Source organism: Odontesthes bonariensis, chromosome 19 (genome assembly GCF_027942865.1).
Source record: "Odontesthes bonariensis isolate fOdoBon6 chromosome 19, fOdoBon6.hap1, whole genome shotgun sequence".
Taxonomy (NCBI): Eukaryota; Metazoa; Chordata; class Actinopteri; order Atheriniformes; family Atherinopsidae; genus Odontesthes; species Odontesthes bonariensis.
Window position 1 is genome coordinate 24,114,295 of NC_134524.1, and position 72,089 is coordinate 24,186,383.

At 42.6% G+C, this 72,089-nt stretch overlaps 2 protein-coding genes and 1 long non-coding RNA gene across 3 annotated transcripts; 2 read left to right on the forward strand and 1 right to left on the reverse strand.

The window, feature by feature from the left end:
• The first annotated feature begins 11,907 nt into the window (after nucleotides 1-11,907).
• Nucleotides 11,908-26,458, forward strand: LOC142368727 (uncharacterized). Its single transcript, XM_075450914.1, has 3 exons — nucleotides 11,908-12,079; nucleotides 22,061-22,248; nucleotides 25,432-26,458. The coding sequence occupies exons 1-3, from the start codon at nucleotides 11,908-11,910 to the stop codon at nucleotides 26,380-26,382; spliced, it is 1,311 nt and encodes a 436-aa protein (XP_075307029.1). The 3' UTR covers nucleotides 26,383-26,458.
• Nucleotides 26,459-29,769: 3,311 nt separating this feature from the next.
• Nucleotides 29,770-31,042, forward strand: LOC142369317 (uncharacterized). Its single transcript, XR_012767578.1, has 3 exons — nucleotides 29,770-29,952; nucleotides 30,174-30,260; nucleotides 30,866-31,042. It is a non-coding gene; the product is annotated as an uncharacterized LOC142369317 (long non-coding RNA).
• An 11,160-nt stretch (nucleotides 31,043-42,202) lies between these two features.
• LOC142368728 (uncharacterized) lies at nucleotides 42,203-48,040 on the reverse strand. The gene is made up of 2 exons (XM_075450915.1): nucleotides 47,968-48,040; nucleotides 42,203-45,804 (listed from the first exon to the last, which is right to left on the reverse strand). Exons 1-2 carry the CDS (start codon nucleotides 48,038-48,040, stop codon nucleotides 44,741-44,743), a joined length of 1,137 nt encoding a protein of 378 aa, XP_075307030.1. The 3' UTR covers nucleotides 42,203-44,740.
• Between the last annotated feature and the right edge of the window lie 24,049 nt (nucleotides 48,041-72,089).

Genomic DNA, 72,089 nt, shown 5'->3' on the forward strand with positions numbered 1-72,089 from the left:
CTTCGCCCAGCTGTGCTGTGCCCTGATATGTGCACAGGTCTGTGGTGACTGGCTACAAATGGTGCAGGTTCAACTCCAAGGCTAAGGTCTCCCTGAATGCCTTCTGGTGCATTGGAACCTCACCTCTCCTTCTGGCGTGTTCTTTATGTAAGATGAAGGCATTCACAATGGCAATGTCCATGAAGTGATAGAAGAAAGTCTTGTACCACTTCTGTGTCTTATGCAGGACTTTGTAGTATCCTATCAGGGCATCCGATAGGTCCACCCCCTCCATGTACCTAAAAGGACAGGTTGAAGGGAAATCGTATAAAAATATATCCAGCACACAAATTATTACATTTCAAGAGGCAGAACATACTTGTGTATATAGTACATACTGGTTGTAGTCCTTCACCGCTGGTGGAACAGGGATGTCCTTCAGGGTCCACTGCCCATATGGACCTTTTATCCGTCGCTGGACAGAGTCCTCTCCGTGGGCTGAGTGGAACACATAAAGACATCTCTGGTGTCCTTCCACTGGACGAACAGGATGGAGTCGCTCCTCAGCCATCTGATGCTCCCTCCCATGACAGAATCATAACTTAGCCCTTTCCCAGGTTTTTCTGATTTTCCTTCATAAACAAAAAAGTCCCAAGTATAGCCGTTGGCTGAATCTGCTAAAAGAAAAAGCTTGTAGCCCCAGCGTACAGGTTTGCTCTTCATATGCTGCTTCAGGCCTTTGATGCAACCATACGCTCATCTACAGAAATATGCTGATTGGGATGATAATTACTTTTGCATGCATCCCTCAGCTCACTATAAAGAGGCTTGATTTTGCACAGACGATCATAAGCTGCTGTGCCCCAGTTCTGATAGTTAGCAGCATCATCGGACCTACTGCTAAGGTGCAGGGTCCGGCATATTAGGAGGAACTTACCACAAGACATTACAGATTTAGGGAATGGAAGGCTGTACAGTGTTCCTTTTCTCCAGTAATCTGTAAATGAAGGACATTTTATAAATCCCATATATACAATCAAAGCCATGAAACTGAACATGTCCTGTAAGGAAATATCAGTCCATGGGGCAGTTTGTGTTGATCTGTGCACACCAAAATCATTTGTGTTTGAAATTATTGTGTGTAGAATGGGGTCAGTGAAAAAAAGTTGTAATGCTGTGTATGACAATGTGGAAATAAGCAGGGGTCCGGGGGGACGTTGGGGTTTAAAGATGGGTTGTGGAGGTGTAATGTGTTGAACCTCAGTATCATTCCAGCATGACTCTTCAGTCATTCCTGTAAATGCAGCTTGACCACTGGTCCTGGCTCCCTCTTCCCCCTCTTCTCCCTCGGCCTCTTGCTTTTTCTTTTATTTGATTTAACTTTTCCAGGAGAGGGGGGATGGGGCTCCTCTGAGCGTATGTTTGGTTCCACTCTGCTTGTAGAGGGACGTGGGACCCAGTTGTCATCTGAATTATCTTCAGACGTTCTATTATGTAAAACAACAAACAAACAAATTATATTAGAATGCAAGAAAGACTGAGCTGTGTATATAATAATTAACACTACGTTTCGGTCTTTTTGGATGTTTGCTTTACTGATGAGAATGCTGCTGAGTGATAACGCTGAGTCACAATTTCCTTCGGTAACAATAAAGTATCTAACTGTCTATCTATGAGTACAATAATATTAAATAAAATAACAATAAAATGTAAATAATACTTACTTGTCAAGAGTAACGTTTCCGTCGTCAGAAAATGCTTCTTCAGAGTCAATGAACAACACATCAGTGTCTTCCTCTGACACACACTCGTTGGAAGCATCACTGTCCCGCCGTAGACAAACCTCCAAGGCTTCCTCCATAGTGTATTTAGTTTTCCAAGTCCGTTTAGCCATTTTGTAGACACAAGAAGACGAATAACTGCAGAATTTCGAATTACGCACAGCGATGCGTAATTTGCAACTCCTGAAATCAGCGACTACTTGCACAGGAAATGTTTGCGCACACCTGTGGCTGTTTATGGGAGAAATCCCACCCATCGCGCGTCATGCCGTTTTTTTCAGAATGTCATTTGCTATTCAATGCGCCACTCCAAAGTAAACTGGTTCGAGCCGCACACGAAACAATAGGTGCAGATACTTTTGACGCATCAGTGAGTAACTGACTATTGTGCCCCAGCAGACAGGGTAAACAGTCATCTATTGGAACAAGTAAGATGTCATTCAAAAGCTAAAAGACCAGAGCTATTTCGGTATGACGTTGGGGCTAATACATGCATGCTAACTGAAGTTATGATCAAGAATGTGCGGAAAAATATGCTTCCGACAGAAATTCTGAAAGTTAGCCGCCGCAGACTTTGTGTCTTTTGTGGGTGAAATACTAGTTGTAGACTAACTATTTTACTGGAGTACATTAATTGGACCCTTGCCAACGTGACAGGACTGTTTTTATTGAAATTGTATCTTTTCTTAGAATACTGTGAGGCTTTATAGGTGACTTTGATACTTTTTTTTTAAAAAACAGCAAAGTATCTATCTATCTATCTATCTAGTTCCTTTTCAGAGTTTCATCCAGATGGCACTGCTGTAAGGACTGTGGGAAAGTTATCAAACGATCAAATCTGAGGTATCATCAGAGGATTCATACTGGAGAGAAGCCATACAGCTGTGGTCAGTGTGGGGCAGCTTTCACTGCATTAGGTAGTCTAAAGAAACACCAACGTATTCACACAGGAGAGAAACCTTTCATCTGTGGTCAGTGTGGGGCAGCTTTCACTCAATTAGGTCATCTAAAGAGACACCAACGTATTCACACAGGAGAGAAACCTTTCAGCTGTGACCAGTGTGGGGCAGCTTTCACTCAATTATCTAATCTAAAGGAACACCAACGTATTCACTCAGGAGAGAAGCCATCCAGCTGTGGTCAGTGTGGGGCAGCTTTCACTCAATTATCTAGTCTAAAGACGCACCAACGTATTCACACAGGAGAGAAACCTTTCATCTGTGGTCAGTGTGGGGCAGCTTTCACTCAATTATCTAGTCTAAAGATGCACCAATGTATTCACACAGGAGAGAAACCTTTCATCTGTGGTCAGTGTGGGGCAGCTTTCACTGTATTATCTCATCTAAAGAGACACCAACGTAGTCACACTGCAGAGAAATGATTGGCTTAAATCAACAACAATTTTTACGGCAGATAAGCAAACATTCACCTGGCAGCAGCAACAGGAACTTCCAATCAGAAGCCTTGCCTTTGTTCAGATTAAAAATCTTCTTTGTGGATTACCACCTTCTCTTGTCAGGACTTTAGTTCTGAATGTTCTGTGGGGAGCACATGTTTGAAGAACCATTGAAAGTGCTTTATAATTTGTTTGGATTGCTTTAACTGGGGACGGATCTCCCGACGTTCAAGACAAACATGGCATCAATTGTGAGTTGATGGACAGAACAAAATGCAGTCTGTTTGAAAGTAGAAACATGTTTATTCTGTTATACGGAACATATTTGTTTTGTTTAAAGTTAAGATCCACAAAGTAGCTTTGCACCAGCTGTGGGTATTTATGTAAACATCTGAAGAAGCAATATATCATTTCAGTTTGATGTGAAGTCGAGCTTTACACTCGTCTGTATTTCATTGTTCTGCATTTCATTAAAGGTCAGATGTTAACTTTTCTCATGCTTTTCATGTTCTTGCTACACAGATATTTTTGAAGAAAATGTGTGTTTGGTTACGAGGGAAAGTTGACCCTTATCATCTTCCCCAAAGACCCAGAAATCTTTAACGCAGTCTGAAAAAGGTTTGGAGTTGTTCCCTGTACTTCCCAGACAGCTGTATGATGCTGATGACTGAAGCTGAAAGTTAAGGCTGTTCCGACACTAAAAGGGCACGAGGCTCAACTTCAAGCTGTGAAACTCTTTCAAATGTCTGTTGTGTTGGAATCAGACGTGTGAACGGATTTTAGTCCAAACTTTGTGTTGAAACTTACTTTTTCCACCTCCGTAATGATCTGTAAAACTGAAGGTTGTTGAAGAACACAGTGCTGGATCCAAACAATAGTGTAATGTTCCAATCTGACCTCCTGGTGGCAGTGTCGTCTCACTGGGGATTTTTCATTGATTCTTTTAAAAGCAGGAATCACCGTCAGATATTCATGATCTGAAGGGGATGAACTCATGTGCTTCTGCAGAATACCTGAGTTTCCTCCAGTGCCACCATGAAGTTAGTGTTTTTCGCCATATATATTTATATTTACACTAACTTATAGATTTAATCTGCTGTAACTCCTGGTTAAATGGAGGTTTTACTCTTTCTTTAACTGCAGAATTCCACTGTAATATAATTCTAGTTAAAAAAATAAAATGATAAACTCACATGTCAGCTTTAGTTATTTATAAATGTAGATTGATGATACATATTGGATGGAAGCTTTTGGCTCCGGATGAAATGTTTTGGGTTCAGGTGGAACCGAACCAGGTCAGCACCATTATTCCAGAATTCTTTGCATCTTCTTCAGATTTTCTCTGTGAAAACAGAGACTTCTGAAACATGTTTCTGAGCTGGTGTAGATGCTGCTGGAAGGACCTCTGCTGGTCACTCTGGTAGTTTTTCACATCTGTTATGATGCGTAACCGTAGCAACGGGAAAGTTGTTCACCTGTTGGTGCAGCTAACTGAGCTTCACAAAAGCCCAAGAAATGGCTGGAAAAATACCCCAAATCTGGATGAGCTGAAGAGGAGACGTCTAGGATGCAGAGCAGGAACAAACTGGAGGAAAAGGAGGAGGAAGTTTAAAGCATTTCTTCCCTCGATCATCAGGGGAAATGTGAGGTCACTGGTGGATAAGACAACTACATGGATCAACTACACACTGAAAGGTTGAATCCTAAACTTTCTCTTTTCATTTTCTTTTCATAGGGACTGAGTTCAAGCCTTTTCCAGGTTCCACTCAATCTTTCTCAGTCTTCAAAGTTTGAAACCAACAAGTCGGAGACTTTATTGGGATAGAGAGCATGAGACAGAACACCAAGCAGCTGAACAAACCAGAGACAGTTGATGAGCAAAGCTGCTTCACAGGAAACATGTTGGAAGACTAAAAGATAGTGTCTGTGGTCATCAGTCTCAGGTAAAAAGTGCCAAGAAAGCAGCACAAAGCAGCAGAGGCATCGCTCAGAGGGGCAATAAACTGCTTTGGGACTCGGCAGGGGCGAATCTAGAAAAATATTTATGGGGCGGCGAGGGGGGCATGAATTTTTGAGGGGTGGCAACAAATGGCAGATGTGTATATAAACTGAATTTAATCAGTTTGATCTCCAACCATGTTATCCAGAACCGGATGGTACACAGAGACACAAAACGTGTGTTTGCTATCTGGAACTACATGCTGTCCCAAGGTGTGGTGGACGACAGTATCCTGAAGCGCCTTCGTTGTCTGTCTCGGCCTCGTTGGTTTTTGCTGAGTCGTGTCAATGTTACTTTGTTGACATAAATCAAGTGTTTCACTCCATATTTCCCCAAAAGAGGCTTGACTACAGTACTGGACTGGTATCTGCTGGTTATCTGCTGGTTATCTGCTGGTTATCTGCTGGTTATCTGCTACTGGTTATCTGCTCCGGCCCGCCTAAACAATTGGAGTGGCCCGCTTAACAATCCCTCTCAACATATTTATTTTTTATTTTTTTTGGCCTTTTTTTTTAAATTGTATTTTCCTATTATAAAATATCAGCACTCAATTATTAAGGTTGGCATTTCAATTAAGATTTACCTTATTTACGAATTATTTACAGTTGTAGCTCATTTTAACCCCCCCCACACACACACACACAATGGTATATTCCAACTTGACTTTGCTTGTGATCAACGGTCAAGTGCGCGCGGGCGAGCTAACGAAAGAAAAGCAGAAAACAAAATGTCGAAACGTAAACTAGATTCGTTTTCAAACGGCAGTGGACGGATGAATTTTTTTTTGTCCAGTGCAAGGAGACCGTGGCGGTGTTGAAAGAATTCAACATTCGCCGGCACTATGAAACTCGCCACAGAGGGCAGTATGCTAGCTTGCAGGGTCAAGTGAGGAGAGACAAGCTAAAAAGTTGAAAAAAAGAGTATAAGCTAAAAGCTCAACATGTCAAAAGTAAAAGCTGCCCAGCAGAGTACAATGCTATGCCAAACACAGACGAACCTTTCATCCGTTTGGGCCAGCTTCAAGGTAGCTAAACTGATAGCAAGCTGTGGAAAGTCGTTCAGTGATGGGGAGTTCATTAAGAAGTGTTTGAATGCTGTCCGGACAAGAAAGATGCCCTGAACGCGGTTAGTCTGTCGGCATCTACAGTAACCAGGCGAATAGAGGAAATGGGACATAATGTACATGTCCAGCTAAAAGAAAAAGCTAAAGATTTTGAGTGTTTTGCATTGGCAATGGATGAGAGCAATGACGTGCAGGACACAGCACAACTGCTGATCTTTATTCGGGGAGTTAATTCAAATTTTGAAGTGGAAGTGAAGAGGAGCTGGCAGCTCTACAGTCTCACGGATACTACCACAGGAGAGGATATCTTTCGTAAAGTACGCCAAACGATGGAAGAGTTGGGTTTAGACTGGTCTACGCTGGCTAGCATCACAACGGACGGTGCTCCGAGTATGATTGGTACGTCGAGGGGGCTAGTGGGGCGCATAAAAAGCTAAATGCACCCTCATTACAAATCCACTGTCTGATTCACCAGCAAGCACTGTGCTGTAAAGTCCTGAAGTGGGAATCTGTCATGAAGGTAGTTGTGTCTCTGCATAAACTTCACCAGAGCAAAAAAGGAGATGCTCTTTAAATCTCATTGTACTACTGTGTATAATGACAATAAAGGCTTTCAATTTCAATTCAATTTTCAACCGACTTAAACACAGGCAGTTCCAAGCTTTTCTCTCCGAGCTGGAGTCTGCCCATGGAGACGTGCTTTGCCACACTGAAGTCTGATGGTTAAGCCGGGGCAGAGTTTTGAAGCGTTTTTACGACTTACTGCCCAAAATCAACGCCTTTCTCCTGACAAAGGGAAAAACTGTCCCAGAGCTGATCGACGCAGGATGAAAATGGGACCTCGCCTTTTTAACAGATGTGACAGAAAATGACGAGTCCTACCCCAACATAAGAAAGCATGCAATGAAGATGTCCACAGTTTTTGGGAGCACATATATCTGTGAGCAAACTTTTTCTATCATGAAGCTGATAAATAATTAGATGAGATCAAGATCCAATCAAATCAAATCAAATTTATTTGTATAGCACATTTCATGTACAAACAATTCAAAGTGCTTCACATAAAATAAAATCATTGCAGCAGGGAGTGGAAGAAGCATTAAAATACATAAAAGAATATAAAGAGAAACACATAAAATGATTAAAATGAATTTAAAAACAAGCAACAGTCTAGATAAGTTAAAAGATATCGTGCAGATTTCATGCATAGACACATGAGAACAGAAATGTCTTTAACCTGGATTTAAAAATGTCTCCATTTGGTGAAAGTTTAATCTCCACTGGCAGTTTGTGCCACTTGTTTGCAGCATAACAGCTAAATGCTGCTTCTCCATGTTTAGTCTGGACTCTGGACTGGACCAGCTGACCTGAGTCCTTGGATCTAAGAGCTCTGCTGGGTTTATATTCTCTGAACATATCACAGATGTATTTTGGGCCTAAACCGTTCTGGAATTTGTAAACCATCAGCAGACTTTTAAAATCTATTCTGTGACCCTCAGACCAACACCTGCATCAGTTTCTGAGGCTGGCTGTAACTGGAATAGAACCTGCCAAGGATACAAATATGCCTGTGTAGACAAAATACTTAACTATTGTTAACTCACTTTTACTTTACTCTGTACATACAAAGTCAGCTGACCTAGATAAGACTACTTCACCTGATTTTTACAATTATTCTGTATTAATATTATTTCACTACCTGTAAAGACAAAATAACTACCAATTGTTAACTCACATGTACCTGTTAAGAAATCACATCACCTCATTGTTACCTGACATTAGCTTGTGTTTTTATTTTCTATAAATAAAAAGAGTATCTGTGGTACTTCAAATAAACACGTGAAGACTTTTTATTACTTTTTTTCACAAACCAACAGGTGGCGCCAAGCGAAGTCCAGCTGCAACAAACGATCATTATAATCTCCATAATAATACTGGTTGTCACTTTGGTCCATATCATTTCCTGTTATAGACTGACCTCGGCCCCCCATCACAGAAAGGAAAGTTGATTGTGGCCCCCACCCAAAAAAGTTTGGGGACCCCTGTTTTAAGGCTTCTGTCACAGCCGTTTCAGTGCAGTGTCCACTTTTAAACCCAGATTGGTTTGGATCAAGGAGGTTGTGTTGTGAGAGGTAATCAGTGACCTGCTTAAAGAACGCCCTTTCAATGGTTTTAGACAGAAACGGGAGGAGAGAGACCGGCCGATAGTTCTCCACATGAGTTGGAGGGAGGGAAGATTTCTTGAGCAGCGGTGTAACCCAAGCAATGTGAAAGTTTTTTTGTTTCATTATTTTTCTTCATGCAAAGAAAAGAAGAAGGAGAATGAGCTTATTTTACGAGTAGCGGTGAGTTTCTGATTTTTATTATCCATAGAAAGTACATGCATGCTTTCTTGTGTTCTTTGTCAATATGGATGCCGTTTTAGTAGTCGTTAATAGTGATCATTAACGAATGGCGTAGAAGTCATTAATGACGCAAATTACCGAATGTTACATGTCGGTTTGGGTTGTCGTTTTGAAGCTAAGTCAGATGACTTCAACGTTTATTTTCACCAATGGTGTGTAGCATCAACACCTAAGGATTGTTAACTTTTTAGTGCATAACGTAAAGTAACTTCGCATATTTGTTTGTATGTAACGTTATGAAACGTTTTTGTAAACTCTCCGTGCATTAGTTGGGCATGGTCACAAAGTTACAAACAAAAAATGAGCTCGATCAAGAGACCAGCCCAGCAGGAGTTACAGGTTGGGCCCAGACGTACACTACTTGGCTTCAAGTTTTCTATATGTCATGTCAGAATGTATTTTCTTCATCATAACATAACGTATTAAATTACTTAAGTGTCTTGTTTTATCCACTTTCACTTAAGTTAGCACAACATGCTGCAGTCAGGTCCACTGCCCCCTGCGTCCCAAACACCTCTTTAAACCAACCAAACCAGGCCGAGTTCGGCAGCATTTGGAGGTCCACATCAAAAACGCCATTACATTTGAAGGTAATGCCATTGCATTTTAGATTAAAGATATACGTGCACACACACACACAAATGTGTATCCTTATGTATGTTCATGTGACTTGTTTGTCATTGTCTAACATAAACATTTTCTTGACTTGCTCTTCGATAAGATCTGCTGCTGCATTTTGACTTGCAGGAATGGGGGACATTATCATCGTCCCATCTGTGACACAACTGTCATTAGGACAAACATGGAAGCGCATGTAAAGTCTTGTTCCATACAACAAACATCCACCTCAGCTGCTGCCCAGTCCAATCCGAGTCAGGATTCATCCTTCCTCTCCCTGCAACCAAGTCCATCTGCATCCCCATCTCCAGAGCTTCTTGTGCAACAATCAATTCAAACATCTTCTATCATCCACTCCTCAGCAGACACACAATTGTCATCTCCTTTGATTTCCTCTTCTGTTGAAACTGAAAAAGCTTGAATGTCCCCTCTGTTCACTAACTTGCCATCTGAAAAACTTGGCCAAACATATGCAGAGGAAGCACCCCCAAAAAATGAAATGATGTAACTCAAACCAACCATTTAAAGAGTGTCTGTGTGGATGCCAAAAATGTCATTTTCGCAGTCCAAAAAGGAGGGCATGGCTTTTCAGTTCCTATACACGTACAGGACAAAACCTGGGGCTGAGTACACAAGGTGCAGTGTGAGTTGGAGGATTGCAAATAGTACTTTTAACTTTCACACACTGCGAACACATCCGTTCTTTACAATACTGCACAGATATAGCCACAGAAGAATGCCTCAGAGAAGATATGTTAACAGAAATGGTGCACTTAAAGTTTTTTGGTGATTCAAAAAAGTCAACCTGCCTTTAAAGGCAAAAATATGCACAAGCAGCACATGTCCCTCTCTGTGTTGAGGTACTATTTGTGGAAAGCTCAAAGCACTTCTGTTTTTCCATCCATGAGCCAACTTTGCACTATTACAGTCGCCTTTGGGAGGATATTTCACTGCACATTGTACTGTGTATGATTGTGTATGTGACAAATAAAACTATCTTGAATCTTGAATCTTTGTAACGCACAATTCCTCAGCAAACACATGGCATTGCCCTTGTGCCAAACCAAGGATGTCATGTGTCCACAACAATATCAGTAAATGGCATTTATTTCAAACGAACCGGGATGTGATCAGAACAGAAGAAACCATCTGGAGCGATCCTGGAGACATTCAAATTCATATTTCACAACATTGACGACATGTTGAGATTTTGTGAAGAAGTAGTAGACAAAAACACAAAGTTTTGGCCTATTGTGAATGTCTCACTGAGTAAAGGTCTACAGAACATTTGATCATGTTTTTTTTCTTTATTTTTATGCCTTTAATGATAGGACAGTTGGAAGACATGCAGCAAAGGGCCGCTCGGTGCGGGACTTGAACCAGAGCCAGCTGCGGCGAGGACTGTAGCCCCTGTACATGGGGCGCCTGCTTAACCCACTACGCCACAGACCACCCCAGAACATTTGATCATGTTGTGACTTGGTATGTTTTTGATGTTTTCTCATTGATCACTTGATAATTTGACTTGGATTATACTGTAGATATCAAGAGTTAGGGTAGTATTTAGTGGTACTAAGGTGTTACTGTTTACTAATTAATTCATTTGTGAGGAAAACGATTCAACCGGAAGTGCATTCGCGATTTTATTTTGAAATATACGCCGTGCATTTCCGGTCCTGACAGTGGAGGCACAGCCCTTTTACAGACAGCCGTTCCACTTCCTATTCGCCCCATTATAAAAAATTTGGCTGCAGTTCAGTTGATTTTCTCTGGGAGCGCTGGCGAGCGAGTGCAGAATGACCATTTTCCATAGGGCTGGCGCTAATAACTCAAAAAATGTCCCCGCTAGCGGCTGAAACCTGAAAATAATACTGTGATTTCTGACAGAGGGATGTGGATTTATATCGAAAGTACAATAACCTGGGAGTTATAGCTTTCTGTTTTCTTACAGGTCTGGCATTTGCGAGTCAGTATCCGCTAGCATTTAGCTAACGGAATCTGAAGAACGCACGGCTGATTACGACCGGCTGCTTTACGGCACTCGTCCACTGTGCCAGAGTGCTAACCTGGTGCCGCTAACAACAACCAAAGCTAAACCAGAGGCTAGTCAGAGAGTATGTAAAAGGGCTGTGCTGAAATCTGTAACTATTTGAGCTAACCCCTCTCTGCTAGCTCAGCGCTAGGACTGACCATGCCGTAAAGTGATGCCACATGCGTGACGTCACTCGGGATGCAATACTGACAATAAATGTGTATTTTAAACAAATCTAGTGAGTCTAAAAAATCAAACCAAGTGCCGTTTGAAAGGATAATTTATCCTGCCTTTAGGAAAATTAAAATGAAAAAATATAAAAAAATTCTATCAAAAGCAATGGCTGCATCTAAGGTGGATTTCATAGTACCACCATAGAGTTCGGCGTGCTCTGCACTGCTTCGTTGGCGCCCCTAGAGTGCAGTACCACCCGGAAATAGCCGCCAGTTTTCCCTCTCCTCATGATAGAGACTCTCTGGTGGAGGTCTGCAGCCAGGACCTCTGGGCCGGAACTCCACCCTGTGACCCCGGAAGCAAATACCGCAGCCGGCCGCCAGTTTTCTCTGTGTGGGACTCAGCTGCTGGACGGTGTGTTAGCGTGTCTGAGCTGAATATCTGAGTGTGAGCAGCAACAATGTCTTCAGTTCAGCATCTGAGAGAGTTTATCAGCCAGCGACTAACTGCTGCCGCCGAAGAAATATTCTCAGAGTTTGAGAAAACCATCGTCCAGTACGAGGAAGAGATCGGCCGTCAGCGCAGACTGCTGGATATCAGCTGGAAACCGCAAAGAAAGCTCCACAGAGTGGGTAAGTAAAGCCCGATTTATGCCCTACGGAACCGGACGAAATTCGTCTGTCCGGTCCATACGTTGCTCCCGGAGCTTCTGTTTATGCCTCCGTCCGTATTGCGCACGTCCGTAAGAAATCCTCTAGAGGGCGGTAGGCTATATATTGAGTCATTGTCGGCCGCGGGTTTGAGAAACATGGCGTCAATTGAGGAAGTTGCAGTCATACAAATGTATATACCCCCTGACCATCTCACAAATCCTCTCCTCCATTACCTGGCATTTTTAAATCTTAAATTTTTTTAATCTCCTACTCTTCGTTCTTCTTCTTCCTCCATAACTTCCGGAGCCAACACGCTCCTGACTCTCTACTGCCCCCACGAATTCCTCTGGTATTGCTCCGTTTCGCCCGGAGCTCACCGGATTGCTAAGCTCTTGACCTACGGACAAACTGACGGATGAAACGACCCCCGGAACCGGGTGAAAGCGTCCGTTTCCGTAGTTAACGTAGGGCATAAATGGGCCTTTACTCAGCTCATTTTACGGACCTCTGGCAGACATCCCAAGTTCCAAAAACTCATTTCAGGGAGATGCCCTATTTGATTTTTGGGGTTCTCTAATTTTGCCTATTTATCAACATATTAAATTGGGGATTTTTTAAAAGGCTTAGACAGGCTGGATATAGATAGTTAGATACTGTAGCTGGCTAGTTAGATTTAGAAACTAAATGTGTATTGATACTTTAAATAAGTATTTGATACGTTTTGCTTTATTTTATAACAGCATCTAACCTACAGAAATAAAATGCAGATGATGGCGCCTTCAGCCTACCTCCACGTGTTTTACAGTCATTAAGTTCGCCGTGGGCAATACGGTCACTATTGTGTTAGACCCGATTCTTTATATTGGAAGCCCAAGAACCAGTTGGAGCAGTCTTAAGTTAAACAAAGTATTTATTGGAGGTCACAGGTCAAGTATCAGCGCTGGACTTGGAGAGACAGAGTTCTCGCATGAAATCCGTCCGACCAAGTCCCGAGATCTGGAAACATTCCATATTTATGTTCACCCTTATCTCAGAGGTTGTACCTACATTTGACGACGCATCATTGAATATTTACTCATGCTGTGAGCAGGCCATCCACCGTCTTCGTCATGTTCTTTGGATGTGATAAGCAATGTGTGTGTGTGTGTGTGAGTGTTGTTTCAGGCGTGCATCTACTGCACCAGACCTATCTGTCCTAAGAGACGCTTTATCTGACCCAGTTATTTTATCCCGCTACGTCATCTTAAAGTGTTGGACATACATTTGCGTTGTATGAGCAGAGTCTACCGTAACATAGATTATCTAGAGAACTACAGAATATGAATACATAAAGTCTAAGAATAAAGCCAATTTATAACATTTGCATACAGTGCACCTCGCCACGGTGTCATCATTCTTCACCTTCACTAGACATGGATATACTTTAGTATATTCTGCTGTAAAATGAGTCTTATATTTTCGTTTTTTACCCTCTGCCATTTGGCAGGATGCACAGTTTTGAGTGGTAACTTAGGTGACTGTCAGAGAGTAAATCGAAGCCCTCCCACAACGAACGTTATTGGCTTAGTAAACCAATCAGCTGACTAAACCAATCTCTGACAAGCAGTCGCCTTGAACGCTCGTTGAACAGAACATCGCTTTGGACAGATACGCAGAGGTTTCACAAGCAACCTCTCCCCACACCCCACTCTCTCTCTCGTGCCTGCGCAGTCGAAACGCGCATGGTGCACGAGTTATTGTGTTGCCTGCACGCTCTCACTCGCATTGAAAAAAAACAAAAAAACACTCCCTCGCATAGTCTAAAATCCGGGATATTTTATCCGACTCGCGGGCATCCGTGATTAACTATCAATATCAGGGAGTCTCCCGGAACTGCCGGGAGACTTGGGATGTCTGCTCTGGTCCAGCAGAAGCAAGCAGCCGGACATCTGACGGTGTGACACATCCGGCTGCAGCTGCATCTTAAAGCTCCAGTTTTCTTTCAGTTTTTTCTTTACACAATCTGATGGAGCTTCTGCTACCTTGTATGGTCCCGTCCACAGAGAAGAGGACTAGTTACGTTAGTTGGCTTTATTCAGTTGTTTCTCATATTCACACCAGTGTTCATGCTGTGGTAAAACAGGGTATGGACAGGGCATCTTCTCCCTGTCCAGGCTTCATGTGGGACAACCTGACAGCATTCATGGTGGCATCTGGAGTAAATCTCCGGTTAAATAACATCATAGGGAGAGCTTCAGCCCAAGTTAACTGTGTGTCTGCATAGATTTTGTTGGGCTCTCACCAAGCTGCTCTCTGCTCACTGTTTTTAAATGCACCAGAAAAACAAACCTTGACTTGTCTTGTGATGACTCAGCCTCACTGCAGCTGTGGTTTTGTTCATCTCCTAATACCCAAACTTATTTAAACCTCTATAAAGCACTTTGCTGCTTTATTAAGAGGGCATATTAATTGTTTCATAGATCTGCTGCAGTTAAATAGTTAAATGATTGAGTTAAATAGTCAAATGGTTTAATGAGTTTACATCTAAATATTGATGATAACTATTAACTCAGAATTGGTGAAAAAAGGCAGAGGAGAATTATTTAGAGCAGCTCATTTTTTTAAAGTCAAGTTAATATCTCCTAATAAGAATAAAGGCTAACCTTTAATACTTTAAGATGGTAACAAATTGTTTGACGTCTGACTGTCTTGCCGTGCTATTCAATCCTGATAGTTTAACCTCTGTCATATGGTCTGTCTGATCTCAGTCCTGCTTCAGGTGGAAATCATAAAGTTTGAATTTGTAGAACATTTTTTCAGATGGTTTTCCAATTAAAGGAGCAAATATCCTAAACGCTCTGCTTGTGTGTTTGATTTGAGCTCTTTAAGAGAGCTGTTCAATCTTATTTCAGCAACAATTTGTATGAATGTCTTGTTTCAAACACTGTGTTCTTCCTGGATTTATTTTGGACATTTTATTGTTTCTTATCTCCTCACTGCGATTTTTGCATTGTAAAGCTGTTTTCAGTTTATCTAAATCAAATCAAATCAAATTTATTTGTAGCACATTCCATGTACAAAACAATTCAAAGTGCTTCACATAAAATAAAAGCATAGCTGCCAACATACACGATTTTGGTGTAGCAGATACGATTTCCAGGCCCTAATTACGCCGCTACGCGTGACTTGAATATCCTACGCATTACCCAACAAAGATGCACAGGCACCCTGAGGCTTTTTACCTTTACCCATTGAAATACAATGTTTAATGTATGTATGTATACATGTATATATATATACACATATATATATATACATGTATACATGTGTGCAGAAAGGTTATCAAGAGAAGAAGAAAAGTGGGTGTGGTTTAACACGCTGCACGCCACAGCTGGATCTTATCGTATGTGCTGACAGTTGCAGAGTCCATCAGTCGGACCAGAATGGAGCTGAACCAGGAGCAGAACCAGGAGCAGAACCAGGAGCTGAACCAGGAGCTGAACCAGGAGCTGAACCAGGAGCTGAACCAAGAACTGAAACAGGAGCAGAACCAGGAGCAGAACCAGGAGCAGAACCAAGAACTGAACCAAGAACTGAAACAGGAGCAGAACCAGGAGCTGAACCAGGAGCTGAACCAAGAACTGAAACAGGAGCAGAACCAGGAGCAGAACCCCTCCACCAGGAAACGAGCCCGCTCATCCTCTGGGTCCACCGGGCCACAGGTCAGTGTGGAGGAGGTTTTTATTTTATTTCTTATTTATTTGGTTAGGACTCTGCACATTAATCAACATATCAGCAAAGCATCCATGTAAATATGCCGGAGTTAGCACAGTTGCTAAATTTCATCCGTTGTCCTCAGGCAGGTATCATAAAAACATACAGACAATACACCATGACAAAAACCTAAAGAACAAACAAAGATTCACATCAAAGTTAAAGGGATAGTTCACCTCTTTTGACATGAAGCTGTATGACATCCCATATCAGCAACATCATTTATGAACATCTTCTTACCCCCTGCTGCGTCCTGTGAGCAGAGTTCCAGCCTTGTTTTGGTGTTGATGAACGTAGTCTGGCCAGTTTGCTAAGGTCCCGAAAATAAAGCGTTTTACTTCTCAAAACAATATGCATTCAAAAGAGTAATACATTTGCATCACAAACCCTCCCTCCAGAAAAAGTCAGACCTCACATAGCTTGGCCCTATTTTCTCTCCCTTCGTATCACTGCCTGCTGTGTAAACCGTGCAGACCGAAGTGCAGACCGAGCACTCCCCTGCTTCCGAGCAGCAAACACCGTAACAGCTGCAGCTATCGCTAGGTGGCTGTTAGCATTGATATGAAGGGAGGCAAAAATAGTGGACGTCATTGAGGGATACTCCATCATACTTAGCTGCCTTCCCTCTAATTTTCATGTGTCTGGGCAAACACACCAGCTCCCTGAGCACACTGAGGAGCACTGTGAGCAGCATCAGATGTGCACGCTGTGGCCACACACCTGTATCACACCTGTTCAACACCTTGGATCATAGCAAGTTACATGGCTTATTAAAAGAATCAAATCACAGCAGCAATTTTCATTAGTTTACTTTTAATAAAAGCGATTTGGCCCACTTAAAATGAAAAAGACAAAAATCTTGTTGTTCATGAGATGTGTTATCTGTCTCTGTCTCTACGAAGCTGACAACGTTGTCAAGTCTCGGAAGATGTTCTTCTTTTGTAATTTCATAGTTCTTATTTAACCATTTGGCCCTGAGGTCTGATGGTAGCTTGCCAATGATCTCAACCAATGTGCGGCGACCACTGAGCTCTTCCTCACATGGCAGCAAGCGTATCCTCACAGCCTCTCAGTTGGTCTGCGAAGTCTCTGAGTTGCACATTGTCTCTTATCTCCTTAAAGTTCAAAACCTTTCCTACCCAAGCTTGTGAGATGGAATGAGGATTTCTGAATCTTGTTCTTAGTCGCTCAAGTGCCTCCTTGCTACCCGCACTAGGATTGGGGATGTATAAGCAGTGACTTATGGCATCTCGAGCCTTTCCTTCGGTGTACTGGTGTAGACGAGTTAACCATTGTGGTGAAAAGCCTCATGAACTTCCAATACTGGAGGGGGGTCTCCATCAAACTTGACCATATCCCTTGGTGGGAGCCTAAGAGAGTCTACTTGGACTTGATACTGCTGCCTTGAAAACTCTAGCAATTGTGATAATGAATCCCTAGATATTGGTGAAAGTGACGGTTGTGTCATTGCAGGGATCCTGCCAGCTCTCGGTGGAGAATAGAAATCTGCAGTCAGGGCTTGCTTCTTTTGTTCATTGTGTAGCATCTGTGCATCTAGCTCGGCCTTGTGATGCATTCACAGGAGTTCCAGTTCAAACTCCTGTTTGTTGCGTTGAAGCAGCACTTCAAAGTTTTCCTGTTCCCTCTTTCGCAGAGCTTGTAGCATCTCTTGCTCTCCTGACACAGAATTTTCATCATTTGTGTCGGCTTGAGGTTCATTGACTAAATCATTTCAAATTCAATTCAAATTCAAAAATACTTTATTTATCCCAGAGGGAAATTAAATGTTGATGTAGCTCAATTAAATCAAGGAGTTATTATAGATGCTGATGGCTGTGGGCAGGAAAGATTTCCTGTAGCGGTCCGTTTTGCATCCAAACTGAAGAAGCCTTTGACTGAAGAGACTCTGTTTTCCGATAACAGTCTCATGGAGAGGATGTTCAGGGTTGTCCATAATTCTCTTGATTTTATGCAAAATCCTTCCTTGCATTATTGTCTCCAGAGGTTCAACAGTTGTCCCCAGAAAAGAACCAGCCTTCTTTATCAGGTTGTTGAGTCTTTTTAGGTCCCTGGTTCTGATGCTGCTGCCCCAACAGATGACGCAAGAGGAAATGACGCTCGCAACAACAGACTTGTAGAAGATCTGCAACATCTTGTTGCAAACCTTGAAGGACCTTAGCTTCCTCAAGAAGTACAGTCTGCTCTGTCCTTTCTTGTAGATGGCTTCACTGTTGTGTCTCCAGTCCAGTCTGTTGTCCACATGAACACCAAGGTATTTATATTCCTCAACCACCTCCACTTCTTCTCCCATGATGGAAACAGGGTTTGATCTGACCCTGTTTCTCCTGAAATCTACAATCATCTCCTTTTGTTTTGTTAACATTCAAGATGAGATGATTGTTCCCACACCATGCCACAAAGCGGTCCACCAGCTCTCTGTACTCAGCTTCTTGTCCATCTCTGATATACCCGACAACTGCAGAGTCATCTGAATATTTCTGTAGATGACAGGAGTCTGACTTGTACTGGAAGTCTGAAGTGTACAAAGTGAAAAGGAATGGTGAGAGTACAGTCCCCTGTGGTGCTCCTGTGCTGCTGATCACCTGGTTAGACACACAATTCTTCAGTCTGACAAACTGTGGTCTGTTTGTCAGGTAGTCATTAATCCAAGTGATTGTTGAGGCCTCCACCTGAGTCTTCTGGAGTTTCAGACTAAGCAGATCAGGCTGGATTGTGTTAAATGCACTGGAGAAATCAAAGAACATGATCCTCACAGTGCTGCCTGCTTTGTCCACATGACAGTGGGTTTGTTGAAGCAGGTGTATGATAGCGTCTTCAACTCCAACTCCATGGCGATAAGCAAACTGCAGGGGGTCCTGATATGTGCTGGTTTGCTTACACAGGTGGGTCAACAGGAGTCTCTCCAGGACCTTCATGATGTGGGATGTCAGGGCAACAGGTCTGTAGTCATTGATGACTGAAGGGTGAGTTTTCTTTGGTACCGGAACCAGACAGGATGTCTTCCACAACAGTGGTACCTTCTCTTGGGTCAAGCTAAGGTTGAAAAGGTGTTGCAGAATCCCACAGAGCTGCTCTGCACAGGCCTTCAGGACTCAGGGGCTGACACCATCTGGACCTGCAGCCTTGTTCCGGTTCAGTCTCTCCAACTGCCTCTTCACCTGACTTCTAGAAACAGAGAAGTGGGAGGGGGAGGCAACGGGGACAGCAGCATCTCCTGATTGGGTTGTAGACAAACCAGTGGAAGCAGAAGAATCCATGACTGAGGTGGAGGTGGAGATGTTACAAGAAAGCTGTGGGTCAGAGGGTGGGATGTCTCTTTGGCTGGGAACAGGAGGGGAGGATGGTGAGCTTGTTCCTGAACTGAACCTGTTGAAGAATGTGTTCAGCTCATTTGCTCCGTCCAGACTTCCATCCATCCGATCCTCCCTCTGTTTGAGGCCTGTGATCTTCTTCATTCCTGACCACACATCTCTGATATTGTTCCTCTGCAGTTTACTCTCAAGCTTCTTTCTATACACCTCCTTGCTCTCTCTGATCTTGACTTTGAGCTGCTTCTGTATACTCCTCAGTAACTCCCTGTCTCGCTCCCTAAAGGCTCTTTTTTTCTTGTTCAATAGTTCCTTTAGCTCACTGGTGATCCAGGGTTTGTTATTAGGGAAGCATCTCACTGTTCTGGTGGGGATGGTGTTGTCCACACAGAAGTTTATATAGTCAGTCACACACTCAGTCATGGCATTAATGTCCTCTCCATGTGGCTTACAAAGAGAAATCCAATCGGTTGCATCAAAACAACCCTGTAAGGCTTCTTCAGCTTCATGTGACCACTTTCTAACAGTCCTTTTTGTGACAGGTAGTATCTGGACAAGGGGTTTATATGCTGAACAGAGAAAAACAAGGTTGTGATCTGATTTACCCAGGGGAGGTCTTGATTTGGAAATGTATGAATCCTTGACATTTGTGTAAAACAAATCCAATGTCTTGTTTTCTCTGGTAGAGCAGCTGACAAACTGTTGAAAAGTTGGCAGTGTAGCAGAGAGTGAGGCATGATTAAAATCACCAGATATTGCCACAAAAGAATTGGGGTGTTGTGTCTGTATCTTAGCAACAACGGAACTGATGACATCACATGCAGTGTCGGCAACAGCTGAGGGTGGAATGTAAACAGCCACCAAAACAACACCGGTGAACTCTCTTGGCAAATAATATGGACGAAAACTTACTGCCAATAGTTCAATGTCAGGACTGCAGAGACGACTCCTCACAGCAACATGTCCTGGGTGACACCATCCGTTGCCGACAAGCACCGCCAATCCATCCCCCCTCCTTTTCCCGCCACTCTTCAAATCTCGATCCGCTCGCACAGTCAGGAAGCCCGGCAGAGAGACGCCGGAGTCTGGGATATGATCCTGCAGCCATGTCTCAGTAAAACACATAATGCTACATTCCCGATATTCTTGCTGAGTCCTTGTCAAGGCTAGAAGTTCATCCAACTTGTTAGCTAACGATCTTACATTGCCCATGATGACGGATGGCAGAGATGGTTTGAACTTCTTCTTTCTTTCTCTCCTCTTTGCTCCTGCTCTGCATCCACAACGCCTCCTTTTCAATTCCAGTGGGATTTCTGGCTTCAGTTGTCAAATTATTTCTGCTTTTTCAATGTTAATCAGCTGCTCCCTGTTGTAAACCACCCTGTCGCTATGGTTATGCATCATAACAAAAGAGCAAAATATACAAAAGTATTGGGAAAAATCAATCCAGCTTCACAGCATCCAAGGCAGGAAGGAACAGTTGTCCAAAAAATGCAATATCTTCCAAAAAAAACAGGAATGAAATTTAGAAAAAAAGAAAAAATCTCAATGTGAGGTACAGAGCTACTCCAACGAGCTGCCACCCTCAGCGGCGCATTCTAGAATCTAAAATCTAGGATCTAGACGTCACAAAATTTTGGTTTGTGACGTCTAACTCTTCATCAACATCTGGATGATTGTCAGCTCCATCTTTCACTTCATGCAGCCAGGCTAGAGCCTCATGACGCACATCATGAACGCTCATCAAGATAAGCTTTTCATAGGCATCAAACTCTTCTTTGTCAATGTCATCAGTGAGTCTATCATGATTTTGGCTTTCCAATGCTGCTTTCAACTCTTCAGGTTTGTTTTCTCGGATTTTTACATTCACAGCCATTATCATCTTGGTTACAGCTGCTTTAGCTTGTCCTCGCCTCCTTTTCAGTGTTGTAAGGTCCTTTATTCCTGCAGAATATTTGGCTTCAGACATGGTTGCCACTCGTGTTTAACCCTTTAGGCGCCAAGATTGTTTTTTGAAAATACTGGATTTTGACATTAATATTTCAAAAGCTGGTGGCTGAAAGGGGGTTAAAGATAGATGTCTACTGTACATTAGAAAAATGTTGCCCATGATCCATAGTTTATGTGGGGCATGAAATTATTGATCTAATTTGCATATTATGACGTCATCAGGTGGCAGCCATTTTGAATCTCATTATGTTCAGGAAATATTGGAATTGAGTGATTATGAACTTGTTTTTTTAAAACTTTTTTTTTTCTTTTTGTCTTTTTATCATCATCTATAATGATCAGGGAACAGGAAAGCAACAATAAAACAGAATAATGTAGTAAAATATTACTATATCATCATTACCATATAGTAGGAAAACACATTCGAAAAGTTGCCTATATTTTTTCAGGAAATGGTGGATATTGACTTGATGTTTGAACTTATTTTCATTTTTCTGTCTTTTACCATCATTCATAAGGAGGAAACCAACAATAAAACAGGCGAAAGTGGTAAAATACTGTCATCATTACCATAGGGTAGGAAAACATGCAAGAAGTGGAAGACATTGAACTGATTTTTTTTTTTTTTTTTTTAACCTGTTCAACCTTATTCATAATGATCAGGAATGAGGAATACAATAATAAAACAAGTGGTAAAATGTCATCATATAGCAGAAACACACTAAAACAGGTGACAACACATGAGAGGACAGATACTGGCGCGCATAACGATTTGTCTCCGTTGTTCCAAAAGTCGTCAGTGAGAAAGAGGGAGAGAAAACCTAAGGGGGAAGCATTTGCCAAGTCATCCTCACCCAAAAAACCAACAGGCTCACTAAATGACTTCATCCAGTCCTCATATTCTTCCTCTCTCGGCAAATGCACCCAGCCACTATCATCGGTGACATCTCTGCCAACATGTCGTCTCCCCCTCCCACGCACACGAGGAGTGCAGCGGCTACTCGCCGCGGTGCCACCCACTGGACGGCTAATGCTATGGCCTCTCACTCCCCTGCTGCCACGACCAACACCTCTCCTACGGACACTACGGCCACGCTCGCCACTGCCACCCACCCCGTAAAAGCCAGATAAAGGGACAGAAGGAGTGTGTGTTTGTGCTTGAACATTTTGTGATCCGATGTCAGGATCATTGCGCTGGCGGACAGGTGCGCCGCGGCTAGCCGCACCACCGGGGGCTGGGTGGAGAGCGCGCATGCTAGCGACAGCAGACCCACTTCTCCCACCCCTGATTCCTCGACCAACACCTCTACGGACACTGCGACCGCCTTCCCCACTACCACCCACTCCATTTAGGTTGGATAACGGCACAGAATGAGTTGGAGTGTGTTCTTGGAGAACAGCCTCGCTTCGCATGCCGGCACCATTGCCTGGGGAAGTTTCACCGTGGGAAGCATGAGTGCACGTCCGATCCTCATCCTCAAGAGGTAAAAACTCTCCTTCGGAGTCGGAATCGGCAAATAGCATGCTCAATACTTCCACACGGTTCAACTTCTTACAAGCCATGGTGTAAAAACTCAGTAATAGTTCGCTGACAATAAAAATTCGACTCGCACGTCTGCTCTGAATCACTGCGTCTGTGTCTGAGCCAGCGCGGCTTTTTTGCACTGTCTTATAAAGACAATGTGAACTACAAAATGACTACAAAATGACGTGAGCTTGGTCTTGTTTGAAAGGGTAACATGTTTGCCAACTAGTGGTAGGAAGACTGAACACCTTAAAGCCCGTTTATTTGATCTACAGACTGTTTTGTTTATGCTGACGTCATGTCGCAATTCTGCGACTTTGGCGGTTAGAGGGTTAACTTTGTTACGCATAACATATGGTAGTCTTTGTTGTTGTTGTTGTTGTTTATTGCCTTGTGAATTACACGGTCAAACCGGTTAAACTGTAAAGAAATGAATTTACAATATTTAGCATTTTTTAGCATTCAAATACACACAAATTTTAAACCATACATTTTAAAGCTTCACAGTAAAACATATGAACATATCACAGCCAAAGTTGAGCTGGCTTTAACTCACATTTTACAACATTATAAGCCACATATAATTTCCCTTTGAACACATCATCCTCAATCTGTTTGGTGAACAAAACAAGTGCTAGCATTTCGCTAACTAGCCACTAACGTACAAAACCCTTAGAAACAGCTAGTATATTTCAATAGTTTAATGCTAATCTGCCAAACAGCCCATGCAGGAAAAACACATTTCCCTATTGTTTACAACGTTCAAAATGAACTTGCCGCGTTGGGCAATGTATCAGAATGTAAGTCAAAGTATTGAGTTTCATGTCGTTGGTATGCTTCTTTTAATGACGGCAAAGAAGTTCCCGTTTTATCCCGTTTTTATTTTCTTAACTACATCACTTCCGGTTTTTGTCAAGACCCAAATCGATGCGATCTAAACAAAATATACAACCTCCCGGGAGGAGTGAACACAACATTAAGATTAAAGAAACGAAATATGTGAGCATTTAAAGGGCTTCGCAAGTTCCTCAACTGAGCCAATGAAAAATCTATTGATAACTCACAGTAATCTCCAGATTGTCAGTTAGCTCATCATTTACCTGGAGCTGTAGATCACTAAGATGGGGAGATAACTCATTTAGATTGTTCCATATTAGCTTTTAATTACCATTTGCCCCATTTATGGCCTCAATATAGAATCTGCTTTCACCTTACGGGTCATCCTTAAGACTTTATCTCTATTTTTCATTCATTTTATAATTTCATTGTTCAACCATGGCAGATTATTTCTATGTTGCTTGGATTTACATTTTTTTTTTTTTTTTTTGTGAAGTGTGTTATAATATCATTGACTTTTTAATAAAGTTATCTGAGGTCGCCTCAATGTCGTTATTTTCCAGAATATTAGACCTTCTAGATTTTGGATTTCCTCATTCAGGAATTGTTGCTGGCTTTTGGGTATGAAGTAGAACTAGTGACCTCTGGTGGATGCCATTACATGCTTCCTCTTAATTTTTTTCCTGACTTGATGTCCCAGTTGATGTTAAAATCAGCGAGTAGGATGATTTCCTTCTTCGAGTTGCAGTGATTTAAGATTGTCTGAAGATGATCATAAAACACATCCTTTGCTGAGGTGGATCCACACAAATCACAGTAAAAGATATTGCAGAGCAGAGTGATGCATTTAGACCAATACACTCAGCGTTAACGTCTTTAGGCCACCTTATTAGTTCATGTTGAAACTTCCCTCTGACATAGATTAATACTCCCCCACCTCGCCCTGCTTCTCTAGCCTTTCTAAATACATTATATCCTGGAATGCTGGTAGCTGCTGTAGATGATGATGAATGTGTCAACCAACTTTCACATATTCCAAGTATATCAATATTAGAGTCACTTAATAAATGTTCCATTTGCTCAGTTTGTGTTTTTCCTGGTTAAAAACAGCAAAGTGTTTCCTGGTTTCATCTCCTCTCTCTGAGCTGCAGATCCAGATGTGCTTAGACTCAACATGTGCTGCAGGCTGAATGATCTGCTGGAAGAAAATCAGCAGGCAGATTGTTGTGGTGGGACGTTTTCTGGCTCTCAGTCTGCAGATTTGAGAGGTTCAGGAGCTAATCTTCATTATTTGTGTTTAAAGTCTCTGGGTTACATGAATTGAACCTGGTGGTGGTAATATTCTGGGTCTTTAATGGTTAGATGACAGGTTTGTAGAGTTGTTTTAACAAAGAGAAACAAAGGTTGAGTTAAAACGGACTGTGTTTCCCTGATGGCTGTTGAGCTGAATGGCTGCAGACCTCTGAGTTGTAAGCTGGAACAGAGGGTTAGTGTAAAGAATGTCATGTATTACCACCTCTGTTACTTTTATTCCTTTAAACCAGCGGTCATCAACCTTTTTCAGCCCAACCTCTACATGGTGTTTAAGTGAACAACTTGGACAAGACTCTGGTTCCTTCCATCATTTAGAAATATTGTAGCTCAAGTTCCTTTTCAGAGTTTCATCATGACAAAAAGAATTAGTAAAAGAGCAAAAAGCAAGAGTTTACTGCTTAAAAAGCTGAACGTGTGCAGAACACATCAGAGCACAGTGCTGATAGCTGAGGGCACTTATAAACACACCCTCAGCGTTCACGTTTGATCTGTGATATTGAGACCCGTGTGGCTCGGTCTGTCCAGGTCCAGTTAGAATATGTTGGTTAGCGTAGGTTAGCTTAGAGAAATCTTTTGTGTGAACTTCAAAAGGATCAAAGTCTTCTTCCTCTCTGTCATTGCAGAAACATGGAGCCCAAGAGGGATCCAGATGGCACTGCTGTAAGGACTGTGGGAAAGTTATCAAACGATCAAATCTGAGGTATCATCAGAGGATTCATACTGGAGAGAAGCCATACAGCTGTGACCAGTGTGGGGCAGCTTTCACTGCATTATCTCATCTAAAGACACACCAACGTATTCACACAGGAGAGAAGCCTTTCAGCTGTGGTCAGTGTGGGGCAGCTTTCACTACATCATCTCATCTAAAGACACACCAACGTATTCACACAGGAGAGAAGCCTTTCAGCTGTGGTCAGTGTGGGGCAGCTTTCACTACATCATCTGATCTAAAGAAACACCAACGTATTCACACAGGAGAGAAGCCTTTCAGCTGTGACCAGTGTGGGGCAGCTTTCACTGAATTAGGTCATCTAAAGACTCACCAACGTATTCACACAGGAGAGAAGCCATACAGCTGTGGTCAGTGTGGGGCAGCTTTCACTACATTATCTGTTTTAAAGACACACCAACGTATTCACACAGGAGAGAAGCCTTTCAGCTGTGGTCAGTGTGGGGCAGCTTTCAATCAATTGGGTAGTCTAAAGACACACCAACGTATTCACACAGGAGAGAAGCCTTTCAGCTGTGGTCAGTGTGGGGCAGCTTTCACTCAATTATCTAGTCTAAAGACACACCAACGTATTCACACAGGAGAGAAGCCTTTCAGCTGTGGTCAGTGTGGGGCAGCTTTCACTGAATTAGGTAGTCTAAAGACACACCAACGTATACACACAGGAGAGAAGCCTTTCAGCTGTGGTCAGTGTGGGGCAGCTTTCACTAGATTATCTGTTCTAAAGACACACCAACGTATTCACACAGGAGAGAAGCCATACAGCTGTGGTCAGTGTGGGGCAGCTTTCACTAGATTAGATAGTCTAAAGAGACACCAACGTAGTCACACTGCAGAGAAATGATTGGCTTAAATCAACAACAATTTTTACGGCAGATAAGCAAACATTCACCTGGGAGCAGCAGCAGGAACTACCAATCAGAAGCCTTGCCTTTTATTCAGATTAAAAATCTTCTTTGTGGAAATTTTGACTATTTCCTGCTAGGACTTCAGGGAGCTGCTTACTATAGAGTCCTCTGGGATCTCCTGTTCCTCTTGTAGTTTATTGTCACTTAATAAAGCTGTTATTGGAATTCCCTTTATCATTGTTCCTTCTATTTCCTTCCATGCTGCACTGTATGTAGGTGAGCACAGGCAGACTAAAGGTCTCAATTGAGCTGCATGGTAGTAATCCTGTAAGCAGGGAAGGCCCATTCCCCCTTTTTCTTTTCTTAATTGCAACGTTTTAAATTTGATTCTGGCCTTTTCCCCCTGCCACAGATATTAATGATTATTTTTAATGGGTTTTTTATTTTTTTATTTCTTTTTAATGATTGTATTGCCTTCTTGTGATTTAATGTAGCTGTAAAGCACTTTGAATTACCTTATGTACGACTTGTGCTCTATAAATAAAATTGCCTTGTCTTGCCTTACCAATCAGAAGCCTTGCCTTTGTTCAGATTAAAAATCTTCTTTGTGGATTACCACCTTCTCTTGTCAGGACTTTAGTTCTGAATGTTCTGTGGGGAGCACATGTTTGAAGAACCATTGAAAGTGCTTTATAATTTGTTGGGATTGCTTTAACTGGGGACGGATCTCCCGACGTTCAAGACAAACATGGCATCAATTGCGAGTTGATGGACAGAACAAAATGCAGTCTGTTTGAAAGTAGAAACATGTTTATTCTGTTATACTGAACATATTTGTTTTGTTTAAAGTTAAGATCCACAAAGTAGCTTTGCACCAGCTGTGGGTATTTCTGTAAACATCTGAAGAAGCAATATATCATTTCAGTTTGATGTGAAGTCGAGCTTTACACTCGTCTGTATTTCATTGTTCTGCATTTCATTAAAGGTCAGATGTTAACTTTTCTCATGCTTTTCATGTTCTTGCTACACAGATATTTTTGAAGAAAATGTGTGTTTGGTTACGAGGGAAAGTTGACCCTTATCATCTTCCCCAAAGACCCAGAAATCTTTAACGCAGTCTGAAAAAGGTTTGGAGTTGTTCCCTGTACTTCCCAGACAGCTGTATGATGCTGATGACTGAAGCTGAAAGTTAAGGCTGTTCCAACACTAAAAGGGCACGAGGCTCAACTTCAAGCTGTGAAACTCTTTCAAATGTCTGTTGTGTTGGAATCAGATGTGTGAACGGATTTTAGTCCAAACGTCATGGCTGCACTGAGGGAAAAGGCAGCCAAGCAGGCTAACGGTACTTTGAATTGAACCGTTTAACACGAGAAAACTGAACTGATCTGTTTGTTGCTTCTACAACTGCTCAGTTACTCACACAATCAGGTACTGAGCAGATTTACCAAACAGACATTCTGCTGTAATCTCAGATGCGCTGCTCACGTTGTTTTAGTCCACAACTCTTCTTCTTCTTCTTCCCCGACGGCTACACAACTTACCCAGAACACCCGGTGGCAGAGTGTGCACACGACACCCTTATACTTTATTGGATTGTATCTACAAACTGAAACGCTGATCATTTAAACCTGCTTCAGGCTGTTTCTGTTCCCTTTAGTTTTAAGCTGACTGTGTTTGGCGTACCCTGAGCATTTCAGTGGAAAATGTTCAACACAGACTTGGAGTTGTATTGTGTTCTTGTGGTAACTACGTCCCCACAGCTATTATGTCCTGAAGAGTTTCTTAGAAAGCGCTTTCTGCCGCTCACAGTGGGAGAATCTCACTGACAAATCCCACTTTGGCCTAAAGATGTGATCAGCGGTGACTTTTGTGTGTTAGCGACTGGCGCTACGGTCCTGGCTGAACAGGAAGTAGCCACCAGAAATGCAAGACAGTCGCTGTAGCGACTGAATGTTACGCAGGACTGTCTTCCTGTATGCAGATGGTCATCAGTGAAGTCACCTCCCCCGAATGAACCCCGTCATGTTGTGTATACGTGGCAAAACATGGCGAGCCAGCCGGGGGGGCTGTTAGCGTGACAGAGACAGTCCCTCAGTCAGAGACGAACCTCAGAAGTTAAACCCAGTTTGTAACTGAGCTGACTCACAGTGGAAGTCACACGTTAGATCTGGTTCTCAGGGAGTGTTTCCTGTTGAGATCCAGCCGTATCTGATCAGTGCTGCAGTTTCTTGTTTTGCATTATTCTCTCCTCTTACTCAGACTACACCTGAAACTAATCAAAATCAGGAAGCAGCATGAATAATTCTCACATCAGCCAATTCAAAGAAGTAATAACAAGCGCTTGAAAAAGGCAAATGAATGACGGGACGTAAAAATGAGGAAAATACCCTCAGTCCCCAGAAGTCTTTCTGGGGTTCCTGCTCCCAAAGCACACTGAGCGCTGCTTCTGTGCTTCAGTGTTTTTCAGTAGTTTGTGTTTAGTTTTTCCACCTCCGTAATGATCTGTAAAACTGAAGGTTGTTGAAGAACACAGTGCTGGATCCAAACAATAGTGTAATGTTCCAATCTGACCTCCTGGTGGCAGTGTCGTCTCACTGGTGGGATTTCTCATTGATTCTTTTAAAAGCAGGAATCACCGTCAGATATTCATGATCTGAAGGGGATGAACTCCTGTGCTTCTGCAGAATACCTGAGTTTCCTCCAGTGCCACCATGAAGTTAGTGTTTTTCACCACATATATTTATATTTACACTAACTTATAGATCTAATCTGCTGTAACTCCTGGTTAAATGGAGGTTTTCCTCTTTCTTTAACTGCAGAATTCCACCGTAATATAATTCTATTAAAAAAAATAATAATAATAAACTCATGTGTCAGCTTTAGTTATTTATAAATGTAGATTGATGATACAAATTGGATGGAAGCTTTTGGCTCCGGATGAAATGTTTTGGGTTCATGAATTTTTGAGGGGTGGCAACAAATGGCAGATGTATATAAACTGAATTTAATCAGTTTGATCTCCAACCATGTTATCCAGAACCGGATAGTACACAGAGACACAAAACGTGTGTTTGCTATCTGGAACTACATGCTGTCCCAAGGTGTGGTGGACGACAGTATCCTGAAGCGCCTTCGTTGTCTGTCTCAGCCTCGTTGGTTTTCGCTGAGTCGTGTCAATGTTACTTTGTTGACATAAATCAAGTGTTTCACTCCAAATTTCCCCAAAAGAGGCTTGACTATGGTACTGGACTGGTATCTGCTGGTTATCTGCTGGTTATCTGCTGGTTATCTGCAGGTTATCTGATGGTTATCTTCTGGTTATAGGCTGGTTATCTGCTGGTTACATCACAAAAAGAAAGACTTCTAAAGGATTGTTTCCCTCAGTTATAGCATGTTCCCCCTTGTGTTCTCTCCGGGTCCTCCCAGCATCCTTAACCTGCAGATTAGGTCAGCTGGTCCCATGTCCAGGGTGCACCTCACCTCCTGCCCAGAGGCAGCTGGGATAGACTCCAGGCCACCTTCAATGGATAAAGGAGGCAAAGAAGATGAATGAATGAATCATTTAGGTGAACACATTATTCTTTTTACCCAAATAAAAATCCAACAGGAAACATCAGCTGTTGTCAGTTATTGTTCTCTGGTTCTGCTGTAATACAGAGTGGGACCAGCACGTCTTATCACGTCTTCTTCATCCTGCTGCAGGAGGTAAATCTAATGTTTTCTCCAGCAGCAGTGATGTTAAAGTTTTACCTGCAGGGATATAATCTGGATGTATTTCATGTTGCAGAAAGCCATCCAGCTGCAGTCTACTCTGCAGTCAGGACAGACCACCTCACTTCTGGACAAACAGTCATCAGATCCAACAGGACCAGAGGTACAGCTGCTCTTTATTCCCAACTCTGGACAGAAGCAGGTCAGCTGTTCCCCCTGCTTCCAGCCTCTATGCTCAGATAACCCAACCTGACTCCAGCTCAGCATTCAGAGTTTGGGTCCTGTGCAGTGTGCTGGCAGCACTTATTGATCTCATATCTAAGTATATGTGTCTCCATGATCTCCGTGTGTATCAGCTGCTAAAACTCTGAATGGGTTATCTCTATGCTTTGGAACATTTGTACTCTTTCATCCGGCTGAAGCCCTTTTCACTGGGGAACTGAGGCCGTTCTATAAGCTTCCAAAGTGCTTTTAGGCCTTTAACACGCTGCAGGTGCAGGTCCACCTCTGCCTCTGCAGCAGCACAGAGTAAAGCTGCAGCTGCTTCAGTTCACTGTTACAAACAGCTGCTTTGCTGGGGCAGTTCTTCTCTTCAGGAGGCTGAAACACACACTCCCAGCAGACTCTGGGAGCTTCTGTGCTGCTCTTCCTTCTGCTTCTTAAACTGGAGCAGCTGACTGCCTTCACTGACTCTGAAGAAGTATCTCACCAATCCTTTCTCCTGGAGTTGTGTTTCCTGCAGCTGGAACTGTGTGTGTTTGTTTTCAGAGTCTCCAGCAGAGCCAGATGTCCTCTACTCTTCACTGAGGTAGTCCACCAGTCCAACCACTGATGTCCAGCTGCTGGGACCAGTTTGAGGCCAGCAGCCTCTCACTGAACCAGTTTACATTCACTTTTTAAACATTTTGAGTTCTTTGATATTTTCATAAACAACAAATGTGCCAATCTGGCCTCATGACTGTATTTCTGTCTGACATAATTAAAGACAAATTAATGTCTTCAGTGTCTTTCCTGTTATTTATGTTCACAATTCACGAGAAATGAAATATTTTCTCATGTAAATCAGGAGCCGTATAAACCAGAAATGTTCCATGAAGTTTGTGTTTTAACTCCATCTAAGACCTAACACCTTCCTGTTCACCTACCGGCCTGCTCGGCCCGCGGCCAGCTCCCAACCACTGCAGCGCAGCCAGCATCCTCCCCTCTGCTCTGGATGTCCACCTGGAACCAGTAAGAATAGGTCATTCCCATTTGTTTCTCCCTGGGGCCCTGAGGGGCGGAGCTGTCAACTGATCACCACCTGGTGGTGAGTTGGCTCCGCCGGTGGGGGAGGAGGCCGGTCAGACCTGGCAGGCCCACACGTATTGTGAGGGTCTGCTGGGAACGTCTCTCCCTTAGAGATTCGGTGAGAAGCTCGGCCATCCGGCAGGGGCTCAGAGTAGAACCGAGCCAGATGAGGTGGCTCGGGCATCTGGTTAGGATGCCTCCTGGACGAACGCTGTGGACATGTTGGAGACGCCTCCCTGGAGAGGCGTCCCGGGCCCGTCCCACCTGGAGGAGGCCCTGGGGAAGACCCAGGACACGTTGGAGAGAATATGTTTCTCTGCTGGCCTGGGAACGCCTCGGGGTCCCCCCAGAAGAGCTGGAGGAAGTGGCCGCGGACAAGGACGCCTGGGTTTCTCTGCTCAAGCTGCTGCCCCCGCGACCCGATCCCCGGAGAAGATGATGGATGGATGGATAGATGATGGATGGATGGATGGATGGATGATGGATGGATGTAAAGATGGATGGATAGATGATGGATGGATGGATGGATGGATGGATGGATTTGATGTAAAGATGGATGGATAGATGGATGGATGTTTTCACTCACCGTCTCGTCGGGTTTAGAAATAAAAGTCCACATGGAAAGGTGGTTATTTCAGGCTCTGTCTTGTGACTCTCTGCATAGGGACAGCCACCCCTCACCTCCATAACACATCTGATGTCGATACTCTTTTAAGAAAGACATACGTGATGACCACATGCCAATTATCGCTGTGGCTGCTTAACCTTAAATGGAAGATGTTTTTGAAGCCTCGAGCCGGATCGTCTCTCCTCTCCAGAGCAGCTGAAGGTCAACAGAACCAGATGGAACCCTGAGGTTCCCAAAGCAGATGCCTCCTCCCCCCGACTACACATCCAGATGCTGTCCATGTAAACCACAAACAGGGTCGGAGACGAGGGGCAGAACTGGTGGAGTCACCGTAAACCAGAACCACTTCCCAACCGGAATGCAGACACAGCTCTGACTGCGTTATTCAGTGACTGGATATCCTGTAAAAGTGACTTCTGCGGCACCCCCCACAGACTCCCTGGGGGTCCAGAGTCCAGAAAACACATGTAACACAACCCTAACCCTGGATGGTTAAACTCCCATGATCCCTACAGTAACTATGTGAGGGTAAAGATCTGGTCCACGGTTCCATGACCCGAACACATTTCTCCTCCTGAAAGGTTCAGTAACCAATCAGAGCCCTCTCTTCAGCCTTAAACTTTACCAGAGAAGTGGGATTTTCCCGTCTAACAGATAATGTGTGAAAAGTAGATATATTTCCAGGTAATAGCTGGAAAGCACAAATATTACAGTCTTACTGTGTAAGATTATTACTGCATGGTTTTTGTGTTGTGCTCACTGAGGCATGATATACCTGCTTTATGAAGTCAGATTAATGGAAAATAAATAACTCTAACCCTGAAAGGGGCTGCTGACTTGCATGGGAATTCACAAATATCACATTTATGTGACATGAGTGACTTAAAGCTGAGGGAAAAGTCATTAACATAGCAAATAGCCCTGACATTGAGCCAATGCTACCACCATCAGGTCAAAGTGGAACATTTCCCTCAATAATTTTCATCCAGCCAGCTCCTATTCCACTAACTTCACTTATTATAATCCCTTAAAAAGGTTTTGTATTAAAACGACAAAGCTTTGTGACATTTCTGTCTTTAACACTGATGAAAACAGTGTTTTGCTGCCCTGCTTAAAGTCTCTAGTGACATAAGGATGGCAGCTGACCGTGGGCAGTACTCAGTTTTAATTCTTCTTGACTTATCATCAGCATTTGATACTGTAGATCATGAACTGTTGCTACAGAGAATGAACTGTGACTTTGGAATTACTTTATAAGACTTTTTCTGTTTGTGTAAAATATATAATGTCTGATGTTTCTACTTTAAAGTATGGAGTTCCTCAAGGATCAATTCTTGGTCCCATTTAATTTTTGCTGTACATCAGCCCTCTTGGCAAAGTCATTAGTCATTTTAAAAATGTCTCCTATCATTTTTATGCAGTTGACATTCAATTGTATTTTTTCTTTTCAGGAGTCAGAGTTGCACAAACTGTCTGAGCTATTGGACTGTCTCTCAAGCATACAGAACTGGCTCACTGAAAACTGCCTCCAGTTAAATTGTAAAAAGACTGAGACGCAAAAAATTCCCCTGGCCCTGAACCACCTCGGTTCTCTGGGCTCGTACGTTCAGTCGAGCATCAGGAATCTTGTTGTCTGGTTTGGTCAGTCTTTGTCTCTTGACTGCCATTCTAGAAACTTAGTAAAAAACTGCTTTTATCATTTAAGAAATATTGCAAAGTTAAGGCCAATCATGTCCAACTCTGACCTTTTATCTCTTCACGTTTGGATTATTGCAATTCTCTTTTTCTTTCTTTTAACAAATCTGTTTTAAATCATCTTCAAATGGTCCAAAATGCAGCGGCTCGACTTATAACAGGATCAAGCAGACAGACTCATATTACGCCAATTTTATCTTCCTTGCACTGGCTCACGATCAAATATCATATAGATTTTTAAATTTTAGTGTTGACTTTTAGAGCCCTGCACAGGCAGACTCCCAGTTATGTCTCTGACCTGCTGTGTCCCTACAGCTCCGGCCGCTCCCTTCGGTCCTCAGGCCAGAACATCCTCATGGTCCCAAGGACTTCCTTTAAAACCAGAGGAGACTTGTCTTTCCAGGCTTTTGCTCCTAAATTATGGACCAAGCTGCCTGCGTCCCTTGGTGAGGCAGAGTCTGTGGATTCTTTTAAGAAGCAGCTGAAGACATTCTTCTTTTAGATTTTAGTTGATTGGCCCGATGTCACTTTAAGTATCTATATATAAACTTGTTTTCTTTTTGTAATTTTGTTTTACTGTGTAAAGCACTTTGTGGTTTTTATCTATGAAAGGTGCTATATAAATAAAAGTTCTTCTTCTTCTTCTTGTGAGAGGAGGGTGAGTGGAGAGCGGAAGAAGAGCGAAAGAGAGCGCGAGTGATTATATAGTCTATCTTTGTTTTTTTCTTACTGTCTTTTCACTGGTGTTTATGTTAGTTGTTTAATTGTAGTTTTGTGTTAGTTTTGTCACGTTTTTAAGGGTTTTTTGCTTTCGGTTCGGGTCTGGCCGTCAGGCGTGCCTGGCTGGCCGGCGTCTGGCGGCGCCATGGTGGTTGGGATGTCTGGTGGTGGGTCTTTCTCCACGCTGACACGGAGGAACGGCGTCAAGGTGGGCGCTGGGTCTCCGTGCAGCGTGGAGGAAGTTTGTTTGGCGGTGGGAGAGGTGATTGGGCATGGGGCCATTAAGTCGGCGGCTCGGATGAGTGGAGCCGTTGTGTTATTTGTGGAGAAGGTGGAGCAGGCTCAGCAGCTGGTGGAGACTGGCGTTTCGGTGGACGGACTGTTTTTACAGGTAACGCCACTAACGTCACCGGCGATTAAAATAACGCTATCAAATGTGCCTCCGTTTATCAGCGACGAGTTTTTGATTAGAGAGCTGTCGAGGCATGGCAAGGTGGTGTCGCCCATTAAAAAGATAGCGTCTGGGTGTAAGTCGCCACTGCTAAAACATGTTGTCTCGCACAGAAGACAGCTGTTTATGATTTTGAATAGAAGGGATGAAGAGCTAAATCTAAGGTTTCATGTGAGAGTTGATGAATTTGATTATGTGCTTTTTGCTACATCGGCTGGCATGAAGTGTTTTGGCTGCGGCCAGGAGGGCCACATTATTAAAATGTGCCCAGACAGGGTCGGGCCGGCCCCGCCGAGTGCGGCGAAGCAGCAGCCCGCTGCTGCTGCTGCTGCTGAGCAGGTGAGAGACCCACCTGGCGAGGCTGCGGCCGCGGAGGGGCCCGCTGCGGCCGCGGGGGAGCCCGCTGCGGCCGCGGAGGGGCCCGCGGCGGCCGCGGGGGGGCCCGCGGCGGATGCGGAGGGGCCCGCGGCTGATGCGGAGGAGCCAGGGGAAGGTAAGGTTGAGGTGTCGATAGAAGTTGTGAAGAGTGTGAAAATGAGTGGATGTGTGGGAGAAGATGGGAGCACGGTGTTGTGTGTTGATGGGGTGAATGATAGTGAAAGTATAGTGGAGGGTGACGGTGTGCAGACAGAGCAGGGGGATGAGGAGCATGTAGTGTGTGGAGATCAGGGAGAGAAAGGAGAGGTGCAGGTGGACGGACAGAACAGTGCAGAGTCGGTTTTTGGTGCTGGAGTGGAGGGAGATAAAAGTGAGGCGGAGGAGGCGATGGCGCCGGAGGCTTCTGCCCCGATAAAGAGGCGAAGCAAACGGAGGAATGTGGTGACTGCTGTTCAGGCCAGTAAACAGGCAAGCAAGCTGGCTGCAGAGAGAAAGGAGGTGTCGGACAGCAGCGACGCCGAGAGCTGGTTCTCTGACAGCAGTGAATTATGTGTCACAATCTAGCAGCAAAGAAGCTAGATACCCTGCAGAATCTTTTAAAATATTTTTGAAAGAAACTAAAGGGCTGAAAGGGATAAAAATTGAGAGCCATTTTCCTAATTTGAAAATGTTTTACTTCTCTGCGAGGTATCATATTAGGAATAAAGAAACATCAGGATTTACAGAAACAGAAATTTACAGGTTAAAGAAAGTAATGACAAAGGTTAGAAAACAGCTCTAAGAAAAATGATGCACAGCAGCACTTTAATATTATTTAAAGTCTTTTTGTACATAGTTTTTAGCCTTTTAGCCAATATGGATTCTTTTAAAATAGCATCTTTGAATCTTAACGGGGCGAGGGAGGCTGAAAAACGGGCTTTGATTTATCAAACCTTAGAGCGAAAGAAAATTGATGTCATTTATTTGCAAGAAACGCACAGTGATCATTTAGTGGAAACAGACTGGAGCAGAGAGTGGAGGGGGGAGGTCATACTAAGTCATGGCACCTCCCAGAGTGCAGGGGTCGGCTTTCTTTTTTCTAGAGCTTTCACCCCAAACTCCACAGTAATTGAACACGTCGTTCAGGGGAGGTGTCTTTTAGTGAAGACACAGTTTGATCATTTTAGTATAGTTTTTATTAATATTTATGCTCCTATCACCAATGCAGAGAAGAAGCGTTTTTTTGAGAAAATTGGGGAACGGCTGGGTGATTGTGGGTCTGAGGATTATGTTTTTATAGGTGGGGATTTTAATTGCACTGAAAACAAGTTTTTAGACCGCAATCACGCAGAGCCGCATCCAGCGGCCCAACACGCTCTGCGGCGGCTGGTCTCGTCCCATGGCCTGGTGGATGCATGGAGAAGGATGCATGCAGGTTCCAGGCAGTACACATGGTCCCATATCAATGAAAATAGAATCTCTTTAGCTCGTCTTGATCGTTTTTATTGTTTTAAACACCATTTTAACGTGTTTAAAACTTGCCAGATTTTACCGGTGGCTTTTACAGATCACTCGTTGCTTTTAGGGAGTGTTTTAATCAGAAACATTTTACCTAGAAGCACTTACTGGCATTTTAATTCTGCTCTAACTTATGATCGGAGTTTTAAGGAGGTTTTATGTTATTTTTGGACTGATTTTAGACAAAGAAAATCTGATTTTACTTGTCTTAAACAGTGGTGGGACCATGGTAAAGTTCAAATAAAGATGCTGAGTCAGCAGCACACTCTCAATGTCACCAGTGACATTACCGGATCTATCAGAGATCTGGAGATAAATATAGTAGAATTAGAACGACTTAGTGAATCCACAGGAAATCGAGAGCATATTGAAGCTCTCAAGTCTAAAAGGCTAACTTTAGCAAACCTGCTGGAAAGCAAGGTCCAAGGCGCATTGGTCAGGTCCCGGGTCCAGAACATCAAGGAGATGGATGCTCCCTCTAGCTTTTTCTTTAACTTGGAGAGGAAGCACGGGCAGAGGAAGCAGATCCACTCTTTGCTGTCGGACGCAGGGCAGCCGTTGAGTGAGCCGGGTGAGATAAGGAGGAGGGCAGTGGAGTTTTACCGTTCGTTATTCCACAGTGAATACCAAGAGAACGAGGAACTGTTTCGGGAGTTCTGCAATGAACTACCCCAGGTCTCTGAGGAGACCAACTCCGAGCTGGAGCGCCCTCTGGGGCTTCAGGAACTCCACACAGCCCTCCTCGGCATGCAGGGCCAGAGGTCCCCGGGCGTTGATGGGCTCACTGTGGAGTTCTACAAGGCCTACTGGGACATTCTGGCAAAAGACCTGCTAGATGTCTACAATGAAAGTCTGTCCACTGGCTCACTCCCTTTGTCCTGCCGCAGGGCGGTCATCACCCTGCTGCCCAAGAAAGGCAACCTGCAGGACATCAAGAACTGGCGCCCTGTGTCCCTCCTCTGCACGGACTACAAAATCCTCTCCAAGGCCCTGGCCACGAGGCTGGGGAAAGCTATGGAGCAGGTCATCCACCGGGACCAGACCTATTGCGTCCCCAGCAGGTCCATGGTAGATAACATCTGCCTAATTCGAGATATTTTGGAAGTCTCTGGTTCATTGGGTTTACAAACTGGCTTGATTTCATTAGATCAAGAAAAGGCATTTGACCGCGTTGAACACGGCTTCCTCTGGAAAACCATGGGGAAGTTTGGGTTCAGCGAGGGTCTTATTGCCAAGATCCAGGTACTGTACAGTGACATTGAGAGTGTGCTGAAGATCAACGGTAGCCTGTGTGCTCCTTTTAGGGTGTGTAGAGGCGTTCGGCAGGGCTGCGCGCTCTCGGGGATGCTCTACGCACTCTCCCTGGAACCCCTCCTCCAGAAAATACGCTCGACTGTTTGTGGTCTGGTTTTACCCGGTTTTAATAACAAAATAGTTTTATCTGCCTACGCTGATGATGTTGTTGTTTTTATAAAAGATCAACAAGATGTTAGCATTTTAACCAAGATCACAGATAAGTTCTCTGCACTGTCTGCTGCGAGGGTGAACTGGGGGAAAAGCGAAGCCCTGGCTGTTGGTGAATGGACTGATGGGCTCCCAGTTCTCCCTCAAGGTCTTATTTGGAAAACGGATGGTTTTAAATATCTTGGTGTGTTTTTAGGCAGTAAAGAAATTGTGAATAAAAACTGGGAAAATGTCGAGCAAAAAATAAAGAACAAACTGGCAAAGTGGAAATGGCTGCACTCGCAAATGTCGTATAGAGGCAGAGTGCTGGTTTTAAACAACCTTGTTGCCTCACAGTTGTGGCACAAACTGTCTGTGTTAGACCGACCATCTGGATCATTAGTCAAAATACAGTCAGAGATGGTCGACTTTTTTTGGGATGGTCTACACTGGGTGCCACAATCTGTCTTGTTTTTACCACGAGAGGAGGGGGGCCAGGGCCTTGTCCACCTGGCCAGTAGAACAGCTACATTTCGTTTACAGTTCATACAAAAATACCTGACAGGATCTGCTGGGGCTGGATGCTGCTCTGTTTTTAACAAATTTTAGCTTTTTAAAGTTAAAAGGGTTGCCTCAATTTTATCAGGGTGTTTTTAAATCCTGTGCTCTTTTTAAACTGCAAAGAGCAAAAGTGCATAATTCTCTGTATTGGCTTTTAAAAGAACCACTGGTGTGTGGAGCAAGGCTGGACGTCAGCGACAGCAGTGTGCCGGGTCTGTCTGAGGTGTTGTCCAGGTCCGGGACGGTGACCCTGCGGCGTCTCATGCGAGTTGCTGGACCTGACCTCTCTGACGTCCAGGAGGTTGGCTCGCTGCTTGGAGTCCGGTCCGCCAGGCTGGTACAGCGATTCCTGGAGCGGGTGAAGGAGCGGCTGACGGCTGGGGAGAGGCGGCTCCTGGAGATTCATGCAACAAAAAAGTGCCTGCCTGACCCAAACGACCCGTTCCCAGATGTGGTCCTGGACCCAGGTTTTGCAGAAGACGATGGTCCCCTGCTGCAGAGTGTCGTGCCAGGGATGGATTTTTGTAAAACTGGACCAAAAGTACTGTACACATACTGTACAAAGATATTTAACAAAAGAACTCTCAACAAAAGACCAAGCTGTGTCTGGAGCGACAAATTTGGAGGACAAAAACCACAGTGGAGGACTTTGTACAAGCCTCCTATAAAGAAACGGACTGGTGACCTCCAGTGGAGAATTCTTCACGGCGCCATCGCCACAAACTCGTTTTTATCAATCATCAGTCCGGGGGTTTTAAATGAGTGTCCTTTTTGTAGGTTGTCCGAGAGTATTTTTCATGTTTTTATAGATTGTGTACGGTTGACTAGTTTTTTACAATTTTTAACAAGCGTTTTTAGCCTTTTTGGCGTGATTTTTACCAATTCTGTTTTTATCTATGGTGTGCATTACAGTCGAGCCACTAGTTTTAAATCCCGCATTTTAAATTATTTAATCTCGGAGGCAAAAATGTCCATTTATATAACTCGCCGTGATAAATTGCAGACTGGACCTCATCTTGATGCCGTGGCTCTGTGGAAGTGCAACATCAAGGCCAGGTTGAGGTTGGAGTTTTGCTTCCACAGAGCCACGGGGGACTTAAATAATTTCTTACAAGTGTGGGGTTTTAACAATGTACTGTGCACTGTTTCAAATCAAGAACTCATATACAACAAGCTACTAATGTAAATATTTATTTATTTATTTATTTAATTATTTAGCTTATGTGACCTGATTGTGTAAAGTTGTATTATTGGATCATTGTCAATAAATGTTTTGTTAAAAATCAAAAAAAATCTTCTTCTTCTTCTTCTTTTCCTTTTGCCTTCACTTTTGGAGAACATTACTGAGAAATGAGTTCAGTGTGGCTAAAAAGCAGCACTCCTGAGTGAGAGACCTGAGCTTACCCTGAGCCTAAAGTCACAAGACCAGAGCTCTAACCCTGAGGTCAGCGTATTTTGAGTACAGGTAATTCACTTTTACAGGGTTATTATTACTTTGTACACTGGTGGATTAACTGAGTTAGTTCACTGGAAACTACACTATTGGGATAATAGGGTTCCATTGTTCACGGGGTCTCATAAATGTTCACCTTTTTTCTTACGTTTTTTTTTTCTTACGTTATGGTTTAAATACTTAATCTTACATTGAGGTATTTTTCTATATACCTTTCCCTTCCACTTGGCCCTTACGCTCCTCTTCAATGCTTTGCTGTGCTACTTTTTTATGCTATGCTATGCTGTTCAATGCTAACTGTTCTACGCTAATCTTCTCTGCCATCCCTCAGAGTTCACCTGGAGGTCATCAGCTCTGTTCCATCACCTTTTGTCTTTGTACGCTCGTTGTTACTGCTCCTTCTCACCCGGAGATCCTCCTACATTTTTATTACTGACTTTACAAATGCGCGTTTGTCACAGTTGATGAGGAATGCCGCTGTTGAAAGGAGTAATTAGCATTTGGGCCCCGAGCAGACCTCCACTGATTTGTAATCATTAAAGTTATTTTAGCCTTAAGGAGTTTCTTTTGTTTTGTGACTGAATGTTACAAATGAAGACATTTCCCCATAACTTAGAGCCTCCACCTATCCTTCAGAGACTTTAGGCATGTGTCCAGGATGGCGAGGGGAAAGACTCTCACACTAAGGGGCGCCTCAGGGCTCCAGGCTGGGACCTCACACTGACAGAAGGGAAAACACTTCAGTTTCTGCCTCAGAAAGAAAGCTAAAAGATGCACCTCAACCACACCTTACAGCATCTCGTTGGGACGGGGAGGCCATGAGACGGGAAACTTTATCATTAACTAGGTGAATGTGATTTTATGCTAAAGTTTTATCAATATTTAAATGAATCAAACAAAATCAGTTTTGTAAATGAGTTCAGTTGAATTCAACTCAACAATACTCATTAATCCTCCCACTGTGAGCGACAAAAAGCGCCTTCTAAGAAACTCTTAAGGACATAATAGCTGTGGGGACGTAGTTACCACAAGAACACAATACAGCTCCAAGTCTGTGCTGAACATTTTCCACTGAAATGCTCAGGGTACGCCAAACACAGTCAGCTTAAAACTAAAGGGAACAAAAACAGCCTGAAGCAGGTTTAAATGATCAGCGTTTCAGTTTGTAGATACAATCCAATAAAGGATAAGGGTGTCGTGTGCACACTCTGCCACCGGGTGTTCTGGGTAAGTTGTGCAGCCATCGGGGCAGAAGAAGAAGAAGAAGAGTTGTGGACTAAAACAACGTGAGCAGCGCGACTGAGAGCATCTGAGATTACAGCAGAATGTCTGTTTGGTAAATCTGCTCAGTACCTGATTGTGTGAGTAACTGAGCAGTTGTAGAAGCAACAAACAGATCAGTTCAGTTTTCTCGTGTTAAACGGTTCAATTCAAAGTACCGTTAGCCTGCTTAGCTGCCTTTTCCCTCAGTGCAGCCGTGACGTTTGGACTAAAATGCGTTCACACATCTGATTCCAACATTTGAAAGAGTTTCACAGCTTGAAGTTGAGCCTCGTACCCTTTGAGTGTTGGAACAGCCTTAACTTTCAGCTTCAGCCATCAGCATCATACAGCTGTCTGGGAAGTACAGGGAACAACTCCAGACTGCGTTAAAGATTTCTGGGTCTTTGGGGAAGATGATAAGGGTCAACTTTCCCTCGTAACCAAACCAAACACATTTTCTTCAAAAAATATCTGTGTACCAAGAACATGAAGAGAATGAGAAAAGTTAACATCTGCCCTTTAATGAAATGCAGAACAATGAAATACAGACGAGTGTAAAGCTCGACTTCACATCAAACTGAAATGATATATTGCTTCTTCAGATGTTTACATAAATACCCACAGCTGGTGCAAAGCTACTTTGTGGATCTTAACTTTAAACAAAACAAATATGTTCAGTATAACAGAATAAACATGTTTCTACTTTCAAACAGACTGCGTTGTGTTCTGTCCATCAACTTACAATTGATGCCATGTTTGTCTTGAACGTCGGGAGATCCGTCCCCCGTTAAAGCAATCCCAACAAATTATAAAGCACTTTCAATGGTTCTTCAAACATGTGCTCCCCACTGAACAGTCAGAACTAAAGTCCTGACAAGAGAAGGTGGTAATCCACAAAGAAGATTTTTAATCTGAACAAAGGCAAGGCTTCTGATTGGAAGTTCCTGTTGCTGCTCCCAGGTGAATGTTTGCTTATCTGCCGTAAAAATAGTTGTTGATTTAAAGGAGCCGTGGCATGAAATTTTAACTTTTTAAGATTGTTTAACATTAATATGAGTTCCTCTAGCCTGCCTGCGGTCCCCCAGTGGCTAAAAATGACGATAAACCTAAAACATGCACTGGAAATTATTCTCAGCCTTTGGTAATGTGACCATGCAGATGGCCTGATCGAGAAAGCCGCCACTTATGACGTGGAGGTTGTTTCCCCCCAGAGCCAATGAACTGCCTTTCCCCGCCCACAGCTCTTTGGCCAGCTCATTGCGCTGTACATGGATGTAAAAAAATCTGTTTAGAGCTCCTGCATCAGAACCTCTAAAGAGCCAGTGGACAGATTTAGTTTTTTCTGGGAAAGTGACAACAGGACCGAAGAGATTTGTGTATGTGTGCGCCAAACATTTCACAGATGAATGTTTCCAGAACTTGGGCTAATACCGAGCCCAATAAGGGAGAGCCCACACACCCTGCGGAGGAAACTCATTTCAGCCGCTTGTATTCGCGATCTCATTCTCTCGGTCACTACCCACAGCTCGTGACCATAGGTGAGGGTAGGAACATAGAATGACCGGTAAATCGAGAGCTTCACCTTCTTGCTCAGCTCCTTTTTCACCACAACGGGCCGGTGCAGAGCCCACATCACTGCAGACGCCGCACCAATCCGGTGCAAAAGGTACTCGAAAACTCATGAAATTTTGCGAGCGCCACGTGCCAGTCGTCGACATTTAGGATTAGTTTGGCGTGGGACAATAAAATTCGGTACACACATTCATCATGCGCAGACGCACAAAAAAGTCTCTTGCCCCCATGGTCCCACGCCCACAGGAAGGTGGCCATTTTCGCTGGAACGTGCGTTTTCGTGCCACTTTTGACCGATTCCACGCCTTGCATAAGATCAAACTCGTCCAACAGATTTAATGCTACAGACTTCAAACTTGGCCAGGTTACTCTTAAGACATGGGGGGAAAAATTCATGGGGGAACTTTTTCAAAACTTAAAGGCCGTGGCCGTGGCGACGTCTCAAAGTTTGATGACTTACAGTCACTCGCCACAAAAAATGAAGTCGCTTTTAACTCCCACATACATAATCCCGTCTGTCACAAACTTCATACAGTGAATTCTGGGCCCAGCCTGAACGCGGGCATATAACATAGTGACATCCCCCTTTAGCACCACCTGCTGGTGGTTGAAAACTTTTTTTTTCACACCTCGCATTTGATCAAACTCCTCCTACATATTTAATGCAAAAACCTTCAAACTTGGCCAGGTTACTCTTAAGACATGGGGGGATAAAATCATGGAGAAACGTTTTCAAAACTCAAAGGGCGTGGCGACACCACAAATTTATGAATCGCCATAAAAAATTAAGTTGCTTATAACTTCTACATACATTATCCAATCTGTCCCAATCTTCAAATGGTGAATGCTGGACCCAGCCTGAACGCGCACATACAAAATAGTGATATCCACCTACAGCGCCACCTGCTGGTGGCCGGAAACATTTTTTTTTCCACACCTCGCATTTGATCAAACTCCTCCTAAATTTTCTAAAACCCCTCCACATTGGGGTTATTTTGCACTCATACGTACGCAGAGGGTATCGTGCGCATGCCCCAACGTATGCCATCTCGGTCCGCATACAGCTGCTTGCAGCTTTCTAGTTGTGTTTCTTTCCTGTATGTACAGTATAGTTACATAGCTTGTTACCACAAGAAAGGGTTTGTATCGTTAGCTATGCAGCTAATAGCATCTGCAAGCACTTCTCTCTGCCAACTGGGCTGTTGGAGGTGTTTGCATGCCAATGAGATGGTTAGCTTGCTCATTTTAGACCAAAATCCACTACTTCAAGCTTCCTGAAGAAGAATGAATCCAGCGCTACGTGCATCTTTGCAAACCAGAGCACTCCTGCTTTCCCCTTCACGCATGCCTTTTTTGTCGTCTAGCACTTGCTTGATGTGTGTTAGGAGAGTTATTCACTAGCTAGTTCATCATATTGTCAAAGTAACTCATTTCAACAGGTTTAGCTAGTTCTACGGCATACGGCTGCCGTGCCATAGCGATTCACAAAACATTTGCGCATGGTACCACGGGTACCCACTAAACAGCTCATTCTGGGGTTCCTAAGGAAAGCTCATTTTTGGGACTGGCTGTATTTCTGCACCAAAAAAGAATTTTGGGGGAAAAAACTCAGATATAGTATAAGGGGACCACTAAAGCCTATAAAAATATATAAAAGCTTCCATTTATTTTCATGCCATGGAACCTTTAAGCCAATCATTTATCTGCAGTGTGACTACGTTGGTGTCTCTTTAGATGACCTAATTGAGTGAAAGCTGCCCCACACTGACCACAGCTGTATGGCTTCTCTCCTGAGTGAATACGTTGGTGCATCTTTAAATCAAATAATCTACTGAAAGCTGCCCTACACTGACCACAGCTGAAAGGTTTCTTTCCTGTGTGAATATGTTGGTGCACCTTTAGATCAGATAATCTAGTGAAAGCTGCCCTACACTGACCACAGCTGAAAGGTTTCTCTCCTGTGTGAATACGTTGGTGTGTCTTTAGATCAGATAATCTAGTGAAAGCTGCCCGACACTGAACACAGGTGAAAGGTTTCTCTCCTGAGTGAATACGTTGGTGTTTCTTTAGACCACCTGATTCAGTGAAAGCTGCCCGACACTGACCACAGATGTAAGGTTTCTCTCCTGTGTGAATACGTTGATGTGCCTTCAGATTACCTAATGCAGTGAAAGCTGCCCCACACTGATCACAGATGTAAGGTTTCTCTCCTGTGTGAATACGTTGGTGAGTCTTTAGACTACATAATCTAGTGAAAGCTGCCCCACACTGATCACAGATGTAAGGTTTCTCTCCTGAGTGACTACGTTGGTGTCTCTTTAGATGACCTAATTGAGTGAAAGCTGCCCCACACTGACCACAGCTGAAAGGCTTCTCTCCTGAGTGAATACGTTGGTGTTTCTTTAGATTACCTAATTGAGTGAAAGCTGCCCCACACTGACCACAGATGAAAGGTTTCTCTCCTGTGTGAATACGTTGGTGCATCTTTAGATCAGATAATCTAGTGAAAGCTGCTCCACACTGACCACAGCTGTATGGCTTCTCTCCTGAGTGAATACGTTGGTGTGTTTTTAGATGACCTAATTGAGTGAAAGCTGCCCCACACTGACCACAGATGAAAGGTTTCTCTCCTGTGTGACTACATTGGTGTATCTTTAGATCAGATAATACAGTGAAAGCTGCCCCACACTGACTACAGCTGTATGGCTTCTGTCCAGTATGAAGCCTCTGATGATACTTCAGACGAGATCGTTTGATAACTTTCCCACAGTCCTTAAAGCAGTGCCATCTGGATCCCTCTTGGCCTCTATGTTTCTGCAATGACAGAGAGGAAGAAGACTTAGATCCTTTTGAAGTGCCCTCAGCTATCAGCACTGTGCTCTGATGTGTTCTGCACACGTTCAGCTTTTTAAGCAGTAAACTCTTGCTTTTTGCTCTTTTACTAATTCTTTTTGTCATGATGAAACTCTGAAAAGGAACTTGAGTTACAATATTTCTAAATGATGGAAGGAACCAGAGTCTTGTCCAAGTTGTTCACTTAAACACCATGTAGAGGTTGGGCTGAAAAAGGTTGATGACCACTGGTTTAAAGGAATAAAAGTAACAGTGGTGGTAATACATGACATTCTTTATACTAATCCTCTGTTCCAGCTTACAACTCAGAGGTCTGCAGCCATTACAGCTCAACAGCCATCAGGGAAACACAGTCCGTTTTAACTCAACCTTTGTTTCTCTTTGTTAAAACAACTCTACAAACCTGCCATCTAACCATTAAAGAGCCAGAATATTACCACCACCAGGTTCAATTCATGTAACCCAGAGACTTTAAACACAAATAATGAAGATTAGCTCCTGAACCTCTCAAATCTGCAGACTGAGAGCCAGAAAACGTCCCACCACAACAATCTGCCCACTGATTTTCTTCCAGCAGATCATTCAGCCTGCAGCACATGTTGAGTCTAAGCACATCTGGATCTGCAGCTCAGAGAGAAGAGATGAAACCAGGAAACACTTTGCTGTTTTTAACCAGGAAAAACACAAACTGAGCAAATGGAACATTCATTAAGTGACTCTAAAATTGATAAACTGGGAATATGTGAAAGTTGGTTGACACATTCATCATCATCTACAGCAGCTACCAGCATTCCAGGATATAATGTATTTAGAAAGGCTAGAGAAGCAGGGCGAGATGGGGGAGTATTAATCTATGTCAGAGAGAAGTTTCAACATGAACTAATAAGGTGGCCTAAAGACGTTAACACTGAGTGTATTGGTCTAAATGCATCACTCTGCTCTGCAATGTCTTTTACTGTGATTTGTGTGGATCCACCTCAGCAAAGGATGTGTTTTATGATCATCTTCAGACAATCTTAAATCACTGCAACTCGAAGAAGGAAATCATCCTACTTGCTGATTTTAATATCAACTGGGACATCAAGTCAGGAAAAAAAATTAAGAGGAAGCATGTAATGGCATCCACCAGAGGTCACCAGTTCTACTTCACATCCAAAAGCCAGCAACAATTCCTGAATGAGGAAATCCAAAATCTAGAAGGTCTAATATCCTGGAAAATAATGACATTGAGGCTTGCTCAGATAACTTTATTAAAGAAGTCAATGATATTATAAACACACTTCACAAAAACAAACAAAAAAAAGGTAAATCCACGCAACATAGAAATAATTTTTTTTTACATATTGCTTGAAATACGCTTCACACCCCCATTGCAACCAATTAATTAAAAGTTTTGACACAAAAGTGAAAAGTTTTAGAGGCCTCTAGAACGAACAATCTAGGAAAAACACTATCCAATCATACTGAACGGACCGTTAACGATGCATGGATTCTGATGCGTCTATCAAACTGCAATCTGCTCCTCCCTCTCCTTCCCCTGTGCGTGTACCCTTTTTCGTGAACAAATTACGCGTGTCTAGAAGCTTGGTAGGAAGCTAAACTAGAGCAAGCTTGGCTAGCACCTAGCATTATTAAACATATAGTTAGCATATCCTACATACGGCAACGATCGATGCTTGCTGTCAGAACAGCGCTCGTGCACCTTCGTGCTCATTCATGTACTCTAGAGGCGTGGCTTTGGGGGGAATCTGAAGAAAAGGGTTGGGACTTTTGACCTGTGTATTTTCAAAATGCAGCTTCGCTGGACTCAAAATCCAGGATCTCCTACCCTACCTTTAAACACGAATGGCAACCATGTCTGAAGCCAAATATTCTGCTGGAGAAAAGCACTGTACAACACTGAAAAGGAGGCGAGGACAAGCTAAAACAGCTGTAACCAAGAGGATAATGGCTGTGAATGTAAAAATCCGAGAAAATAAATCTGAAGAGTTGAAAGCAGCATTGGAAAGCCTCGACCTAGCCCTCAAACAACTTCAAGAAGCACACAGATGTTATCATGATAGACTCACTGATGACATTGACAAAGAAGAGTTTGATGCCTATGAGAAGCTTATCTTGATGAGCGTTCATGATGTGCGTCATGAGGCTCTAGCCTGGCTGCATGAAGTGAAAGATGGAGCTGACGATCATCCAGATGTTGATGAAGAGTTAGACGTTACAAACCAAAATGATTTAGTCAATGAACCTCAAGCCGACACAAATGATGAAAATTCTGTGTCAGGGGAGCTAGAGATGCTACAAGCTCTGCGAAAGAGGGAACAGGAAAACTTTGAAGTGCTGCTTCAACGCAACAAACAGAAGTTTGAACTGGAACTCCTGCGAATGCATCACAAGGCCGAGCTTGATGCACAGATGCTACACAATGAACAAAAGAAGCAAGCCCTGACTGCAGATTTCTATTCTACACCGAGAGCTGGCAGGATCCCTGCAATGACAAAAACCGTCACTTTCACCAATATCTAGGGATTCAATATCACAATTGCTAGAGTTTTCAAGGCAGCAGTATCAAGTCCAAGTAGACTCTCTTAAGCTCCCACCAAGGGATATGGTCAAGTTTGATGGAGACCCCCTCCAGTATTGGAAGTTCATGAGGCTTTTCACCACAACTCGTCTACACCAGTACACCGAAGGAAAGGCTCGAGATGCCATAAGTCACTGCTTATACATCCCCAATCCTAGTGCGGGTAGCAAGGAGGCACTTGAGCGACTAAGAACAAGATTCAGAAATCCTCATTCCATCTCACAAGCTTGGGTAGGAAAGGTTTTGAACTTTAAGGAGATAAGAGACAATGTGCAACTCAGAGACTTCGCAGACCAACTGAGAGGCTGTGAGGATACGCTTGCTGCCATGAAGTGTGAGGAAGAGCTCAGTGGTCGCCGCACATTGGTTGAGATCATTGGCAAGCTACCATCAGACCTCAGGGCCAAATGGTTAAATAAGAACTATGAAATTACAAAAGAAGAACATCTTCCGAAACTTGACGACGTTGTCAGCTTCGTAGAGACAGACTGAAAAGAGGTCTGATCCAGTCTTTGGTGGGTTAGTTAGCTATAAGAAACAGGAGAAACCAAACAATTTTACATTGACTACAAAGGGGTTCAAAACTACCCCACAAGTGTTAAGGCAGCTGCTGTTCAGGAGAACAAGTCTGCACGTACCAAGCAACCAGCTAATCTAAAGTGTCTGAAATGCTCAGAGCACCACTTCTTGAACCAGTGTCCAGCTTTCCGCTCACTAACTGTGCCAGATTGCCTCGTGTTCGTTCAGGAGAAAAACCTGTGCCAAAACTGTTTCATGATGGGGCACAACACTGAGGTCTGCACACGCTATTGGGTACGTAATGTGCCTGGCTGCGGACAGAAACATAACAAATGGTTGCATCCTAACCACACAAGCAAACAGAATACTACAGCAAGTCAGGACGCCACTGATGACAGTAAAACTACCCAACAAACACAACCTACCAGATCACCTAATGTCACTTGTGGATTTGCTGGAGCTGGAAATGGTAAGGTTTGCTTACCTATTGTTCCTGTTGTGGTTAGAAGCAAGACTAGCAGCATCAGTTCTGTCACGTATGCATTACTCGATCCAGGAGCCAACACCAGTTTAGTGTCGGAAGAACTCACCAAGAAACTCAAAGTTAAGGGCAAGCCTGCCAGGTTAGACCTTGATACAGTAGGAGGCAGTCGAGAAGGAGTATTTACTGGAGGTGTGGACCTTGAGATAGACTCACTGCACGATGGCAGCATGTACACGCTTAATGGTGCGAGAACACTAAATAAGTTAAACATAGGACTTATCCGTCTAGCTACACCTGATGAGACGGCCAGATGGGATCACTTAGCGGACATCCCTATTCCCAGTGTCAACTCCAAAGATGTGCACCTTGTTATTGGACAAGATGCACCACGTCTTCTCAGAGCTGCAGAATATCCTGTAGGAGGAGATAATGACCCATATCCTACCAGAACGGTGCTTGGCTGGGCCATAAATGGACCAACTGATTACAAGGAAAGAAGGAAGGCCAGGGCCTACTTCCTCAAGTCCGATCATAGCCTGCAAACTCAGGTGGAAAGGTTTTGGAAACATGATGACCCCACACACAAGAACAATCTATCAATCAATGACCACAAAGTCATTAAACTGTGGGAAAATTCATTCTCCAAAGAAGGCTCACACTATAGCTTAGACATACCTTTCAAAAAGGAAACCGTGACATTACCAAACAACATCAACTTAGCAACACAGACTACGATTACTGGAACGCAGACTAAGAAAGAACGCAGACCTGAAAGAGAAGTATGTGGAGGCGATGAAGTCAACCATCGACAAAGGTTATACAGAAGAGGTCTCAGCTTCGTCACTTGACCGCAGCGATAGCAAGATCTGGTACCTCCCACATCACCCAGTGACTCATCCCCGCAAGCCTGGAAAGGTGCGTGTCGTCTTTGATTGTGCAGCTAAGCTAAGTTCCCTCTGAGCTGCTCGCACATTCTCAGCGCACAAGAAAATCTATGCAGCGCATAAAATAAAATTCACCATAAACGTATTCATTCATATCTAATACTCGACCTAATCTAATCGAATTAATCAGACCAATACTGTGTTTTTCTGTACCATTTTTCAATAGAACGCAGTGAGTGACAGGTGTTCAGCCAATGATACGGCTTACTTACGCTATGCAGCCAATCAGAGCATTGATAGTGCTTGCATATGTGCCCTGCCCATATGCGCCATGCAGGTTAGCTAGCTAACAGTGCAACGCAACCCCTTATCATGGCGAAACGAACGGGCAGCGCCAGCGACACATCCACTCACCGAGCCAAAGTAAAAAAGAAATGCGGTTCTTTTAGGATGGAATGGCTGTCTGAGTCCAAACAGAAGAACAAGCGCTGAAACTGGGTCAGATTTTTTTCTTTTTCGAGTGAGAAAGGTCTACTCTGCGAAACAAGGCTGCAAGCATGACTCTCACATATAACAGATAACATACTACACATCTCATGAACAACAAGATTTTTGTCTTTTTCATTTTAAGTGGGCCAAATCGCTCATATTAAAAGTAAACTAATGAATGGAGTATCGCTCAATGACGTCCACTATTTATGCCTCCCTTCATTTCAATGCTAACAGCCACCTAGCGATAGCTGCAGCTGTTACGGTGTTTGCTGCTCGGAAGCAGGGGAGTGCTCGGGCTGCACTTCGGTCTGCACGGTTTACACAGCAGGCAGTGATACGAAGGGAGAGAATAGAGCCAAGCGATGTGAGCTCTGACTTTTTCTGGAGGGAGGATTCTGTGATGCAAATGTATTACTCTTTTGAACGCATATTGTTTTGAGAAGCAAAACGCTTTATTTTCGGTACCTTAGCAAACTAGCCGGACTACTTTCATCAACACCAAAACGAGGCTGGAACTCTGCTCACAGGACGCAGCAGGGGGTAAGAAGATGTTCATAAATGATGTTGCTGATATGGGATGTCATACAGCTTCATGTCAAAAGAGGCGAACTGTCCCTTTAACTTTGATGTGAATCTTTCTAAAGATTTTCTTTTTGTTTGTTCTTTCGTTTTTTGTCATGGTGTATTGTCTGTATGTTGTATGTGTACCTGCCTGAGGACAACGGATGAAATTTAGCAGCTGTGCTAACTCCGGCATATTTACATGGATGCTTTGCTGATATGTTGATTAATGTGCAGAGTCCTAACCAAATAAATAAGAAATAAAATAAAAACCTCCTCCACACTGACCTGTGGCCCGGTGGACCCAGAGGATGAGCCGGCTCTGTTACTGGTGGAGGGGTTCTGCTCCTGCTTCTCCTCCTGCTTCTGCTCCTGCTCCTGCTCCTGGTTCAGCTCTTGGTTCTGCTCCTGCTTCAGCTCCTGCTTCAGCTCCTGCTTCAGCTCCTGGTTCTGCTCCTGGTTCAGCTCCTGCTTCAGCTCCTGCTCCTGGTTCAGTTCCTGGTTCTGCTCCATTCTGGTCTGCACAGTTTTTAACCATCCAGTCACATTCCATTAAACTCATTACTGTGCTGTTTATTTAAATCCCTGTGAACTTTAAAATATTTCTTTAAAGACCCACTAAGGTCACAGTTCAAAATATTTGTAGCTTTTTGATCAAATTCAGAAAAAAAATGTAATAATAAGTCTGTAGACCGACACCCACTGTGTGCAATATCCCATGAATCTCATCTGAATCAGTGGAACACCATCAACTTAAATCATGAAGACAATGATCCTGTTTGAGGAAAGGGTCCCAATATCATCCCAAATAAGGCCCGACCGATTATCGGCCCCGCCGATATATCGGGCTGATATTTAGCATTTTGGGGATATCGGCCATACTTTCCATAAATTTCCACCGATAAGTTTATAAAATTTTCACAACCAATTTTGCAGCCGTTTGGTTCTTAACGCGTCTTCTGCTCTCGCTCTCGCCACTTTGAGTTCATGAGCATTGCCCCGCCCGTCACAGCATCTGATTTGTTTGGCACACGGAATACAACCAATCAACACGCAAGGCTGCGAACGGTTTCAAGGCGGCCGTGGCGCAAGTTGGGGGCGGGGTGGCTACTGAACGCTGTGAACGGTTTCAAGGCGGCTGCGGTGTGGGTGCAAGTGGGGCCGCGGTGGTGGCAGTACTACTTGAAGCAGAGAGAACAAACTCCCTTCAAGGTAAGCATATATGAAGCCTTATCCCCTGCAATATGTCACAAACACACCAACGTTGCAAAAGCATGGCACTACAACGTCTTTATTAGTGTATACAACTAGTGAAAATGGTCCATTTGATCTGTGTAACGACGCAAACCTTTAGCTCACGTAAGAATAACCAGAATGACGGCGAATACTCCTCACTGAAACGGCTGTCCATAAAGCAGTCTCAGCATAGTATACAGTCATTTTTAAACCCCCACATTGAAACGTGAACGTGTCTGTAGCTCTACACAAAAGGTGGACTGAAAGCCATGGTCAATGAAGACCAAATAAAACGTGTTTGTTTTAGTTCTCAGTCAGTTCATTTTCTATTACTTCTTAATATAAAAATAGCATATATTCAAGTATTCTCATAGCAGGGAGTGATTTATTTTTTATTGATAATTATGTATTTATATTATTATTTTATAAGTTATGTTTGCTTTATTTTACAAATGCTGCTGGCAGCTCCCTGCACTTTTCATTTTTACAATTAAAAAGACTTAATGGATATGAAAGTTTGTGTCAGGGCATGCTATTTTTAATTTATCGTGAATAATGTTTCTATTTATCGGTTGCACATATCGTTTATCGGCCTCCCATTTCCATAATTATCGGTATCGGCCCTGAAAAAAACATATCGGTCGGGCCCTAATCCCAAAGAGTGAGGTTCAGATTCTCTCCGTTTCTAAACCTGTTCTCATTTCCAGAACCTTTTTATCATGTGCTCAGTCCTTGTTGGTTCATGGATAACAGAAAATATTGGATATGTAAAGGAAAGTGAATAATGAAGCTTTCATGAGACACTTCTGAAGAGGACTGTCAGACTGTCTTTTAATGGGCTTCTGAGTGTAAATCTGAGAAATCACACACTGATACTGAGGAGAACTGGATTTCTACTGCTCCTGTGATACTTTCCTGGATCACCCACAAGTCTTTATAATAATGCTATGACTCCTCTTCACACATCTTAAACTCTTCATTAAAGGATTTATATTGAGCATAATTAAGTCCCATTTGAAGATCTAATCATGAAATATGGCATATTGTGTACATTAAACACATCAAGGCCCAATCCCAATTCACCCCTTGGACCTACCCCTTCCCCTCCGTTTTGCGCGTTCACGTGTAGAGGTAGTGTTGTCCCAATACTCTTCCAAAGCCCTTCCCCTTAGCCCTACCCCTCCGTTGTAGCCCTTGAAACGGAGGGGTTCGGCCAGGCAGACTCCATTTGAAGGGGTATGATATATTTCCCAGAGTACAACGCGACTACCGGGAGATCGCGAGTCTTTTTAAAAATGGCAGAAGCGAGAGCACCACACAAATGTAAGTTCTTCTATTTTTTTTGCCATAATTTAACTGTTTTAATCGTTTTAAGTTGTGATAACTGGTGTATTGTGTGAGTTTAACATGGTGGCAATGTGTAGTTATTTTCTGTTATGAACGCACATGGGAAAAGTCACTATTTTACATGGAGTAATCGGTCAATGCATGTGAAGGTGCTGCGAAAGAGTTGTCATTTTTTAAATTGTAACTCGGATATTTACAAGCAATGTAGTTGGTTAACCATAGAGATGTTCCTTTTGAGTGATATGAGCGTCATTTCGCTAAGTATTATCACAAGTATTCATATACGTGACTGATTCACAGGGACTCAAGCACAAACAAAGAGCCTGATCAGGTTTAGCGCCCCAAACGAAGATCTGTTTCTAAAGTCATCCCCATCCCCAAAAAGAAGTAGGAAGTCCAATCCCATAATGGATTACCTGATACAGGAGAGCCTGAAGGAGCAGAAGCGCCACGAGCAGAAAACAGCGCTTTTTAGCTCTGTTTGAGCGCATGATAGACAAAATTTACGGTGAGTTGATGCGCCATGCACCTATTGTACACACAGCCACCACTACCGCATTCTGAACAGTGCCGTAACCAGCATTGAGGACACACAGGTCATGACCTCGGTATTTTCCCCAGTGTTTTTTTTTTTAATATTTTATTTTTTTTATTCAGAGAAATGTGAAATTAATATAAGATGAAAATCGTTCTGACTTTGATTGGTGGAAAGATCAGCATGCATTCTCATTTGTTTTTCTGAAAATAAAGTCCACATAATCCCTTTATCATCACGTTATATTTCAAAACTGAGCGGAAAAACTCCACCTGACTTTTTTTTCTTTTTCTTTTTTTTTTTTACGCCACCCGCCATTGGAAACATGTTTATCATATTACGCAGCTTCGACGCGAAAGTCAGCTAGGAAATGGAAGCAAGATGAAGAAATCTACTAAACAAACTAAACTCAGCTTTGGAAAGCCAACTGGCCAGGGGAAAAGAAAGAGAGAAGGAGGTGAGTTAATTTCACCAATCGCCAGTGAGAATGAGTGACAGTTCATAATGTTCATATGCGTTCAAAGCGCGGCTAGGAATAGGAGGATGCTCGATCATTGTCCTCAGCATTTCAAGCAACAGTCACAAAGCCCCTTGGTTAGGATTTCGTTTTCCAGTCGGCACAAACACACTGCACACAAATCTCTCTCTCAATTCGATTTTCCAAAAAAAAAGTAGCGACCTGTAATGAAATTATTGGGAATCGTGACACGGCTTGGGCTGTTAAGCTAACTTTTTTTTTTTTTTTAAATCAGGGCTTGACAGTTTTGTGCCAACTGTGACTAGTGGTCATTCAGCCTCACTAGCTACAGTTTTGTTCAGTGCTATATGGCTTCCTACATGTAAATAAAGCAGACTAATAGAAACTGGGTCAGAAACTTATATTTTTCTTTTACTTAAAACAGTTGATGATGCACACGATGCAAAATAACAGAATGAAATACCCCGTGTACTCTCTCATATGACACAATCTTGAGGTTAGTTGTGCTGCTCATGGTGCATTATGAAGCCAAGTTTTACCAGCATTTAGCTAGTTGTCAGGCCCAGCATGATACCTCTGTCTTCTCTGTGTTGAGTGAATGGATTGAATTGAGACTATACATCTAAAATACAGCCAACATCTTGTGGTCTGTTTGGCACATTCTACGATGTTAATTTAGTGGGTGGATTCAACCAGTTACTTAGGTAAAATGATTGCATTTTTCCTAATGAACCATTTGGATTTTATTGCAAATGGTGTCTAAAATTTTGCACATCGGTTAGACCAATAGCCAAACTCATTCATTTGACCTTTTAGTGGGTCATGCACATGCATGGTGATGATGGTGACAATAGTAATAATAATAATAATGTAATATTAATAATAACAATAATATTAATGGTGATGCTGATGATGATATTTTAAAACAGATGACACAGGAGAGGATGAGAATGAGGGAGTTGAACAGAGAGAGTCAGTAGAGGAAGAAAGGGGAAGAACTGAGTCTCACTCACTCACTCAAATACTCTACTTTTGTGATCACATTGTTATAATAAACTTGTTCACCTACATATTCACCTCCTTGATGGGCTTGTGATTTATCTCTGTTTATTCACATTTCCAAACTGTATTTTAAAAAGTCAACATATTAGGATGTTTTTTTTTGTCAAATAAGATTTATCGCAATATTTGACCTCGATATTTGAAAAATCCTGGTTACGGCCCTGATTCTGAAACACCTTTTTTTTTTAAATTTTTTACAATGGATGAAAGTGCATGCTATAATGTCATGTCGTGTCTTGTCTTGTTCCCCCAGAACATCACTGAGCCCATGCTGCACCTCCGATGTGCCATGCACCTCCGCTGTTCCTGCTCCGGTCATCTCGTTCTCGATGATTGCACTGTTGCTCGTTTATATTCATACTGTTTATATTCATACTGTTTATTGTCCATATTTGCACCACACACTTTACAGCAGACACTTTAAGCTGTCATTTCTGAAATAAGCTGCCTTACCAGTCTGTAATGTGAGCCTAATAAAAGAAATTAAGGACAAAAGGTTTGTGAGCATGATTATCACATCAACATCATATTAACAACTGGAACGGATATTGGTATGAAGAGATTTATTATACAAGGGATAACAAAAAAATTGGGGTACATGTTGTGAGCCAATCGGCAATAATTTGTAGGATGACCCGTCTGCTGGAAAGAAAAACATGGAAAGATCAGGCTTTCATCCTCCCAAACCAACACATTGATAGCACACACAATGCAGTGCATTTATTTAAGTCATCAAATCTGAACCTGGTACAAAGAAAACCGCTTCAAAAACGCATGAGCTGCATGTTTATCCCAAACGGAACGAGGCGAGTAACAAAGGCTAAACGTTAGCTTATGCTTTCAGCTAGGTTAGCCAGGTTAGGATACTACTCCAATCAATAAATCAGCAAATCCAACGAGACAAGCAAATTGTTTCTATATTACACCATATCACAAATGTACAGTTAGAAGCACTTTCAAACACAAACACACAATCATTTTCACACGCCGGCTCTGGAAGCCACCAGCTGCTCACTCACACGCGTTATTTGTATTAATTTATAATTCTACATACCGTAACAAGATCCAGCAATGCTCCCAGATGTCGAAGACGCCTTTGCCTGATGGCACTCCGTCGATTCAACGCAGATATTTCTAAAAATATCCGAATAGCCCAGGAGGACGAACACCACAGCAGCAGGCATGTTTGTTTATTTCTGGCTAAAGCTGTCGCTTTTGGTTACGTAACAACTGACGGCGCGAACTTATTACGTTCGTGAGTGTGAAGTGCTGTCCCAATTCGAAGGGGTGACATTCTTAGCCCTTCGCCTACCCCTCCGTTTGAAGGGGCGAGGGATAGAAAATAGAATTGGGATTGGGCCCAAGTCACATGTTTTGGCTGCACACTTCTATCAAGCGTTAGCACTAGCATGCCGGGCTAACTGTGAATAGCAGCCAGGTTATCTGAACTTTTTACTCTCTGCTGCATATTCTGACTACCCGTGTCCAGCAGCAGGAATCAAACCAATGACACAGAGCACTTTGAAGACATTTCTGCTAACGTCTGACCGCTAAATTAATTATTTTCTGGACTCACCTGCATGCAGCTTTCTGTTGCTATGCTACCAGATGTTCCGAGATGAGCCGAGGTGAGCCGAGGCTTCGCAGTGTGTGTCGGGTAATGGGCCGTTTCTCAATGTGCGTATTTGTCTGTAGTGATGTTTCCAACAGGGTCTTGACTCTGAAGCGCGTGTCCAGTAACTTCGGATGTATTTTGTGAAACTCGTACTGAGGCGCGTGTCGATGACTATATGGTGACGTCAGAGGCCTTTCGAACCGGCCATACCATGTGACCGGTTTATTTTTCAGTAAAATGTATTGTTCTATGTAAATGTACAAAAAGCATGGCATACAAAACATTGTACAGATATCTGTAGTGTTGAGCTGACTGTAGAAATATCAACATAATCAACATGTTATTCTGTGTATGATTAAGTAAAAAATGAAGAAATAATACATTATACATATAAGATAAAACACAATATACAGAAACTATATATCAGAAAAAAATATAACTATATCTACATATATCTCAGAAGAAATTAATATATATATATATATATATATATATATATATATATATATATATATATATATATATATATACTAATGGATTTTATATTTAATTATTTTGAAGATATGATAAATAAATATATCCATGATACCCCATAGTGATGCTGACATGATTCTGTTGGACTTAAATGATGCACTAACTGAAGGTTAATCTGACTGATGAAAGTATTTTGGGAACAAAGAGGGAACAGGATGAGACCAAGAGGCTTCAGCTGAAGATGGTGTCATAAGTCTCCCACTAAGAATCTCTGGGGAAAACAGTGAGAACAATAAATATGTAGTTCCACCATCCTGTCCTCACGCCACACTGCTAAGATTCCAATAAATGTCAGTCTGCTGTAGTTCCCCTACGATCCAGCAGAGGGTGCTGTGACTAAGAGGAGCTGAATACCGTAAATCCTCTAATATAGGCCGGGGCCTTTATTCACTCACGTGCATCTTGGTCCCGGCCATTATTGGAAGGAGGCCAGAATTAGAGACAGGCCTCTATTTCTATTTGAGCAAAACAGACTACCAGTGGAATGAATAAAAACGAGATTTTGTGTCTATTTGAACCTATAAAATAGACAAATGCCGGCAATTCAGGCTAAATTCCAGTGTAGTACCGGTAATATGGTAACAGAAACGTAGCAAACATACCGGTACCAGTAGACTGCGGTCAAGTGAGCCGCCACTCGTTCATCCGCGGCTCACTTGACCGCAGTTACCAGTAGTGCATTGTCACTTAACCATGGTGATAATTAGGCTACCGGTATTTCATCTCCTCTTCATCTCTCCCCGTAATCTCCTCATCACTCGCGCCAGTCTCTACAACAAGTTCATTATTGTACAGTTCTTCTTCGTCGTCCTCATGTTCTGCTGCAGATCTGTTCTCTTCCTCGCGCAGACGGGCAGCAGCGCAGGGCTGTAAAAAACGATATCGGTAGTTTGGCCGTTATTGCAAGTCACAGTGGACAGGCTCACTCACGATCGTGATCGCATTCGAATGCGATAGTGATAGAAGTGAATGCTAATTTCAACATACCATTTAGCCTACTTATTTATTTTTTAGTTTACTTAATTTTGCTTTAACTTTGTTGTTACCGGTAATCTGACTGTAAAGCGCATTGAGCTGCAAGTGTTGTATGTTACGATCACAAGTACCGGTATAATGTTGAGGCTGCCCAGAGAAATCGTTGGTTCTAATTATAGACCCGGCCTGTATAAGAGTCCGGCCAGTATTTACCTCGTCCGACAGCGAGACCGGCCAATATTAGAATCCCGGCCAGTAATGGAATACAGGCCAATATTAGAGGATTTACGGTAAGTGGAATCTGTGAGATGCAGTTAAGAAGCAGATGATGTTCTGGTAGAAGAGACATTTCCATCTTACTAACATGGCTGCGGGTGATAAAGTCAGAGGGTGGGACATGTTGGAAGATGGTTGTTCTGGGAACTACCAAGAAGCTGAAGATGTAAAAATCTACTTTTATGGAGGAGACTAAGAATGACAAAGAGTTGTGTTCCTGAAAGTGAGTTTTCAGTGATTCAGACCTGATCCCACTCACTGGTGATTGATGGAAATGATCAACATGACCATCCAACCCAACTCCAGCAGAGTTGCTTCATGGTTCACATGAGATATACAGAATAATTAGGTCTTCTACAGAAAAGAAGAACTGATCCCGGCTCATCAGTCAAAGCATCCACACCCACATATTTCCCTCCAAGTCATTTAAAGCTTCTTTAAAATCATTTATTCAGCCCAGCTTTGCCATTCAGCTCATTTTCCATCTGACACCAGAGAGAGCAGACAGACTGAAGGACATCTTCTACAGATGGAGTGTTTGGGACAACAGGAGGAACAGACAGTGATATCATGCTCTGTTGGAGAATGTAGATCTGAAGGTAAGCTGGACCGCTGGCATGATTCAGTATGAAGGAGGATGAGGTAGGGGCACCCTCTACCATTTAAAACGCTGATAAATGTGTCTCTGCCGCTCCAAAGAAGAATGTATACACACACACATATATATATATATATATATATATGTATATATATATATATATATATATATATATATATATATATACATATAGTGTATGTATATACACACATTTCCAACAGAACAATTTTTACTAGTTTTCTGTACATTTATGTGCAGGAGTCCACACGCATATAGTCAAAGAGGTTATTGCTGCTCAGCACACAAAGCTGAAAATGAAGCTTCTCTTCAGAGTGAACCAAGGCCAAAATGATTCAACAAAACAAACTAGATCTTAAAGGAAAACGTCGGAAAATTTCAATTTTCCTATTTTCCCTGACACCTGTCCTCCAAAATCGATTTCTCACACTGTTTTACATTATTCAACCCATAACCTTGCGCTCCCAGATTTTTTCACTTCTGGCCATGGCCGCAGCCATGTTTAGCCACATCCGGGCATATTTTACGTCAGAAATGCAGGCCGTTTCTCAATACCAAGAATGCAAAGAACAGACTTGTGTTCTTGAGGAGAATGTTCTTGCTAGTCAACCTCGGAAGAATGAACTCGGGAGATCACAAGTACACATGCTCCGTTTTCAGTTTTGAGACGATGCGTTCTTCGTGCCCGAGGCAGCCTGCTCTGATTAAACAGCTGGGCTTTTTCATCCAAGTGCTCTCTCTCGCTCTAATGTGTGTGTGTGTGTGTGTGTGTGCGTGTGTGTGTGTGTGTGTGTGTATGTGTGCGTGTGTGTGCGTGTGTGTGCGTGTGTGTGTGTGTGTACAAACATGACTGCCGAAAGGAATATTTGCGCTGACAAGTTTGAGGCGCAGAATTCTTCCGAACAAAATTGTAAATAGCTGGTATTAAGACAAAATAACGATAAAATCGGGATCTAAAGGGCTACTTTCTCGCCTCAAAATGTTTTAAACGTGGATAAAGTGATATATTTAAAGAGTTTAGAGCTAAAATGAAATCAGCTTCAGCTTGTTGATTTCGGCTCGGGTAGGAGCGCAGTGCATTGTGGGATATTTGCGCTGACAAGTTAGCACAAGTTAGCTACCGATGCATCCTCGGTAAAATGGGCGTGTCGAGAACACATCCGGGAACTTTCACCGTTCTCGGCGAAATGCGAACTTGTGTATTGGGACAGTACTTGGGCTGCGACTGATGACGTTTCACAAGACCACAAGAACACAAGTACGGACAAGAACGTATATTGAGAAACGGCCGCAATTCTCCTTGTGCAGCGGAAATAACATTCTACTTGTGTGGCGGGAGTGTGCTCTAACAAAGTGTAGAGTGTAACTTGGAAATACACAATGATTGAATACTACCTGTATATAGTAGAATTAGAAATTATTTTTATTTCAACATGTATGTTCACATGTAGTGATAGTCTACAACTGCCTCGTCGGCGTGAAGGAAACCCTTGTAGGTCCCATCCTGCGACTCATATTTATCCCTGATCGCCCACACCGCGCAGGAGGGAATCACTCTTCGGGAGCGCTTCCCAAGTCTCCCATGGAGAAAGTAGGTCACCTGCCGGTAGGCCTGGAAACAGTACACAAGGTTGGGTATGGGGTCCGGAAACGCCTCACCGGTTGTATCCACGGCTCGTGGATACAACCGGTGAGTCGTTAGCATTTGGCGGCGGTGCCACGGCTGCTGCGACAGCCACTTGTCCATCCTTATTTTTAGCCTTATCCGACCATCTCGGCTGATGGCTATAAGCTAACACAACTTGGATCGAGAGGCTGATCATGATCTGACTCGGAGTCAGGCGAAACTTCGCATTCTATCTCCGGGTCCAAATCAGACCAAGACAGTTCGTAAGTGTCTTCCATTGCTGTAGAAAAAATGTTTGCATTTCTGACGTCATGTTGAGTGAACATGGCGGCGCTAGGGAGGGAGAGCCAGAGCGGTATAAGTTGAATTTCAAACATTCGCGAATGTTACTCTCTCGGGCTGACAAATGTAAACAGTGTGAGAAATCGATTTTGGGGAACATGTACCAGGGAAAATAGTAAATTTGAAACTTTCCGGCGTTTTCCTTTAAAGCTTTTGGGCTAGTGGTGGTCAAGGTGTGGTACACACTATTTTGTAGGAAATATTTCATTTCTTCCTAAAAGCTCTCCATAGCTGCTGCCGATCACCGAAAGACCGAGAAAAAAACTCTCCTAGTTACGGTTACTATGGCTACTACAGCCAATCACAATGTTTTTTTTTTTTTTTTTTAGCCAATCACAATGTACTCCCATTCAAGCCGACAGACATATAGTGTGACGTAATCAGCAGGCGACGGAAGCCGAGCCGATTCAACCAAACAATGCGTTCTGCGCTTCGGAAGCGTTGTGCCGAAGCGTCCCGACTCTGAACATCTGGTAGCATAGCAACAGAAAGCTGCATGCAGGTGAGTCCAGAAAAGAATGAATTTAGCGGTCAGACGTTAGCAGAAATGTCTTCAAAGTGCTCTGTGTCATTGGTTTGATTCCTGCTGCTGGACACGGGCAGTCAGAACATGCAGCAGAGAGTAAAAAGTTCAGATAACCTGGCTGCTATTCACAGTTAGCCCGGCATGCTAATGCTAACGCTTGATAGTGTGCCAAAACATGTGACTTGATGTGTTTAACGTACACAATATGCCATATTTCATGATTAGATCTTAAAATGGGACCTATAAATCCTTTAATGACATGAAGAGTTTAAGTTGTGTGAAGAGGAGTCATAGCATTATTATAAAGACTTGTGGGTGATCCAGGAAAGTATCACAGGAGCAGTAGAAATCCAGTTCTCCTCAGTATCAGTGTGTGATTTCTCAGATTTACACTCAGAAGCCCATTAAAAGACAGTCTGACTGTCCTCTTCAGAAGTGTCTCATGAAAGCTTCATTATTCACTTTCCTTTACATATCCAATATTTTCTGATATCTACGAACCAACAAGGACTGAGCACATGATAAAAAGGTTCTGGAAATGAGAACAGGTTTAGAAACGGAGAGAATCTGAACCTCAGTCTTTGGGATGATATTGGGACCCTTTCCTCAAACAGGATCATTGTCTTAATGTAGTAAAATGATTTAAGTTGATGGTGTTCCACTGACTCAGATGAGATTTATGGGATATTGCACACAGTGGATGTCGGTCTACAGAGTTATTATTACATTTTTTTCTGAATTTGATCAAAAAGCTACAAATATTTTGAACTGTGACCTTAGTGGCTCGTTAAAGAAGCATTTTAAAGTTCACAGGGATTTAAATAAAAAGCACAGTAATGAGTTTAAGGTGAATACAGGTGAATAGGGTAATGTTTTAAAATAATAGATATCATCATGAAACTTCCTCAGTTGATTACTTATACAAGAATGAAATAAAAATGTATAACAAGTTTTAGAAATTTGTATGCTTAATTCTGCAAATTAGGCATTATCTCATTAAATATGTGCACATTTGCATATATTTCCGGAAGATAGATCTGAACATATGATAAAGCCAGGTGCAAAATTATTTTTTCATTTTGTTTACACAGAAAATGAAAGAATAAATTAGAGGGATTTCGGGATATCTGCTTTGATTTCCTAGGAAATCAAAATATACTGTCCATAGTCTAAAAAACATAGATTTTTGCCATTTTTTTGTATTATAATGTCACATAAATCAAGCCATGAATGATTTATCAACAAATCCTTCTGTAAATATCTTCAGAATACTGCTAAGTGTATATCTGGAAAGTTTGGTGTTAGTAGGTGCTCTGAGGCTGAGATATTGATACTGAAAAAATACAAAAAACTGATTTTGAGAAAACGGCATTTAAAGATTTAAATAGGGGAATTCAATATATTTGTATTTCCTCAAAAACAGAATAAATGCTCAGGCCCTTAGTAATACTAATATTGAATAAAATAATCATCATAATACATGCTCAAACCAATAAAAGATGGCATATCAATTCATTGAGACGTGCGACATGTTTGACTTATGACGGTGCCACTGCTGTGTCGCACAGGCACCGTCATTAACTCCGTCATTTTCTTTTATTGCATCTTGCAAAGCGCAATTGTTGCTTTCTCTTCTGTGAAAGTTGCGGTGTTACGGGGCATTTTCGGAGATTCAGCGAAAGCTAAACACTGAAGTGTCAGAGTCCACCACGTGATGCGTCTGAGCGAATCACGTTAGCAGAAACGAGCAGCAGCCAATGAGATTCTGTCATTAGCTGTAAATCCCCCTTTAGACATCCACGATTGGTTACTGATAGAAAGGAAGTGCCGTTATTTGGGTGACATATTATTGTGCAGGAGACTCAGAGCTTTCCAACGATACCGGTCATGACAGACTTCAGTAAATAGACGAAGCTCGGCATGGCGCGTTGGAATGCTAACTTTTTGGTCAATTCGGGCGAAACGTACTGCCGCGAGTAAACAAAATGTAATAAAATAAACATTTTAATTTATGTTTTCAACGTTTTCTTTATAGCAGGTCTAAAGAACACATCTGAAAAATCACTGTTTTCGCCTGCCGTGTCTCGCCTTAATGGAATGTGACTGGATGGTTAAAAACTGGATGGTTAAAAATCTTATCGTATGTGCTGACAGTTGCAGAGTCCATCAGTCGGACCAGAATGGAGCTGAACCAGGAGCTGAACCAGGAGCTGAACCAGGAGCTGAACCAGGAGCAGAACCAGGAGCAGAACCAGGAGCAGAACCAGGAGCAGAACCAGGAGCAGAACCCCTCCACCAGGAACAGAGCCGGCTCATCCTCTGGGTCCACCGGGCCACAGGTCAGTGTGGAGGAGGTTTTTATTTTATTTCTTATTTATTTGGTTAGGACTCTGCACATTAATCAACTATCAGCAAAGCATCAATGTAAATATGCCGGAGTTAGCACAGTTGCTAAATTTCATCCGTTGTCCTCAGGCAGGTATCATAAAAACATACAGACAATACACCATGACAAAAAACTAAAGAACAAACAAAATATTTAGAAAGATTCACATCAAAGTTAAGAGTCCGTGGGGCGCTTCTTAGTACATCACCTGCTTCATCCTAGTTCCTTACGCACTTATTCGTTTCCTAAATTGTCTTCCCTTGTGTCTCGGTACCTAACTTACCGCACTTACTCTAGCACTAGTTTTGCTCTTAGCTGTTTCTTCAACCGGTGTTGAAAACACTTATTGTAAGTCGCTTTAGATAAAAGCTTCTGCAAAATGACCGTAATGTGATGTAATGTAATGTAATGTGGTGAGCCAGCCATGGAGTAGGACATGATCATGACAAATCATGATGCCCCCCCACCATAGGGTAAGTTCACTTGCTAACGCTTGTTCCCATGTACAGGTATATGTACTCTCATGCTGAAGACCAGCATTTATCTGACTATTTTGGCACTTTTAATTGGAGTGTGAGTACATGCTATTGCACATATATATGGCAGTTATGGATACGTTATGTTTTGCTTTGTGTGTGCAGATACGTACCTAGACTGGTGGGGGTGTGTGTATATGATATATATATATATATATATATCATATATATGATATATTTATTTTAATTAACTAATATCCCTCTCTTTCATTTATTTATTTATTAAATATATATATACAGTATATTACTAGCTAGGGCTTTGACTTCTGCCCAAAAATCATATTTGAAGTTCGTTTGGTAATTAATACAGATATTCGAATATATTTGAACATTGTTTACATTTTGGCCACAAAAAAATGGCTGCGCCCATACCGATTTCGGAGATCCGGAGACTAAATGTATTATCATCTTTTTAGGGATTTTACCTGCACAAATCTTAAAACTTTACATAGATCATGAAACCGGAATACACTGAACTCGTCTCTTTAGCCGGTCCTAACTTTTCATTTCAAGGTGAGCAGTTCCCCCTTCTCTCTGGAAATCGATCGGACAAGTTTGATTACTTTCCAGTTTTTTTTTTTTGGGGGGGGGGGGGGGGGGTTTCTGAGTTCAACTGTCAACTTGGTCTTGAATAACCTTACCCTCTCGTTGTTGTTGCCTCTTACTTGATTTGTTTTATAAACTTGTCAGAAAATCGGGGAGGCTAATTGATCGTTAGCTTTGCGCTTGCTAGAATTGGCAGCCTCGCAGGCTCTTCCATCAAGAAAACACCGCTTATCCTAAAAGCAGCCGGCAGCTAACGGTAGCTAATGTAGCGGCTGCAGTTGCACACAGAAAAATGTATATATGAACACACTACACTTTGGCTGCGTGTTTAGTCTCTATTGTTGACTCGTGTCTTAACTGTCACTGCATGTATATCGATGACACACCAGTTGTTTGTGGCTGTAGACATGACTCAGCTTGAAGCTAACTGTTAATGGGTCAGATTGCCCCACTCGATGCGGGTTGTTTATAGGAGGGCAGACTCCTTCACTCGTATCATTTGCGGTATGTTTGGCATTACTTTTCAGATGTTTCGGTGTGTACAGTGTTAGAGCAGCAGCCATTGTTAGTTGAGCGCGAATAGTTCTGTCAACAGCTCTAGCGCGGGTCGTGAATGAACGTCTACAGGTGCCGAGATGACCCATAAGATAATTACCTTTGCTATTAACATTCTCCAGACGTATAAAGAATCACTGCGATCAGAATCGAAAACGTTTGCAACCATATTCACTAAGATAAAATGATGATACACAACGCAAAATATAGGTTTGAATATTAAGAACGGCCTAATATTCGTTCGAACGTCTCTTTATTTTCATAACATTCGAATTATATTCGAATATCGAAGTTCGAGGTCAAAGCCCTATTACTAGCTATCATTCTCTCCGATCATTCATGTGCAGCCCTTGCTTGCCCAACTGGCACTACTGACCGTTATATGCCTCAATGCGCTTTTTATTTCTATTCCTGGACGGGAGGCTTGGCGGGAGCCGGCCCGCTGGACACTAAACGGTTCCCCACTACCAGCACTTAATGTGTGGTTTGGTTTGCAAAGGGTGTTGCAGTCACCGTGTTCTCTTAGGTGACAGGGGTTAGGGACCCACCAGAGTTATACTATTTGTTTGTTTTGTTAACTGTCTTATGTGTCTTAAAGTAGTGTCTTGAAGTCTTGCGGTATATTTACGGTGTATCGTTCACTATCATTCCTAATGGCTGACACAAATAACTTAGGAGTGACTATGGGTTGTCCGGGGCCCGTTGCACAAAACTAGGATATCCGTGATCCGGTTGCACAAAAGCGGGATAGGGGACAGTAGGATATGTAATGGTATAAGTTACCGTGGAGATTTATTCTGTGGAGCTAGCCTGCTCTAGACCAGGCTAAGTTCCAGGATCTATTTAATCTCATCCCATATCTCAGTCATCACAAACAGAAACCAATAGTTATTCCACTGCCCACTGCACATTGTTATCACATACAACTAGACCCACTGTCATTATTTAAACGTTTGTGATCATTCATTTGAATCATTTTGGATAAATGATGATTTTAGATGATGTTGCAATCATTAGATCATTTACGGTTTCCCATTGACTATAAGATTATATATAAAATGACGGAATATTAGAGCCACAGAAAAAAAAAAAATCACAGACTTCGAGAATAGTCATAAATTTACGAGAATAAAGTCAGAGGAGGAGAGTTGTTGAAATGAGGACCGTGGAGCATTTTGTGGAATTGTACTTTAGTATAGGTTTCACAAACAAGGAGATACTTAATCTTTTGGCACATCAGCATCACATTGTCACAAGTATCAGGACTCAGAAAAGAATATGCAAGAAAATGCATCTTTTCCGCAGAAAGAACCAGTCTCATAAATGTATGACTTTTTTTTCTTCCTCAGTGTGACCCTAATACTTTGTCGTATAAAATAAAAATCCCATATAAATATAATACACATCAAAGTGTAACATTATGTTCCTTTATTGAATGAGGATGAATCAAAACAGGTCAACCATCAGCTCCTTTAAAAAGTGAAGTCACACAGATAGAAAGCACAGAATCAAAGCATATTATAGAACACAAGGATAAATACACGTTCAAAGGTCTGTATATAATACACCCCGCATGTCTGCACACTGAAATAAATGCAGGACAGATCCATACACATCAAATGAACAGACAAATTAATGGATGCAGTAGCCTCCCTGCAAGCTTGTATACACACAGTATACAGCACAAACATCATAAGAGGCCACATTCATTTAAATTAAATAATAATAATAATAAAAAGCCATTCAAAGCCTGCATATTAACTAAAATAATTTAACACATATTGGTCCCTGACGAACCAACCATTGACCACCACAGCTTTTGGTGACCCACCGCCCGTGCCTTGTCTGTGGATTTTCTTTTTCACTGCTAAAACAGTACAGACAATGTGTGAGCTGGACCTTCTGGGTACAATATACGCTTGTGCATTGTTAACACATTGAATACCGGCGGTTTTTACAGAATTATGTCGTAGAATCCCAGCGTTCTAAACCATTTTTTTGACGTTTTTTGGACAGTCACAGCATATTATGTGATAGGGCCTGTGAGGATGGGCATGTAGCGACTGGATATGCAAGGTAGGAGGCTTGAGGCAGAGGTTGTGCTGAACCAACCAGGTGTTTTATTCACCAACATTTATATCAGACAGACTTGGACATAGACACCTACTCCGGACCAGGAGCACTGTGGTCCTAGCAGCATTACTAACAATCGGGAAGCTCTGTCGAGTGTGGTACCACTGGCAGCCTTATATTTTACTCAGGCTCTACCAACGAAACCCCTAGGGGATTCCTGCTCCTACCCTTATACATCCCCATAAAACAACACACATAAACTTTAAAATACATTTCCCTCTATTATAAAAAACAATCATTTATACTTCCTAGTATATTGAAACAATAGTACTCAATCAATCAATTATACTTCCTATCATTGATTCTGGTGCACTCCCCCCTACACCAATCAGCACATGGTATGACCCGGATCGTACAAATGCTGCAGACTGCTGCAGGGACTCTTTTGCCCGAGCACCCTGGAGAGGAGACATAGGTGAGTGACATACACACATTTCAATTACAAGACAGCATAGTCACAGTTTCACATCCGTCAGCTAAATGTATACTTATCAGAGCCTTCAGGCTACTAACAAACTGGATGTTTCCCTTTTACAGGCCTGGTCCCCCCTCCTTCCCTGCTGAGGGCAACACAGGACCTGCACACCCACATGTTGTCAATATACATATTCAATAAAACATGACAATTTGTTTGGGCCTCGTTATTTACACATTACTCATGTGACCCAAAGTCAGTAATGAACATTCCCTTCATTACAGGGCCACTGAAACATGTTATGGCTCGTTTGAAAGCTGAGACTTTAAACTCTTTGTGGGTCAAAACTGCGTGTCTCTAGGTGCCGCCATTAGCGAGCTATCCTTAGCTAAACCAAGGCGGGAAGATACGCATTCCCGGTGCAGACCCTGGTTATCGCCCATGGCAACTTAATTCTTTGCTTCTTTCAGAATAAGCTTTTGTAAATTTCATTGAATCTGATATTGAATTTTTTCTTGCCCATAATCAGACCCCGGGAATGTGTTCCTCAATGGTTTGGGAGATATTGAAGGCATATTTAAGGGGACAGGTCATATCTTATTGCGCAATGCAAAGGAGAGCTAACACTGTACGCCTTAAGCAGTTGACAGATGATATTTTGAAGTTTTGATATAATGTACAGCCATTCACCCTCAGATGACACACTCAAACAATGCCTGATACTTAAAATGGAGTTTGATCTCCTCGACGCGCCAAGCAGAAAATTTTATTTTAAAATCTAGACACGGCTCTTATCAACACGGGGAGAAGGCTGGAAAAATTTTAGCACATCAGTTGCGTCAGAGAACTGCCAATCATATCTGAAATGAGTGATGAACAAGGTTTGAAGCATACCGACCACTTGGAAATTAATTCATGCTTTCATCGCTACTATTCCTCCCTCTACACTTTAGAGCCACCAGATGATAGATCTGCTTTGGATATGTTTTCCACAATCTTGACATCCCCAGAGTAGGTCCGGAGTTGTCTGCTGAGCTGGAGGATGATATCTATCGAGGAGGTCCTAGAGGTGATTAGGAGTATGCAAAGTGGCAAATCTCCGGGGCCTGATGGCTACCCATCCGAATTCTTTAAAACATTCTCAGAAACACTTGGCCCTCTTTTGCTCTCTGTTTTCAAGGAATCACTCTCCTCAAATTCTCTCCCCCCAACTATGTGCGAGGCGACCATTTCACTTATCTTAAAGAAAGACAAAAATCCCCTTCAGTGTGGCTAATATCTCACAATTTCTCTCCTGAACACAGATGTAAAGCTTCTTGCAAAGGATGTCCAATATCTCCACTCCTGTTCGCAGTTGCTATTGAGCCGTTAACACAAGCTATTCGACAGGATATTCATATTAAATTAATTGACAGAGGAGGTCAAGAGTGTAAACTATCGCTTTACGCTGATGATTTGCTATTGTACCTGTCGGATCCCCTGTCAAAACTCCCTAGAATATTAGACCTATTAAAGAGATTTAGTAAAATATCCGGTGATAAAACTAATCTTCAAAAAAGTGAGTGAATGCCAATCAATCAGGACCTCAAACATTGGGATTTGCTGCCTCTTTCCCTGAGTGGAAGGATCAATACCATCAAGATGAATGTATTATCAAGACTCCTTTATCTGTTTCAAAGTCTTACTATATTTCTAACCAAATTCTTCTTTAACTCCATAGATAAACTTATATCAGCCTTTATCTGGAATAATAAAAACCCACGTATACGTAAATGCATACTGCAGAGGCCTCGTCTCCAGGGTGGTATGGTACTTAAAGTTTATTTTTTTTATTCAAATGTAAACAACAGTTTTGGAGCCAATGGGACACCGGCACCGTGGCTCCTGAGAGAATTGCAGCAGCTTCTTGAATTGAATTGGCATGACAGTATAATACAGTGTCGTCAGCATATGGTTGCATCTTTATATTTCTACAGACATGTGGTAAGTTATTGACATTTAGGCTGATTAAAACAGGACCTAATATTGAGCCCTGTGGTACTCCAGCAGAAGAAGTGAGGTATGAAGATGACAAATCACCAATTTGAACCGCCTGTTTCCTGTGCGACTGGTATGATTTCATCCAGCAGAGGGCACTATTTGAAAAGTTGAAATTAGTTGATTTAGCAATGAGCACATCATGATTAATGGTGTCAAAAGCATGCTTTAAATCAAGAAATACAGCAGCTACAAAGCCACCCTGATCCAACAAGCTTTTTAAGTTTTCTAGGAAATAACAGGTAGCTGTCTCTGCTGAATGGAATTTCCTAAATCCAAACTGCATTGGATGAAGAGTGGCATGGCCATTATTTCAGTGTTCTGTAAGTTCTGTGGTAACCCATTTCTCCGCTACTTTGGAAATTCTAGGCAAAATACTTATGGGTGGATAGATTTTGTCAGCCTTAAAGACGGGGGTGACCTGAGCAATCTTCCATGTCGATGGTACCGTTCCTTGTTTTATGGATTGATTAAGGCTTCATCTCTATTTTTCATTCATTTTATCATTTCATTGTTCAACCAGGACAGATTATTTCTATGTTGCTTGGATTTACCTTTTTTTTTTTTTTTTTTTTTTTTTTTGTGAATCGTTATAATATCATTGACTTTTTTAATAAAGTTATCTAAGCTAGCCTCAATGTCGTTATTTTCCAGAATATTAGACCTTCTAGATTTTGGATTTCCTCATTCAGGAATTGTTGCTGGCTTTTGGGTATGAAGTAGAACTGGTGACCTCTGGTGGATGCCATTAAATGCTTCCTCTTAATTTTCCATGAGATCAAGATAAAATTGTGATCTGACAGGCCTGAGAATAGATTAAAAGTCTTAGAGATTCTTTCAGGATTATTATTATTAGATATTAGATCAATTGTTGTATTTGACGTATTAGTTAT

What these genes read in the sequence shown, in the direction of transcription:
- LOC142368727 (XM_075450914.1), top strand. Translation starts at nt 11,908, where the DNA reads ATGTCTTCAGTTCAGCATCTGAGAGAGTTTATCAGCCAGCGACTAACT. An exon ending in AAGAAAGCTCCACAGAGTGG is followed by an intron (nt 12,080 to 22,060) that starts GTAAGTAAAGCC and finishes AAATGCACCCAG; the next exon opens with CCACTATCATCGGTGACATC. An exon ending in TCGCCACTGCCACCCACCCC is followed by an intron (nt 22,249 to 25,431) that starts GTAAAAGCCAGA and finishes CTGTCATTGCAG; the next exon opens with AAACATGGAGCCCAAGAGGG.
- LOC142368728 (XM_075450915.1), bottom strand. Translation starts at nt 48,040, where the DNA reads ATGACGCACATCATGAACGCTCATCAAGATAAGCTTCTCATAGGCATC. An exon ending in CTTCTTTGTCAATGTCATCA is followed by an intron (nt 45,805 to 47,967) that starts GTGAGTCTATCA and finishes ACTGTGGGAAAG; the next exon opens with TTATCAAACGATCTCGTCTG.